The 72,089-nt window shown below is 39.8% G+C and overlaps 2 protein-coding genes and 1 long non-coding RNA gene across 8 annotated transcripts; 1 reads left to right on the top strand and 2 right to left on the bottom strand.

The window, feature by feature from the left end:
- Positions 1–14,128: 14,128 nt before the first annotated feature.
- LOC112934432 (uncharacterized) lies at positions 14,129–45,825 on the bottom strand. 4 transcript variants are annotated; one of them, XR_003237938.2, is made up of 5 exons: positions 45,451–45,643; positions 34,039–34,508; positions 20,646–20,783; positions 15,866–15,976; positions 14,129–15,779 (listed from the first exon to the last, which is right to left on the bottom strand). It is a non-coding gene; the product is annotated as an uncharacterized lncRNA (long non-coding RNA). The 4 variants fall into 4 exon arrangements; XR_003237940.2 differs by lacking the exon at positions 34,039–34,508 and having other exon boundaries at positions 45,605–45,825; XR_003237936.2 differs by lacking the exon at positions 34,039–34,508 and having other exon boundaries at positions 45,362–45,663.
- Positions 45,826–45,865: 40 nt separating this feature from the next.
- Positions 45,866–52,127, top strand: C1GALT1C1 (C1GALT1 specific chaperone 1). Its single transcript, XM_026017887.2, has 2 exons — positions 45,866–46,001; positions 48,025–52,127. Exon 2 carries the CDS (start codon positions 48,030–48,032, stop codon positions 48,984–48,986), a length of 957 nt encoding a protein of 318 aa, XP_025873672.1. The 5' UTR covers positions 45,866–46,001; positions 48,025–48,029; the 3' UTR covers positions 48,987–52,127.
- Positions 52,128–56,546: 4,419 nt separating this feature from the next.
- MCTS1 (MCTS1 re-initiation and release factor) lies at positions 56,547–71,236 on the bottom strand. 3 transcript variants are annotated; one of them, XR_011998224.1, is made up of 7 exons: positions 70,878–71,207; positions 69,567–69,719; positions 68,945–69,042; positions 64,667–64,800; positions 61,860–61,927; positions 60,330–60,617; positions 56,547–59,218 (listed from the first exon to the last, which is right to left on the bottom strand). XR_011998224.1 is itself a non-coding variant. In XM_026017886.2 (6 exons), the coding sequence occupies exons 1-6, from the start codon at positions 70,886–70,888 to the stop codon at positions 60,536–60,538; spliced, it is 546 nt and encodes a 181-aa protein (XP_025873671.1). In that variant the 5' UTR covers positions 70,889–71,236; the 3' UTR covers positions 56,547–60,535. The 3 variants fall into 3 exon arrangements, 2 of the variants coding, with proteins under 2 accessions (XP_025873671.1, XP_025873670.1); XM_026017886.2 differs by having other exon boundaries at positions 56,547–60,617; positions 70,878–71,236; XM_026017885.2 differs by lacking the exon at positions 70,878–71,207 and adding an exon at positions 70,259–70,530 and having other exon boundaries at positions 56,547–60,617.
- Positions 71,237–72,089: the final 853 nt, after the last annotated feature.

Genomic DNA, 72,089 nt, shown 5'->3' with positions numbered 1-72,089 from the left:
AGACCATATAATGTTTGTCCTTCTCCGATTGACTTATTTCACTCAGCATAATACCCTCCAGTTCCATCCACCTCGAAGCAAATGGTGGGTATTTGTCGTTTCTAATGGCTGAGTAATATTCCATTATATAAATAGACCACATCTTTATCCATTCATCTTTCAATGGACACCGAGGCTCCTTCCACAGCTTGGCTATTGTGGACATTGCTGCTATAAATTCTACTTCTGAAACCAATAATATACTATATGTTACCTAACTTGAATTAAAAATAAAAATAAATAACTAAATAAAAAGAAAAAGAAATCCAACACTATTTAAAGGAACGTAATAAAGTCCAGCAACTAACAAAAATCTAACAATGTCTGTCATTCCATACAAAGTTAGTAGGAACACAAAGAAGCAGAAAAATATGACTCCTAATCAGGAAAAAAGTCAATAAAAAGAGAACAAGATATGAACAAAAGGATGGAAACATCAGACAGGGACATTAAAAAAAGCTCTTGTAGGGGGGATCCCTGGGTGGCTCAGTGGTTCAGGGCCTGCCTTTGGCCCAGGGCGTGATCCTGGAGTCCCAGGATCGAGTCCTGCGTCAGGATCCCAGCATGGAGCCTGCTTCTCCCTCTGCCTGTGTCTCTGCCTCTCTCTCTCTCTCTCTCTCTCTCTCTCTCACAAATAAATAAAATCTTTTTAAAAAAGCTCTTGTAAATATGCTTTATATGTTTAAGAAGGCAGAGAAAAACACAAGCATGATGAGATGAGAAATGGAAGATATAAAAAGACTCAAATGGAGCTTCTAGACATGAAAAACTACAACTGAAGTGAAAAGTACACTTGATGGATTAAAAGCAAATAAGGGGTACCTAGGTGGCTCAGTAGGTTAAGCATGTGCCTTCAGCTCCGGTCATTATCCCAGGGTCCTGGGATCGATCCCCATGTCGAGCTCCCCACTCAGCAAGGGGTCTGCTTCTCCCTCTGCCTCTACCTTTGCTCATGCTCTCTCTCTCTCTCTCTCTCATAAATAAAATCTTTAAAAAAGAAGGAGTTAGGGGGAAAAAAGAATGAAATAAACCCAAAGTAAGCAGAAGAAAAGAAATCATAAAGAGGAAAATCTAATAAGATTAAAAACAGAAAACAATAGAGAAGATAAATGAAAATAAAAGTTAATGATTTGAAAAAAATCAATCAAATTAATAAACCTGACAAAGACTGATAAAAGAAGGAAGATAAGACAAATTGCCAATACCAGAAATGAAAGAGACTATCAGCAGAAACGCCTTGGACATTAAAAGGAAAATAAAAGAATACTACAAATAACTCTATTTGAAATTTGAAAACTTTATGTAAAGGATTAATTCTTTGAAAACCACAAACTATATAAACTCATCCAAGATGAAATAGACAACCTAAATATTCCTGTAACTATTAAAGACATTGAAGTCAAATTTTTAAAACCTTCCAGAAAAGAAATATCTAGGCTTAGATTGTTTTACCACTAAACATCTAAAGAAGAAATAACATCAATTCTACACAATCTCTATCAGAAGACAGTAGAGGAGCAAGCTCCTCATTTCATGAGGCCAGCATGACCCTGATAGCAAAACCAGACTAAAATAGTAGAAGAAAAGAAATTTACAGACCAGCATTTTTCATGAACCTAGGGGCAAGATCCCCATCATAGTAGAAAAACATGTACTTAGAGATATACAGATGGAGGTTAGAGTCCAGAATCTGCCATTTATTAGCTGTGCCACCTTCACTAAGTAACAACCTCTCTGATCCTGTTTTTCATCTGTAAAATAGAAATGAGTATAACTAACTCCATAGCTTTGTTGTAAAGATTCAATGCAATAATATAAAATGTTTAACATAATTCCTGAAATGTAGTATCATTCAGTATACATTGGACAGTATTTCTATTACTATTACTATTATTACTGATATCCCTACATAGGTAAAAATGTGAAGTCTATTGAAAGCAATTGAAACAGAGTAGACAGTAGTACGTGCCTTCTGATCTTGCGGAAGTTAGGCGGGGGTTTCTGTCCAGGGTTACGAGGCAGAGGCAATGCACGTACCAGGGCCTTGGCCTATGCCAAAAGGTTAAGAGGAGCCCAACAAAGGAGTGCGATACTTTCCTCCTAGCACTGATAGGAACGAAGGGGGAAACATGATTTCCCCTCAGGCGTATGTACTCTTGGTGAAGAGGAGAGTGTGAAGTCCGGCCAATTCAAAGGCTTCTAGGGTTAAAGGACCCACGTGTCCTCAGACTCATGACAAGTAGATTCTGAATCAGTGAATCTGGGACGAAGCACAAGATTCTTAACACTCTTTACGAGCACCAGAGACATTTCTAGTGCACGCGGCTCATTTATGGGCTGAATTACGTCCCCTCCCATTCATATATTGAAGCTCTAACCTCCAATACATCAGGCTGCAACTGTATTTAGAGATAGGGCCTTTAAAGGAATAATTAAGATAAAATGAGAATGATAAGCCTTCGGTGGACAAGAACTCACTACTGGGTAGCTGTAGAAAGAATTACAATTCACATCACGGTGCATTTTGCTTAAAACCTGTTGGTGACTCTCACTGCTCTGAAGAAAAGATCCAGCCTCATTCGCAGCCACTCTCCTCCCTGCTCCAAACTGCAGCCACTTGACCTCCTGTCAGGTCTTCAGTGGTGCCAAACTCCTGCCTGTTTTGTGGTATTTGCACATGTTCTGCCCTTTGTCTGTAAAGCTCTATCCCCACCTCTTCACCTGACTAACTCCCATTTACTTGTCAGGCTCCAATTTAAGTGTCATTTCCCCAGGGAGGCCTGCCCTGATCCCCTAGACTAGAAAAGTGTTTCTCCAGTGTTGTCTCCTTAGCATCCTCTTATCTTCCCTCATAGTATTTATCAATGTCTGGCTCCCCCAGTCAACTGTGAGCTCCATGAGAGCAGAAGCTATGTCTCCTATGCTCAGCTCTGCATCCCCAGTACCTGGCACAGTGTAGACAATGAAAATTTCAGTTGAAGACAGAGAAACAGTACAATATGTCCTAGGAGTGGTTTTTCCCATGAAAAGCCTGGTAAGAGGGCAGCTTGGGGGGCTCAGCGGTTTAGCGCTGCCTTCAGCCCAGGGCGTGATCCTGGAGACCTAGGATCGAGTCCCACGACGGGCTCCGTGCATGGAGCCTGCTTCTCCCTCTGCCTGTGTGTCTGTCTGTCTCTCTCTCTCTGTCTGTCTCTCATAAATAAAATCTTAAAAAAAAAAAGAAAGAAAAGCCTGGTAAGAGAAGTGACGGAGCTAGCTCCTCTACCTTCTCCCTCTGCCATATCAGCAGTTTTGCCCAAGTTCTCATTCCTAGCCTAACGGTGTTCACCTCACCTCCGTCCTTTAATTCTTTTTTCAAAAAGATTGATTTATGAGAGAGAGTACATTTGGGGAGAGAGCACAGGAGAGGGAGAGAAATTGGGAAAGACTCTCAAGCGGACTCTGTGCAGATCCTGGAGCCAGACACGGGACTTGATCTTAAAACCCTGAGATCATGGCCTGAGCCAAAACCAAGACTCCTATGCTTAACCGACTGAGCCACCCAGGCATTCATCCATCCTTTAATTCTTAAATCACAACAGTCTTCTCCCCTCTCAGCCTAGCTATTGTTTTCCCAGTTTTTATATAAACTGGGTATAGAAAAATGTTTCACTCTCTTCTAAATGTCACTATAAGAACAACAATGCCAGTTTCATGAAAAACAGTAAGGGACTTTCAGGTTCAATGTCAAGTCAAAAACAAGAGTAGCCACTGCTCAGTTCCAGTTGTCATAAGGAAATGGAGGCCCTATGTGCCAGATTCTGTTTTTTCAGAAGTCAGGAATCCATATTTTTGCATGAACCCTCCTGTTTTTGAAATACCAGCAACTATTTTTTTATTTTTATTTTATTTTTTTAAAGATTTTATTTATTTATTCATGACAGACACACAGAGAGAGAGGCAGAGACACAGGCAGAGGGAGAAGCAGGCTCCCTGGGGGACCAATGTGGGACTCGATCCCCATACTCCAGGATCACGGCCTGGGCTAAAGGCATCGCTAAACTGCTGAGCCACCTGGGCTGCCTCAACTATTTTTTTTTTAATGTGAACATGTGTTAGCTTAATGAAGCATATGTATGGGCCAGAGGTGTCCCCTCAGCCACCACTCTGTGGCCCCAGAATAGTAAATAATTTAACTATAATGCAAGTCAGAATGAAAACAGTGGTATAATGGGAATAAAAGCAGCATGCCATTGGAACACATGGAATGGAACAATCCTGAAATGTACATTGTCATATTAATGGATACATAGAACAAAAATTAGGCTGGGTGCCCCATTTGTGTAGGAGCATAGCCAAAGCAGGGTTCCCATGCCCCAACCTTTGTTTGTCCTCCTGAGTCACACAGCTTGTCCAGTTATAGTCCATGACCTGTTCTCTTGCCTATCTTTGCCTCCTGGGTCTTGGCAACAAGGACAGGAAGTGAGGGAGGAATGATGATCAAAACAAAGAAACTAAGCTTAGAAAGGCGCACAGTGTTCTTTCAGAAAAGGACTACAGGAAATGAGTTCAAGAAAAATGATTCTTAGGCATTTGTATTCCTTACTGGCTCATTTCTAGGTGCATCTGTTGACTTCAGCCATTTTGACTGTAATTTCCAATACTGTACTTTAAGATCCTCACTTTAGTCCTTCTTATCTTGCCAGTCTCCTAATTAACCAGAATATTCAAATCTAGTCCTAGTTTGCCCTTTAGTCCTACTTAACCTCAAATTCTAATTTCCCCCCTAGTAAAAATACTCCTAAATGCTACTTTACCCACTTTCTCAAAGCTTACCTGGACTATTCTCACTATCTTATTTCTCCAATCATCCTTCATCCTTTCCTTTCTCTAATTTGTGACCCTTTCACAAATGCCTCTGTGTAGCCCCAGAATTCATAGACTTTCTTACTACTTACCTTAGGTAATTAGTTTCCGTGGATATAGCCACAGCCCACAAAACTAATATTCATAGCCCTCTTGAGACTACCTGGAATCCTAGGTGAATTTTTCTGCTGGCAAGTTATATAAAGAGGTTTGAGGACCTAAGGGACATAGTCAGATGCAATGGCATTCACTGATGCATTATTTTTGTAATAGAAAAAGACAAGATAAATCCCAAATGTCCACCACTTGGAGAATGGTTACATGTAGGACACAACCATACTGTGCATTACTATGAATGTTTCATGTATTAACGGACAGTTTGTCTCGGGTTAGGTTTGCCAGAATGGAGCCTGAGACAAGGATTCCTGGTGCACATGATTTACTGGGGAGGTGCTTTCAGGAGAAGGGAGTACGTCAAGCAGGATAGGGCCAGGGGGAGAGGTAGTCAAGAATTTGGTCTTAGCTGGATACTAGCTTCAGTCTGATCCCATGGAGATCCTCTGCAGTATAAATTGCAGCACAGAGTGTTCCCCTCTCCCTCCCCAGCTTGAGGAAACGTTTTGTACCCCTGTGTCCATCAGTCAAATGGTTTTCAAAACGTTTGGGTTCCTTTCTCCGGTGCACAGCTACCTAAGTAAATGGCCATGAGTCCTTCTGGGAGAGGACTGAAGAAATCACTACTCCCTTCCAGGGGACTTGGGCCCCACTTAGTCCATGGGTTTCAGATCTGAAAACTGGCTTATGTCCGGCAACTCGGCAAGGGGTCATGACTTGGTATTGGAGCAACTCCCTTCGGCCTCCTGATTAAACTTTGATTGCTTTTGATTTTGCAGACTGAGCAGTGTCCCTGTCATCTGCTCATCTATTTTGCTCCTAGGTTTTCTATGTTCTATTAACCTCCATAACTCCTTCTAGGTCAGGCCCCCTTGGCTGCCACTCTGACCTAGCTCATTATGATTCTTGCATCCATCCAGCTTCTGGCAGTTGAGTGTAGCCACCTGGCCTCTGTTATTTGTTTCCCCATCATCCCCATTGCTAGTTATCAGCTCAGCTCTGTGACTGCATGTGGCCTGCACATGAACTTCTCAGTCACACTGCTGCCCCACTGACCAGCACAAACTTCATGGCTTTGGTGAACGGTGTGTTCCCTGAGCACTTCCATGCAACACGATCCTCCAGTACATCCTCCGGCCTCATGTAACATATCAACTCAGCAGGCTCCACCCTGAGCCTTCTAATCCACTGTCTGTACTGACAATCCAGGTATCTCTACCCAACTTAGCCAACATGTTCTCCATGCTTCTAGGATCCATCCTAGCAGTGTGTCTGCAACATCTTTCAGGGTCTCTGCCAGGCTGTTAAATCCTATATCCCAGGAGGCTAATATTTACAAATGACCTTTTTATCCAAACTTGTGTTCTATTTCCCTTGATTCAGCAAAATCGTTATCCATACCTACTATCTCAGCTCCTGCTGTGACATTTTGACTAGATGTTTTGGTTTTATCAGGGTATTGTCCCTTTCCTATATTAGCAGGCAGAGCACATCCCCCGTTGGGTAACATTGTGATTTAACCCTAGTTATTGGCCTACTGTCCAGGAGGAATAGGACAGGGGATAGGCACATGTTGTTTTGCAAGGGAGAGGCCTCTGTACTGTGTTCAAACAAACAGGGTGTTCTAGCTCTTAATAGGGAAGAGTGGGCCACTTCTCAGAGGGTTCAGAGGAATAGGGGAATTTGATGTTTTCAAGGCCTAGAAGTCCCTCTCTCATATGTCAGAGTCCCATTCTTTCCCAGCCGGAATCCTGACTTTGGCATAGTAGACTTGCCTTAGTTGGGATTTTAACCACCCTTGGAGACTGACTACTCTTATGATTAAAGTCCTGGGCCTAGTCATTTGCTTTCTTTATCATCCTGCTGCAGGAGGTGAGCCTCTGCATATGCTACCAAGGAGGTTCTGTGGCTTTCACATTTTAAATTGCCAGCTAATCATTTCCAGCTTTTTGTTATCTTTTTCCAGAGTGTCAGTCAAATTTAGGAATAGCCACCAAATCCCATTTTCTTAAAGATTACTGTTCTCCCTATATTTCTCAAATGTCTGATGTATCCCAATAGCTGATTTTATTCCTCCCACCAATGAAAGTTTTCATTGCACTGCTACCTTGTGTCAGGGAATATCTATGCTCCACTTACCACCAGTATGGGGTCCTCAATGCCAACCAGGTAGTGAGTGGACCAGGTCCAAAATCCCATTATAACACCTGCTTCCTCAGACCACTCCTGGCACCAACTGTCACAGGGTCTGGCTTCCCCAGGAAATGCAGACGTTCAGATGGAGAGCTGTGCACAAGATATTTATTAGGGAGTGCCTCTGCGATCCATACTTGTGGAAAAGAGGTGGAGGAAAAGCACTGGGCAGAGGGAGGAGTGAAGCTATGCTACAGTTCTAACGAAGGCCTCAGCCAACCCCATGGTAGGCTGTAGAACTAGAGTATCTTGTTGCCAATTCCAATCCCAAATTGGCTTAAAAGGGCTGGGCCTTTCTACAGCTGAATTTACTAGTCATTGGATGTGGGCTTCCCTTGGAAGGAGGCATGATCTTAGGTGAAGCAGTTTTCTTTAGCTGAGGCATTTCATAAAGAGGGTTGATACCTAAGGGACATCTAGATGTGCTCCCAGCAGCTGGAGGAATAATGGCTTCGTTGCCGAAAAGCAATCTGGGTAGCACATTACAGCATTTGCCATATGCACTGATGGCCATACTCCGTGAATATATACCTTCTGATCCGCCTTCTGATGGGTAAGGAAAATAACACATTCAGTAGATCAACAGCCACATACACATAGCTGTATTAATCTGCTCTAGCGAATATGACAGAGCAGTTGGTACTACCTAATAAAATTTGTGGTACTTCATATTGTCACCTGCCATGATTCATCTGTTTTTTTTTTTTTCAGGGCCACAACTAGTGCATTTAATAGGTATCTGATGGGGGAATGCACTGTATAAGTCTTTCAGATCACTAAATTCTGCAATTCTCCAGGGGATGCAATACGGTTTTTAACTTTTATTTACTTATTGTGTTGGTAGATGGGGGTGAGGAGTTTCTGAGGCTTCTATTTGGCTTTTCCTCCTACAACAGCTCTTACTCTACTGGCCAAACAACCGATGTAAGGGTTCTGCCAATTGCTAAGTTTTTCCGATCAAATTATACAGTCTGGAACTACTATCAAGCGGTCAAGCAGTCCCTAAACAACAGCACATTGGCAGCTGCTAGGCTGGCTTACTACACTTCCATAGATTCAGCCAACAAGAAGACAATGAGTCCAAATGGATACAGTTTATTACTTACATAGGCAGCAAAAGCAAGATCATCATGGTGTCAGCACGCCCACGTCCCTAATCCACAGGAGGACACTGAATTGGAGGGACCAGATGACAGATGACATGAACAGTGAGTGGGTCACTGTTGTGGAGGATCCAGCTCTAAACTACAGCCAAGCAGTTTATACTGCACCTATACTGAAGGAGATTGTGTGCATGATGGTAGAAAGCTCTATGCCTCACCAGAACCGGGGAGGCAGATGAGAAACTGCCTCATGGCAGCCTCCCATTAGATAGGGAGGTATATAAGAAATGGTCTTTTGTACCAACTCACAATTGCTTATCTTACCATGTTCCAAAGAGGATTATGGGGCATTCCTCCAAGGCTTGAGTCAGAACGTGGTTGAGCCTTGGCTATATGGCCTATAGGGAGATGTTCAAGCTTACTAGAACACTGTAGCAGAACCATTCCCCTACACCCACAACTGAAATGAAAGTTCCATGAGACTAAAAGTCTGTTTCTGGCTTGTTCACTGCTATATCTCCAGTACCTGGAATAGTGCCTGACATATAGTAGATGCTCAGTAAATACTTCATGAGTGAATAATTTGAGTGAATGAATGAACAGATGGATGGATGAACAGGGGCTTATAATGTTTGCTCTTCTGGAGAAGGAAGTGCCTGTTATCCTTCTCGCTACCTCAAAGTGAGATCCATGTCCTTTTCTTTCCTGGGTCTTCTTTAGCTCTGATGATTTGCCTCTGTCACTGCTATTCAGTTTGCTTGCACAACCAAAAATAGACCCAACTAATTACATTTTGGTGTTTCTTTACTCCTCTTTCCTCTTCGCCATTGAATGCTCTTAATGTTTGCCAGGACCAATCTCTGAAAAAGTTGGATCAACTGTTACAATGTTGTCTTGCTGACCTTTCTGCTAGAGCAGTGTGGTTCTCAACCCTGGCTGCACCTTGGAATTAGCTTTAAAACAAACAAAAAACCCACCACTTTTTCCTGGGCTCCACCCCCAGAGTCTGATTTAATTACTCTGTTCTGTGGCCAGGATATGGGTAATTTTTTTTAACTCCCCAAGTGATGTTAATGGACAACCACTGCTCTAAGTAGAGTACAGGCTTATAACCTACACCAAGCTCTGCTCTTCAGACCTTAAATCACAAAATATTTCATTCTACAAAAAAGAGAGAACAATTAAATGGCCCCAGGAGAGGAATTTGACTGACCTAAAGATAGTGGCATCTGAGCACTGGCTTCCAAAGTCAGATGACCTGGGTCAGATTACAGATGCTACCACTTACCAGCCAGGTGATCTCCGGCAACTAACTTAACTTCTTTAGCAGTGTGAAAGTACCTATCAGTCTGCCTGACATGTAACAGGTCCTCAATGTATATTTATTAACTCTGAGTAAGAATCTCCAAGCTTCATCTGTAAATTGACAGTAACAATATCTGCCTGCCTGTCTCCTAGAGTTGCTATGAGACTCAAAATAGGTAATGGCCTTACAGGACCTTTATAAACGTTTAGGTGTTGTACAAATAGAAAGTATAATCATTCTTTTTCTTTGATGAAAATATTAAACATATATATACTATTTCAGTAGCCATGCTGTTGGCACATTGAGCAAAAGGAAAAGAAACCTTTCCCACCTCACCACCATCACCTTTGTTTATTACAATGTGCCACTTTTCTAATTTCAACATGAAAAAGTGAAAATGGCAACACTAAAGACTGATAGCCACAAGATGGCAGAGTTTACCATTTCATTTTTTTCTTGCTCACATCATTCATTCATTCATTCAAGAATTATTGAGTGTCTACTATATGTATAGTGCTTTTCTAGAGATCCAAAGGATTATAAAAGAGGTACACAATATGAAATGGTTCCTGCCCTTGAGAAGCTTGGAGTGAGGGCAGTCTACAAAGAAGAAAAAAAACACACCTAAGAACATTTAAAAGAAAATATACATTGATGTGTGATTATAGGCCAAATGAGTGATAGAGACTGCTGTATGACTTTACAGTAAGCCAGAAAGTCTGCGTGGAAGGGATAAGAACTGAGCTGGGGCTTGAAGGAGGAATAGATAGGTTGGAAAGAAAAAATAAGTTCCAAGCAAAGGGACCAGTGTGTATCATGCTACTGAGGTAAAAATGAGCAAAGCATGCACCCAGGTCAGTGATGAGACTAACCTGGTTATAACAAATGGATATTGGGTAAACAAGATTGAAATTAATTAGATCTCCATTGATTTTGCTAGAATGATGCCGACCATAAAAGAAAAAGATATCTATTAAGTCTGCCAATAACTATGGCCTCTGGGCAGGCAATTTGGTCAAGCTTCAGTTTTGTCATTCGTAAAATGCACAGGTTGGACAAGATGACTTCTTACAGTCTTTCCAAATCTTATAAAAGAAAAACACTGGGAGGCAGGCAGGGAGGGAGGGAGGTGGGGATGTAAGAAGGGAGAGAGGGGGGAAGAAAAGAAGGAAGAAGAAGGGAGGGGAGAGGAGGAAAAAAGAAAACGGATTCTAAGTTCTTTTGCAATTGCTGTATGGCTTTGACATATTCCAGTTGCAAACATGAACAGTGACAGTCTTGTGTAGTGGTTAGGGCTTGGGCTCTCCTGTTAGGTAGACTTAGTCCAAGTCTTGGATCAGTCACTTACTCTTTAACAGTAGGCAAGGTAGCTTAGACTCTAAAAGCTTCAGTTTCACTCAACATGTACGTAACACTTTACTGTATCTTAAGCCCTATGCTAGTCATTAGGAATAGGGAGATAAGGACAAACAAGATCCCTTCTCCAGAGCTTACAGTTTTGTAGGAGGGACGGACCAAAAATAATCACACAAAAAACTAGATACAAGTGTAATCAGTGCAAAAGTATAGAGTGACAGGAGAGCAAATAACCTAAAGGTCTAACCCAGTCTGATAGATCAGAGGTTTTCCCCAAGGAAAGAGGGAGCCAGGCAAAGAAATGGAAAAAAAGCATTTCAGGTCAAGTGAATAGCATATGAAAAGGCTTTAAGACTAGGAGGAGCTTGGCATGACAAATAACTAAAGGGCAACTGTAGCTGGAGCACAGAGAGCTAGGGGCATATTGGCAGAGGAGACCAGGATATGTAAGTCAATAGAGTCTGGCTGAATGTTCCAACGGTCGTAGGAAGCCTGCAGACTTTATGCTAAAGCAATGAGAAGTCTGTTTCCTTCTTCATAAAAGAGGGGATAGCAACACCTCGCTCATAGCATAGCCATGAAGATGAAAGGGCATCACTGCCCTCCTCCATCCCACACCTTATTGAATCTCTCACCAAGTTCTATCGGCACCACCTCCAAGAAATCTGCCACCTCCCAAATACATTTCCACCTCCACTGCCACAACCCCAGTCTAAGTTATCATCTCTAGCCTGGACTATTGCTCACTGGTCCCAACTTCCACTTTTGCTCCCCTCCCATCCATCATCCCTGCAACAATTCCAGAAATCTTACTCAAATGTAAATCTGCTCACGGCTGGCTTTTTCTTAAAACCTTCCAGTGACTCCTCAGTGATCTCAGCATAGAGACCAAATCCTTAAGACAGATGCTAATGCTATTCCCCTCCCTGAGATGTGCATTTCAGCTCGACTCCCACCCCCTCCTCACCTACTTCATTGCAACTACCCTTCTCTTCTTCAGGGAAAGCCTTATCCTGATCCCAACCCATCATCTATTTCATGTTCTTTCGTTATTTGCCCACTAAGAATCATGTCCTTTCCCTTCCGATCTCTTATCTCTGTAATTACACAGTTATCAGAGTGATTGTTTAATGTCTGTTTCTGCCACTAAACTATATAAGCACAAGAAAGCAAGAAACACATATTTTTTGCTTGCTTTTGTATCCCCAGAACCTTGCCCAATCTTTGGACATTATAGGAAGCACTCAATGAATATTTGTTGATTAAATGAAGGAGGTGTTAGCTACTGTTACAAATAAAATACTAATGATAATTGTTCTTTATTATTAGATTATATTAATTATTATGAATGTGCTATTTCATTGATAGTCATCCCTACAGAAACCAGCACAATAGTAGCACAGGCCATGCTGTTGGTCAGTAAATACCCTACCTTTTATTAGAACCCCTATTTCTATATTTAGGTCAATTATTATGGTCTAACTACAGTTACCACCAAGCATGGTTATGAGACTCTGAAGTCAGACTCGACCTAAATCCTCATTCTGCTCTCTTTATAACTTCGAACAAGCTGGCCTTTCCGGGATAGAATTTGTTCTCAGACTCATGAGATTTTCATGAGATCATGCATGGAAAGTGCTTAGTACAGAGTCTGGATTATAACATGCACTCAATAATACACTGTTACATCATACAGATTGTTGATTAATCTGAGCAAGTACCTATTAAAATATACAGCGAAAGCAGAATATTGAAGGACCTGTGACAGCACGTTATCTCAGCCTGCTGGGGAGAAAAACTCCCTCATGATATACAAACCTGACTGAATCTTCCTGTAATCTTGAGAAATCAAGGGAGCTTTGAAGGAGGCAAGGAAGGCAGAAGGTGAAATCAGGGGCCTCTGAGAATTAAAATGTAGTGTTTACCTTATCTGCTAATAAGTTATCTGGAATGCAAAACCAATGAAGTAAGCATATCTGGAATGCAAAACCAATGAAGTAAGCCCCAAAGAATTGGCTTCCTAAGGAGTAGCAAATGTCTGATACCAATATAACATTTATACTTAATCTTATGTCTTCTTCTTTGGACCTTTGTGTCCCTGATTTGCCAAAACTGATTACCTTGAGGAAACAACCGCCTGTGTCCTTTGTTTAGGGAACTTAGCTAATAACCAATTTTCCTCCACTCAAATGCTATCTAATGTGCTTAAGCCATTGCTGCTCCTTTTGATAGGTACCTCGAAAAAAGAGATCTTGGGGTAGGAAAAGCCTTCAGAATCCAAAGGATTGAATCTCAAATGGTAGAATCTAAGAAAATAAGATGTGTGATGCAGGAAATGGATTCAGGAAGAGCACATCACCCTGTGTTTCAAATCAGGCAGTAGTTAGGAGCAGCTGTCTGGAATCAGATGGATAAGGTTTCAAATCCAATTTCAAATCCTAAATCAGCAACATACAAGTTGGGTGACTCAGGTAAGTTAATTAAGTCCATGTCTTCAACTGTAAAATGGGGATAAGGATCTATCTTACCAGGTTTTTAGAAAGATTAACTGAGATGACATAAAGTCATCCAAGAAGAGTCTGGTATAATTTGAGTGCTCACATATTTTTATTATTTAATCACATCTGGTAATTAAATACAGGCAGCCATGGCCTATTCTTTTCTAAAACTATGATGGGCTCCTGCTGGAGAGTCCTGGGGCCTGTGTGGTTGCCCACCCTACTTGTATTTTAGGCACAGGGTGGATGGAGCATCAATGAGGGGAAGCCCAGACCTCTGGCCACTGGTCCCACTTGACTAGTAATACCACATGGATGACACAAAGGAGGGGGGGGATTTAGATGAAACTCGTATACCACCCCTCCAAAAAGTAAAAGCACAACTCAGTATAATTATGCCCAGATTTCTGCTGGGAGACTTTTGTACACTAATGTTTTACAAAAAAAAACACTAGGTCAATTAACATCCTGAGAGCTTAAAGGAGTGGGGTAGTGGGAAGCCGGTAATTGGCAGGAGTTTTGATCTCTCCCACCCCCCACAACAACTACTATAATGCCTCAGACACTACCTCCCTCCCCAGTAAACTTCAGTTTTTCAGACGCCTTCGGTCTGTTCCCAGAAACCTCAGGTGGTTTCTGCATTTGTTGACCTTAAAAAACAAAAGAGCCAGTTATTTTACCAGCAAAATGAGTTTATTCAGAAATAGCAGAAGAATGATAATTCAAGACAAGCAAACTAAGGCAAACCCAGAAAACAGGAGAGGGGCTTAATTTACAGGGGAAAAGAGGAAGTTGGGAGGGGCTGTTTCACTGAGTTCTTACTGGCTGGGCTGTTGCTGGGCAAGAAATTCTTCCTTCCTCTGGCTGGGGTACATAAAGTAAGCTGCTTCTTGCTGGGAAATGTGAGAGGCTTCTTACAGCAAGTAATAATACATGAGAGCTCCCCCTTCAGGGCTTCCTGACTCCATCTTAAATGAGGTTTCCTTTATTTTCACATTTCTCCCTTTCGATCAAGGTCTTTCTTCAAAAAGGATTCCTAATCAAAAGTCAGGGTTGTGCTGGGGTTTTTTTATTATTATTATTTAGTGGATTTATCCCCTTGGTGTCAGAAAGGACTCTTCCTGGTTGTCATGTCCCATATCAGGGAAAGTACATAGATTGGAAACCCCTGAGGTCACATATGAGTATGGGGAAGGGTAGGAGGGAGAACTATCAGGCACTTCCCATCTGAGATAAATGTTGAAGATCATCTTGAAGTGCTAAGCTTGCATCATCCTATTTGGGCACATCGTTTCTACAAAGGTTTGAGAGGCAACAAGTATAAAGCTTAAAAATGATTATACAGGTGAGCCTGGGTGGCTCAGCTGGTTAAGCGTCCAATTCTTGATCTCAGCTCAGATCTTGATCTCAGGGTCATGCATTCAAGCCCCACATTGGACTTTATGCTGGGCAGGGAGCCTAATTTAAAAAATGATCATACAGAGGGGATGCCTAGCTGGCTCAGTCAGTAGAGTTTACAACCCTTGATCTCAGAGTTATAAGTTTGAACCCCACATCGGTGCACAGATTACTTAAAAATAAGATCTTTTAAAAAATAATTATATAGAATAAGATGAGAACTTCTGGAAGGAACCATCCCACCTAAAGGGGTCTTTTCTAAAAGCCTTGCAGGGGCACCTAAGTGGCTCAGTCAGTTGAGCATCAGTCTCTTGGTTTCAGCTCAGGTCATGATTTTCCAGTTGTGGGATAGAGCCCCAAGTCAGGCCCCACCCTCAGTATGGAGTCTGCTTCAGACTCTTTCTCTCCCCCTCTGCCTCTCTTTGCTTGCTTGCTTTCTCTTGCTTTCTGTCACACACTCTCTCTCAAATAAATAAAACTCTTTTTAAAAAGCCTTGCAAAGAGGAGTTAGCTCGTTTGTATTTCCCTTGGGTGCAGGGGAACAAATAATAAATAGGGAAGAATGAATCAAAATTTCTGGTGTCAGATCCAATAGTCAGAAAGGTTCCACTTTTGCAATAGATTAGACCATGAAAGAAAGGGGAGAAATAAGGTTTAAGAACCAATAGCAAGAAAAAGGTATACAGGTCTGGTCCAGTCATCTTGAGAAAGCTGTCTCCTTTTGCTGTCTGTTTCAATTCCTGGAAATCTTTAATTCCAGGTATGCAGTTGGTGTGCAGATCTAATCAGGGTTTTGTGCTTCCTTAAGGTGTGACACATGGTGGGGGGATGCCTGGATGGCTCAGATGGAGGAGCATGCGACTCTTGATCTCGGTGTTATGAGTTCAAGCTCCACATTGGATGGAGAGATGACTTAAGAAGTTAAATCTTTAAAGAAAAAAGAAAAAGATGTGACACATGGCTCCAAGAGTCATTCCTTGGAGTTTGGCAGCACAGGGGTTGGTTAACAGTACCTGATAGGGGCCTTTCCAACAGGGTTCAAGAGGGTCTTTCTGGAGATATCTTTTCCAATAGATGAAATCTCTGGACTGTGATGTTTGAAGTCTTTGTCTCCGGGGAATGCACTGTGGAAAGATTGTTCTACTAAAGCATGGTTATTCTCAACAGAAGCAATTAGGTCTTTGCAATATTGAAGTATATCCCCCTTTACCATTTGTGGATCAGAAGAAGCAGGAGCCAACTACACTGGCCATCTTGTGATTATCTCAAAGGGTGAGAGTTTATAGGTTCCAAAGAGGTAGACCTAATAAGTAGGAAAACTAACAGCAGGGCTTTTGGCCTGAGTATTTGAAGGATCTCTACAAATTTTGCTTAATGGTACCATTAGTATGTTTGACTCGCCCTGAGGATAAAGGGTAGTAAGCACAGTGGAAGTTTTGTAACAATGGCCTAACAGCACAAACCTGCTGAAGCAAGTCCCTTGGTCACTATGAAGTTTGAAAGGGGATTACCCTGGTAGGGATGATCTTTTCTAGTAGGATTTTAGCCACAAAAATAGTCCATTGATAAAACATATAAATCATTACAAAGACATATTTATAGGCATGAGATGAGGGAAGTTGAATAAAACACTTCTGCCAAACCTTGGTCCATTGGGCATCTTAAAGTGTCCAGGAGTGGTGTAGACAAGTTTCCTTGAATTATATTTCAGGCAGGTGGGGCAAGCAAAGCAGTCACTCCATGGTCTTGTAATTATTTACTCACTAGTATTGGCTCAAAAGGTTTTCATTTTCTCAGCAGACCAATGACTGGATACATGTACTCTAGTCAGTAATGGAACTTTAGAGTCTCTGGCAGCACTGGATTATTATTTGGCCCAACCTAGAGTTTTCTTTTTTCAATCGAACCTACAGTCATTAGGTTTCCAATATTGTTTTTCCTTTCCTGGGGCTGATTGTTGGGCATCTCTAGTCAATTTTTCTAGATTATCATTTGAAAAGGGGAACATCCCTTTGGACCATGACAGAGATTTGTTTGTTGGTTCCTTTGAGAGCAGCATCTATTGTGGAAATATCAACAAGGTGGTTTCCTCTGGTTTCCAAAGAATCCAGTTTGGAATGCATAGGGACCTTGATAATGGCCAAAGCACCTGGCAAGAGTATGGCATCTAATAATTCCTGAACATAAAGGCCATTTTTAATTTTGTTCCCACTAGAAGTAAGGAAGCCTCACTGTTTCTATAGCATTCCAAAATCGTTAGCTACTCCAAAGGCCTACCTGCTATCAGTATAGATATTTGCAGTTTTGCCCTTGGCTAAAATGTAGGTCTAAGCATGAGCATATAATTTAGCCTGTTGGGCTGAGATAGCTGAGGGCAAAGGTGCTTGCTGCCTTGACAACTTCAAAAAAATTGTAATATAAGAAGTAGTGAAAGGGACCATAAGGCAAAGGAGGGAAACTGAGTGAGGGAAAATTAGAGAGGAAGACAAACCATGAGAGACTCTTAACTCTGGGAAACAAAGGGTTGCAGAAGGGGAGGAGGGTGGAGGGATGGAGTGACTAGGTGACGGGCATTAAGGAGAGCACTTGATGGGATGAGCACTGGGTGTTATACTGTATGTTGGCAAGTTGAATTTAAATTTTTAAAAAAATTTTTAATAAAATAAAATTTAAAAATTTCTTTAAAAATTTTTAAAAATTGTAATAGCATAGCCAACATAATATTTACTATTTTCACCTTTTAAATAAGAACTCTTGGTAACCACCAAAAGTCTGCGTTATCCAAAGGTGTATTCTGTAAGCCATCATGAGGAGTCCAAGAGTCATGAGGAGTATTGTCCACAAAGAAGGAAGAATGGTGGCAGGGTTAAGATTATTACAGCTAGAGAGTTTGGAATCCAATTTTGCACAGTAGCCAGCTAGCCTGAGAAAACCTTATAATTGGCATAGTTTGGGGAAGTTCAGGATGCCATGAAGCCTATTTGGATATACATGTAGCCTGTGTTCTGAACTCAGGTGCTGCAAATATCAAACCAGAGTCTGAACAAACTGTAGTTTTTCCTTGGAAACTTTGTGCCCTTTAAGGCTAACAGCCTAAATGGATGGATACTGTCCCTGCAAAGACGCCTGAGAAGGGGATAAGAGAAGCAAGCTGCCTAAGTATTGTAATAAAGCAGAACTTCCAGGTAATTTAGTATTTCCAAATCCAGTTTTAAGGTTTGGGAAAAGTAGGAAAGACTTTGAGCAAAACCCACGAGTATTACCATCCAAGTACACTGCATTCTTTCCCCAAAAGGCAAAGGGATAATCGACTGGCTTTATCCACAGAGAAATCAATCACAATGAAAAATTTGATGGAAAAAATAAAAGATACTGAAGGGTCATCTGATTCACCTAGTTGCCAATTTCAGTTGTTGCTATCAAATTCTAGAATTATCTCCTCCTTTCAGTAGGAAAAAAGTCCAATACATTATTTTTCTAAGAAATCTCAGCCCCGGGATCCCTGGGTGGCTCAGCGGTTTAGCGCCTGCCTTTGGCCCAGGGCGTGATCCTGGAGACCCAGGATCGAATCCCACGTCGGGCTCCCGGTGCATGGAGCCTGGTTCTCCCTCTGCCTGTGTCTCGGCCTCTCTCTCTTTCTCTCTCTCTCTCACTGTGTGCCTATCATAAAAAATTTAAAAAATTAAAAAAAAAAAAAGAAATCTCAGCCCCCAAAAATGAATGGGGCAGATGAACTAAGAAGAAAGGAGTAAGTATCTCTTAAAGGAAACAAGAAGGAATTGGTTTAAAGATAGAAACCTGTTGAGTTTTGTGAGAGACCCCCACAACTTGAACCATTCCAGTACTTTGAGCAGGGGCTGTTTAATAAGAGTGAGGATGAACACGGAGAGTGTAGCTCCGGTATTGATAAGGACACAGAGACATTCATCCCTAATCTAGAGAGTTTTTTCTCCAAGCTGGTGGAGAGGAAGGATTGGGAAAAGCTCATGTAGTTCTTTGGAGTCCTGTAGCTAGGAGTTTGGAGGGACCTGGAAAGGCTTGTTGGAGGGCTGAAGGCATCTAGAATGCTTCCACTTGGCACGATCTTTCTTCCAATGTCCTGTTTTTTTGCAACAATGGCAGAGACCAAGAGGGGGTTGGTTTTATTTCAGGGGCCCTCCATTTGTTGGAGTTGAAAATTAAGGATTTTAGTGGTCTTCCTTATAGTTGAATTCTCTGGGGTGTGGGTGGGCCACATTGCTAAATTAACCGAATCTGAAGTAGACAGTTTCCCATTCCATCCTCATCCTTTAACTACAAGGGAAAAATCCCAGTTCAGCTCTTTAATGAACACAGAATTGAAGGGTACCTGAGTGGATTTGACATTCATAGAGAGGCCAGAATTTTCCTTAAAAACAATTTGGAGATGACTGTAATAGTTGTGCACAGGTTCACTGGGTTTCTGAGTGCAAGCCTCAATCTTATTTCAGTCAACAGGTTTTAGGAGAGCCCTAGAGACTGCCAGATGAAGCTGTTTAGTAATTGCCCAGACTGATCATAATACAAGGCATGGGGTTGGTCTCTCATTTAAAGTTCTAAAGAGGGGTACCTGGGTGACTTAGTCGGTTAAGCATCTGCCTTCCGCTCAGATCATGATCCCAGGGTTCTGGGATCGAGCCTACGTCAGGTTCCCAGCTCACAGGAGAGCCTATTTCTCCCTCTCCCCTCTGTTTGTGCTGGCATACTCTCCGTGTGTGTGTGCGCGCGCACACACGCTCCCTCACTTGCTCGTGCTTGTTCGTGCTCTCTCTCAAATAAATGAATAAAGTATTAAAAAAATAAAGTTCTAAAGATTTTTCAGGATCATTCCAATTAGCTGCTTTCATCCAGTGCTGGGCCTGGTCTTCGCCAACAAGTGTGTGAACTAGCTGATACAAATCTGAGGAACCTGGTTGGTAGGTCTGGATGACTGTATAAAATTCCTTGGCAAATCTATGAGGATCTTCAGTAACTCCAAGAAAATATTTGACTACAGCTCAGTTCAGCCTTAGTCCAGGGAACATGGGAAATTAGGGACTTAGCATCAGGATCCTCCAAGAGTAATTTTAAAGGGGCAGGTTCTACTGGGTTCAGAGAAGGGAGAGGTTGAGAAAAGGGGAAGCTTACTGTGAGAACCAGAATGAGGAAGCAGAGGGAAAAAAGATATAGGGCTGGAGACAAAGAGGGCAGGGGACAAAGAACCCTGAAAAGGTTTTTTTTTTGTTTTTTTGTTTTGCATTCTTTCAATTGTTTGTTCACCTTGGTTAATTTAAAATGGCATTTTATACAGAGGTGATTTTAGAGTCTTGGATACTCTCTTGGAAGCTTCAAGATATTAATTGAAATAGGTATCCCATTCAGTTCATTTTATTTTAGAGCTTATTTATTTATTTATTTATTTATTTATTTTTATTTTAGAGCTTCTAATTTGGTTCTAAGAAAAGCAAGTTTGGGAAGATCAAAAGTTCCCCATAACAGCCACTGAGTCCTAAGTCATTTTTTGTTAAGTTGATCCAACTAGTTAAAAATGCACATGAGGAAGGACCATAGTTTTTAAATGTAAAACTGACTGGAATCCCAGAAGGAGGACCCTCCTGAGAGAATTAGCAGATTGAGAACCCATTACTCAAAACCAGAGATTCAGGGAACAGAAGAGTACTCACCAGGAAGGACGACGCTTTCATAAAACAAACAAACAAAAAAATTAAGCAGATCCCAAATAAAGTCGGAGAGCTCAACCAGAAGGAGGGAGCTCAGATCCGAGAGGAGACTTACCGAACTAAAAGAAAAAAGATGACTCACGGAAGCAGAGACAAGGCAATGAAGTGGGTACTTGACAGGGTTCTGGGGGTTGTTGGTTCCTTTGGGGTTCACCACCCTTGGGTCCCATCTGGATCACCATATAATGTTGACCTTCAAAAACAAAAGAGCCAGTTATTTTACCAGCAAAATGACTTTATTCAGAAATAGCAGAGGAATTACAACTCAGAACAGGAAAACTACAATGAGTCACAGGCCAACCCAGAAAATAGAAGAGGGGCTTGCTCTCAAGGAGGGGAAAGGAAGGGACGCCTGTGTGGCTCAGCGGTTGAGCATCTGCCTTTGTTTTTTGTTTGTTTGTTTGTTTGTTTGTTTGTTTGTTTGTTTTTAAGCATCTGCCTTTGGTTTGGGGTGTGATTCTGGGGTCCTAGGATAGAGTCCTGCATCGGGCTTCCTGCAGTGGGGGGAAGTCATAAAACAAAAAAAGGCCTGCTTCTCCCTTTGCCTGTGTCTCTGCCTCTCTCTCTCTCTCTCTCATGAATAAATAAAATCTTTTTTAAAAATTAAAATAAAAAAGGAGGGAAAAGGAAGAAGCTGGGAGGAACTGTTTTCCTGAGTTCTCACTGGCTGGGCTGTTGCTGAGCAAGGAGAAATTCTTCCTGCTGCTGGGGTCTTATAAGGTAAACTGCTTCCTCTTGAGGAAGGTAAAGTATGCTTCTTATAGCAAGTGGTAATATGTGAGAGCTCCCCCTTCAGGGCTTCCTCCCTGACTCCATTCTTAAATTTTTTCAAAGACTTTTTTTAAATTTATTTGAGAAAGGGAGAGTAAGCACACGCAGGGGAGGAACAGAAGAGAGAGAGAGAATCTCAGGCCGACTCCTCCCTATTTAGCATGGAGCTGGACTCAAGGCTTGACCTCATGACCCTGAGATCATGACCTGAGCCAAAATCAAGAGTTGGAAGCTTAACCAACTGAGCCACCCAGGTGCCCCCCGACCACACTCCATTTTAAATGAGGTTTATTTTCACACATCCCACTTTAGAGCCTCTGAACTTTTCCCAAGTTCTTCCTCCCAATCAAAATGTACCTGTCTATTCCCTGAAGGCCATACTCTGTATCAGGGTTCAGTGATATAATTCAGGGTTAAAGCACACTAATAATTTGATGATTTTGTTTCCCACATGCCCCACATAAGAGTTTCAAGGAACGTATTATGAAGGATATTAAATCAGCAAATATTTTTTAGGGACCTAGTGTGAACCCAGCATGGGGCTAGATCCTATAGCACTGTATCAAGGAACAGAAAAATTGCCACCAGGGTGCCTGGGTGCCTCGGTCAGCTAAGCATCAGACTCTGATTTCAGCTCAGGTGGTGACCTCAGAGTCGTGAGATCAAGCTCCACATCAGACTCTGCTTGGGGCAGAGTCTGCTTCTCTCCCTTCCTCATTCTCCCTCTGCCCTTCCCCCTGCTCACAATCTCTAATAATTAAGTCTTTAAAAAATACTTTTTTTTTTTTGAAAGAAAAGAAAAATCGCCAAAGTGGATCTATCCAGCATACAACCCAGTTGCTACCATTATCAACAAAAACATGCTCTGGAAAAACAGGGATGGAATATTTATACAACCTTTCTGGCAAGCTCTTTAGCCAAATGTAGAAAAAGATTTAAAAATTTACATAATCCCTGACCCATAATTTTACTCCTAAGAATTTATACTAAGGTTGGGCAGCCCGGGTGGCTCAGTGGTTTAGCACTGCCTTCAACCCAGGGTGTGCTCCTGGATACCCAGGATCGAGTCCCACGTCAGGCTCCCTGCATGGAGCCTGCTTCTCCCTCTGCCTGTGTCTCTGCCTCTCTGTCTCTCTTTCTGTGTCTCTCATGAATAAATAAATAAAATCTTTAAAAAAAGAATTTATACTAAGGAAGTAATCAGAGATATATAGAAAGATACAAGCACAATGATGTGTATTGCAGCATTATTGATAATACTGAAACAATCTAGGGGTGCCTGGGTGGCTTAGATGATTAAGTGTCTGCCTTTGGCTCAGGTCATGATCCCAGGGTCCTGGGATAGAGCCCTGAATCCCTGCTGAGCAGGGAGCCTGCTTCTCCCTCTCGCTCTGCTGCTCCCCCTGTTTGTGCTGTCTTGCTCTCTCTCAAGTAAATAAATTAAAAATTTTTTTAAAACACTGAAACAATCTATCCAAAATAGAGGGCTAGGTATTCATTCCATACCCATATGATATAATATTAAATATACATTAAAGTCCTATTAATACAAGACTCTTTATTTTTCATTTTAATTGGAGTTCAATTTGCCAACATAAAGCATAACACCCAGTGCTCATCCCATCAAGTGCCCCCCTCAGTGCCCATCACCCAGTCACCCCCACCCCCGCCCACCTCCCCTTCCACCACCCCTTGTTCGTTTCCTAGAGTTAGGAGTCTCTCATGTTCTGTCTCCCTCTCTGATATTTCCCACTCATTTTCTCTCCTTTCCCCTTTATTCCCTTTCACTATTTTTTATATTCCCCAAATGAATGAGACCATATAATGTTTGTCCTTCTCCGATTGACTTATTTCACTCAGCATAATACCCTCCAGTTCCATCCACGTCGAAGCAAATGGTGGGTATTTGTCGTTTCTAATGGCTGAGGAATATTCCATTGTATACATAGACCACATCTTCTTTATCCATTCATCTTCCGATGGACACCGAGGCTCCTTCCATAGTTTGGCTATTGTGGACACTGCTGCTATAAACATCGGGGTGCAGGTGTCCCGGCGTTTCACTGCATCTGTTTCTTTGGGGTAAATCCCCAGCAGTGCAATTGCTGGGTGGTAGGGCAGATCTATTTTTAACTCTCTGAGGAAGCTCCACACAGTTTTCCAGAGCGGCTGCACCAGTTCACATTCCCACAAACAGTGCAAGACGGTTCCCCTTTCTCCACATGCTCTCCAACATTTGTGGTTTCCTGCCTTGTTAATTTTCCCCATTCTCACTGGTGTGAGGTGGTATCTCACTGTGGTTTTGATTTGTATTTCCCTGATGGCAAGTGACGCAGAGCATTTTCTCATCTGCTTTTTGGCCATGTCTATGTCTTCCTCTGAGATTTCTGTTCATGTCTTTAGCCCATTTAATGATTGGATTGTTTGTTTCTTTGCTGTTGAGTTGAATAAGTTCTTTATAGATCTTGGATACTAGCCCTTTATCTGATAGGTCATTTGCAAATATCTTCTCCCATTCTGTAGGTTGTCTTTTAGTTTTGTTGACTGTTTCTTTTGCTGTACAGAAGCTTCTTATCTTGATGAAGTCCCAATAATTCATTTTTGCTTTCGTTTCTCTTGCCTTCATGGATGTATCTTGCAAGAAGTTACTGTGGCCGAGTTCAAAAAGGGTGTTGCCTGTGTTCTCCTCTAGGATTTTGATGGAATCTTGTCTCACATTTAGATCTTTCATCCATTTTGAGTTTATCTTTGTGTATGGTGTAAGAGAATGGTCTAGTTTCATTCTTTTGCATGTGGATGTCCAATTTTCCCAGCACCATTTATTGAAGAGACTTTTTTCCAGTGGATAGTCTTTCCTTCATTTTTTTAAAAGATTTTTATTTATTTATTCATGAGAGACACAGAGAGAGTAAGAGGCACAGACAGAGGCAGAGGGAAAGGCAGGCTCCATGCAAGGTGCCTGACCTGGGATTCGATTCTGGGTCTCCAGGATCATGCCCAGGGCTGAAGGTGGCGCTAAACTGCCGAGCCACCCGGGCTGCCCCAATACTAGACTCTTTAAAGAAAGGGAACATCTATTGCTGATTGTGAAAATTTTTGTTTTAATTTCATACATAAAAAAAGACTGGAAAGATATATGTTAAATGTTGAAGAAAACAGTTATCTCAAATGACAGGATCATTAATGACCTTTTTTGAGCTACATGTTCTAAATTTTCCACAAGAAACATTCTTTTTTAATTGGGAAAAAACAATGAAACCTTTTTTTAAATTTAATATTCCCTGAGGACTGTTTGTCTTCCTTATAACATCAAAGAATAACTATATTCCCAGCTTCTCCTAATGTAGCCATTTATAGTTTTGCATTTGTAAATGTGTTTAATATTTTTAATCCTTTTGGCTTCTGGTTAGTAACTTGTCCTATTATTTTTTTTGAAATAATTATTCATTCAATGAAGCTTGCAAGAAATGTATAGGGAAGTCCCATGCACTATTTCCTCAGCAGTCCCCAATGTAGCAAAACCGAGAAACTGACATTGGTACAATCCTCAGTGCTTATTCCTCAGATTTCACCAGTTATACATGTACTCATTTGTGTCTGGGTGTTGTGTGTGGGTGGGTGTTTAGCTCTATATAATTCTATCAGATGTATACCCTTGCATAACCACCACCACAATCAAGATCTAGAACATTTTCATCACAACAAGGATCTCTCATGTTGCACTCTTTAAAAAGATTTTATTTATTTGAAAGAGAGAGCATGAGCAGGGTGAAGAGCAGAGGGAAAGGGACAAGCAGACTCCATGTGGAGCATGGAGTCCAACATGGGGCTTGAGCCCACGACCCTGATTTCAGCTCAAGAGTCAGATGCTTAACCAATTGAGCCACCCAGGCTCTCGTATGTTGCATTTTCATTGCCACACTTACCTGCCTCCCTCTCCAATTCCTCAACCCTTATTAACCACTGAACATCCTTCCATCACTATAATTCTGTCATTTCAAGAATGAGATTAGCCTTTTCAACTCAGAATAATTGTCTAGAGATTTTATCCAGGTTGTCACAAGTGTCAATTGTTCCTTTTTCTTGCTAAGTAGTATTCCTAGGTATGAATATACCAGTTTGTGTAACCATTCATTTCCCGAAGGACATCTGGGTTATTTCCAGTTTTGGGCAATTACAAATAAAATTTCTATGGACATTTATATTTTACTGTTGTTTTTTTTTATTCTTAATTTGTGGGACACCTGAGTGGCTCAGTGGTTGAGCGTCTCCCCTTGGCTCAGGTCGTGATCCCAGAGTCCTAGGATCGAGTCCCATATCAGGCTCCCTGCAGGGAGCCTACTTCTCCCTCTATGTCTCTGCCTCTCTCTCCCTCTCTCTCTCCCTCTCTCTCTGTCTGTGTGTGTGTGTGTGTGTGTGTCTCATGAATAAATACAATCTTTAAAAAAATAAATTCTTAATTGGTTACCCAAGAATCCAAGAAAGCCTCCTCCTCCTATATACTAGAACCTATTGAACAAATCCATGTTTACCTTACTAATATTGGCAGTTTTATGAATAACAAGCTAGATTAAGAAAAAAACATGGAGTTATACCATATTTTCTCTGTGAATTATACTTTTTAATATATTTACCTCTGCCTCTTAACTATGAACTATGTGGAGGCAGGGACCATGACTAAATTGCCTCTACTCCTAGGGCAGGGCATAGGGCAAAGACCAGGTGTTTAGAAAATGTTAGGATCTCTAGGGGAGGGTGAGGCCCAAGGGATACATGTTTTACAACAAACTCCACAGATATAATAGGCAGTCAGGGTTAAGAACTGCCATTTAGCTGGATAAACAAGTATGTTAAGGAGAAGAAGGAAAGCTCATGTTAGAAGAAAGCAGACTCAGGACTGCAAGGAGATGGGGGTGCAAGGCAGGGGTACTAATGTTCTATCATCTTTTTCCACCTTACAGTTTTCTGCATCCAGATTAACCTCTAGACTGAATGGGAGAAAATCAGTAATTTCTAGCACTATGTTTGAGAAGTGCTATATTGCATCCCTGTGTCTGACTGGGCCAAACAAAACAGCCTGCATTTGTTCTGTTAGGTTTTACTTATTTGAAAGGAGGCTCCACACATCTTTGGGGCCACAGACACCTTGAAGAGTATGATGGAAAAAGCTTTTGGTGATATGAATTACCGTGAGATGCTTATTTGTTTAGATGGCATAATTATGTCTGGCAGAGCTTTGGAGAACAATGGTTCCTTGTATTATTGGATCACGTGGGTAATAGTCTAAAACTGTCCCTTGACAGGCCTGCTAGACCTCAATAAAATACGATGGACATATAAAATCATAACAGGGGCTGGGCAGACTCTGGAAATGTCACTGACTGGTCAGGCCCCAACATTTTAAAACATTAAAGGGGATTCAACAGACACTACAGGAGCTGGCTGAAGCGTTGTTCAAGGATTGCAAAACCCTTCAAGGAGTTAGCCCATGGTGATCACATCAGAAGTGGAACATACACAAGTTGACGAAGGGAGGGCAGCCCAGGTGGCTCAGTGGTTTAGCGCCACCTTCAGCCCAGGGCCTGATCCTGGAGACCCAGGATCAAGTCCCGTATCAGGCTCCCTGCATGGAGCCTGCTTCTCCCTCTGCCTGTGTCTCTGCCTCTTTCTCTGTGTGTCTCTCATGAATAAATAAAATCTTTAAAAAAACTATTAAAAAAAAGAAGAGGGAGGGGATACAGGTCAAAATACCAGGGCCTGGCAGTCAGGAAGACTTGTGCTTGGGGCACAACTATGTTGCGTATCAGAATAAAGCTGCCCTTGTGGCAGGGAGGGGAGGAACCCCCAAAAGCAAACAAAGCAGTTTTCACCTAGGCAAACTGCTCTCATGCACCCTTCGTCTTGAGCTTTTGGAAACTGGCAGGCCACCCGGGTCAGGGATCTGTTTTAGCACGTGTTGTCCTCTACCACCACAGCCTTTTATAAATTGATGGCAATTTTGAAGACTAGAGATCTGTGCTATGTCATAAAGACATAGAACTGAGGATAAGCACTGCATTTGCCAAGTAAGGTCTGTCAAGCTGGTGAAACTTGGGATCCAGTTTTAAAAATTGAGTCTGTAGCACAAAGTGGACAGTTACAGGCAACACCCTCAGGTACTTGATGTCCTGGAAAGCAGAGCTTTGGAGCTGAAGGCAAGCCTGGGTTGACTGAGGAAAGGGCATCTCTTTTGTGGTGTAGAGCTGAACTATTGGCAGAGTAAGGAAAGTGGGGAGGAAGGAGTCAGGTATAGGCTCAGTCTTTGGGATTGAGAAGACACCTGCAAAATGCTTTCCCTAAGCTTGCTTGGAGTCAAGTAACTCTAACTTAAGAAGGCGAGCCCTGCCTCACATTTTTTCACAGTCCCTCAAAATGCTTATTTCAGCTTCCACCTGCCCTGCTGAGATCTGCAGGCTAAAATCTCACACTGAATGGGATGCCTGGGTGGCTCGGCGGTTTAGCGCCTGCCTTCAGCCCAGGGCATAATCCTGGGGTCCCGAGATCGAGTGCCACATCGGGCTCCCTGTGTGGAGCCTGCTTCTCCCTCTATGTATCTGCCTGTGTCTCTCATGAATTAATAAATAAAATCTTTAAAAAATAAAATAAAATAAAATCTTACACTGGAATGTGGAAAGGCTGTGACCTGGAGGTCCTGCTCTCCTCCAAGCTGAGAAGGTAAGAACTGGCACGATCCATTGTGGTTTTGATTTGTATTTCCCGGATGGCACGTGATGCAGCTTGTTGGCTTTATGTCTTCCTTTGTGAGATTTGTTCATGTCTTCTGCCCATTTCATGATTGGATTTTTTGTTTCTTGGGTGTTGTGTTTGATAAGTTCTTTATAGATCTTGGATACTAGCCCTTTATCTGATAGGTCATTTGCAAATATCTTCTCCCATTCTGTAGGTTGTCTTTTAGTTTTGTGGACTGTTTCTTTTGCTGTGCAGGAGCTTTTTATCTGAAGTCCCAAGAGTTCACTTTTGCTTTTGTTTCTCTTGCCTTCATGGATGTATCTTGCAAGAAGTTACTGTGGCCAAGTTCAGAAAGGGTGTTGCCTGTGTTCTCCTCTAGGATTTTGAATGATTCCTTTCACATTTAGGTCTTTCATCCATTTTGAGTTTATCTTTGTGTATGGTGTAAGAGAATGCTCTAGATTCATTCTTCTGCATGTCGCTGTCCAATTTTCCCAGCACCATTTATTGGGGAGACTGTCTTTTTTCCAGTGGATAGTCTTTCCTGATTTGTCGAATATTAGTTGACCATAGAGTTGAGGGTCCACTTCTGGATTCTCTATTCTGTTACATTGATCTATGTGTCTTTTTTGTGCCAGTACCACACTGTCTTGATGATCATAGCTTTGTAGTACAACTTGGAATCCGGCATTGTGATGCCCGCAGCTCTGGTTTTCTTTTTCAATATTCCCTTGGCTATTTGGGGTCTTTTCTGATTCCATACAAATCTTAAGATTATTTGTTCCAACTCTGTGAAGAAAGCCCATGGTACTGTGATAGGGATTGCACTAAACGTACAAATTGCCCTGGGTAGCATAGACATTTTCACAGTATCTATTCTTCCAATCCATGAGCATGGAATGTTTTTCCATCTCTTTACATCTTCCTCAATTTCAGAAATGTTCTGTAGTTTTTAGGATATAGATCCTTTAGCTCTTTGGTTAGGTTTATTCCCATGGATCTTATGGTTTGGGTACAATTGTAAATGGGATTGTTCCTTAATTTCTCTTTCTTCAGTCTCATCGTTAGTGTATAGAAATGCCACTGATTTCTGGGCATTGATTTTGTATCCTGCCACATTGCTGAATTGCCTGTATGAGTTTAACAATCTTGGGGTGGAGTCTTTTGGGTTTTCTACATACAGTATCATGTCATCTGCAAAGAGGGAGAGTTTGACTTCTTTGCCAATCTGAATGCCTTTTATTTCTTTTTGTTTTCTGACTGCTTCTAATACTATGTTGAATAGCAGTGGTGAGAGTGGACATCCCTCTTGTGTTCCTGATCTTAGGGAAAGGCTCTCAGTTTTTCCCCATTGAGAATGATATTCGCTGTGGGCTTTCCATAAATAGCTTTTAAGATATTGAGGAATGTTCCCTCTATCCCTACACTTTGAAGAGTTTTAATCAGATATGGATGCTGTATTTTGTCAAATGCTTTTTCTGCACCTATTGAGTGGATCATATGGTTCTTGTTTTTTTCTCTTATTGATGTCATCTATCACATTGATTGTTTTACAGGTGTTGAATCACTCTTGCATCCCAGGGAAAAATCCCACTTGGTCACGGTGAATAATCCTCTAAATGTACTGTTGAATCCTATTGGCTAGTATCTTGGTGAGAATTTTTGCATCCATGTTCATCAGGGATATTGGTCTATAATTCTTTTTTTTAAGATTTTATTTATTTATTCATGAGAGACACACAGAGAGAGGCAGAGACATTGGCAGAGGGAGAAGCAGGCTCCATGCAGGGAGCCTGATGTGGGACTCGATCCCAGGACTCCAAGATCACACCCTGAGCTGAAGGCAGATGCTTAACTGCTGAGCCACCCAGGCGTCCCTGGTCTATAATTCTTTTTGGTGGGATCTTTGTCTGGTTTTGGAATCAAGGTAATGCTGGCCTCATAAAACGAGTTTGGAAGTATTCCCTCCCTTTTTCTATCCTTCGAAACAGCTTTCGTAGAATAGGTATTATTTCTTCTTTAAATGTTTGATAGAATTCCCCTGGGAAGCCATCTGGCCCTGGACTTTTGTCTTGGGAGGTTTTTGATAACTGCTTCAATTTCTTCACTAGTTATTGGCCTATTCAGGTTTTCTATTTCTTCTTGTTCCAGTTTTGTTAATTTGTGGGTTTCCAGAAATGCATCCATTTCTTCTAGATTGCCTAATTTGTTGACATATAGTTGCTCATAATACGTTTTTAAAATCATTTGTATTTCCTTGGTATTGGTTGTGATCTCTTTCATTTGTGATTTTGTTGAGTCTTTTTTCTTTTTAATAAGACTGGCTAGGGTTTATCTAGGGTTTATCTATCTTATTAATTCTTTCAAAGAACCAGCTCCTGGTTTTGTTGATCTGTTCTACAGTTCTTCTGGTCTCTATGTCATTGAGTTCTGCTCTAATCTTTATTATCTCTCTTCTGCTGCTTGGTTTAGGCTTTATTTGCTGTTCTTTCTCCAATTCCTTTAGATGAGGGGTTAGCTTGTGTATTTGAGTTTTTTCCAATTTTTTAAGGGAGGCTTATATTGTGATGTATTTCTGTCTCAGGACCACTTTTATTGTATCCCAAAGATTTTGAACAGTTGTATTTTCATTTTCATTAGTTTCCTCAAGAAGTTATAAATAATGCTACCCTATGATCCAGCAATAGCACTAATGGGTATTTACCCCAAAGATATTGATGTAGTGAAAAGCCGGGACACCTACACCCCAATGTTCATAGCAGCAATGTCCACAATAGCCAAACTGTGGAAGGAACCACAATGTCCTTCGACAGATGAATGGATAAAGAAGATGTGGTCTATATATACAATGAAGTATTACTCAGCCATTAGAAATGATGAATACCCACCATTTGCTTTGACATGGATGGAACTGGAGGGTATTATGCTGAGTGAAGTAAGTCGATCAGAGAAGGACAATCATTGTATGGTTTCACTCATACGTGGAATATAAGAAATAGTGAAAGGGATTATAAGGGAAAGGAGGGGAACTGAGTGGGAAAAATTAGAGAGGGAGACAAACCATGAGAGGCTCCTAACTCTGGGAAACAAACAAAGGGTTGTGGAAGGGGAGGTGGGCGGGGGGTTACGGTAACTGGGTGATGGCACTGAGGAGGGCACTTGATGGGATGAGCACTAGGTGTTATACTATATGTTGGCAAATTGAATTTAAATTTTAAAAATGTAAAATAATAAAATAAAATAAAATAATAAAATAAAATAAAATAAAATAAAATAAAATAAAATAAAAATAAAATAAAATAAAATCTTAAAAAAAAAAAGAACTGGCATGATCCAGGCATATGCCCTGGGGGTCTACCTTTCTTGAAGAAAAAGGTACCATGGCAGCCCAGGTGCTAACATCCACATTTGACATCAACAAAATAGTTTAAAAGGTCAGTGTTGCCCAAAAAGCAGGATGGGTAAAAGGAAGGAAGAGCATGGTTCTTTAGTGTTAATGCAGTGGGCCCTCAGTGGCAACTGTGAGTATGGCCATGAAGAGACCAGTAGATTATCATTATTACCATAATTTGTTGACTACTATACATTTTCATCTGAAAGAAGACAGTTTTGGAAAGGGGGGGGCACACCATGAAGCCAGACAGACTCGGGGTTGGATCCTGGCTCTCCCCCATCTCTGCCAGCTTGGGCAAGCCAGTGCCCTCATCTGTGACATGAAACACTCCAAATGACTATCAATATTTAACTACATAGGAAGTGGTAGGTCCAGCTTTTTTGGGGCCTGAAGCTCATACCATTTGGGTTAAGTAAGTTTTCTGTTAAAGTGGAAAATTAGGTATAATCCTGAATATCTATTTAGAATGTTACAATAAATGACAAGAAACTACAAGTTTTAAAAACTGACAAAAAACCACAAACATTACAAAATATTTTAAAAACGTTCTTTTTCGTTATATTAACTGATACAACTCCTTGCTACCTTTTCTTTTCCTTTAAATATTTTATTTAATTCAATTTGCCAACATATAGTATAACACTCAGTGCTCATCCCATCAAGTGCCCTCCTTAGTGCCTATCACCCAGTTACCCTATCCCCCCACCCTCCTCCCCTTCTGCAACCCTTTGTTTCCCAGTTAGGAGTCTCTCATGGTTTGTCTCCCTCTCTAACTTTTCCCCACTCAGTTTCCCTCCTGCTATCTTTTCTATATTTTTTTGCCTGAATCTTTTGATCACCTCTTTGTCTGAAACCACTTTTGTACTATAATGTCTACAGAGAGAACAGGGAAGCAGTTTAGTTTTTCCCAAGAGTTTAGAAAGTTTTCTTTCGGTTTCCCAACCCATCACTGATTGATGTCACATAGATATTCTTGATTATTGTCAAATTTGGGAAATCTCTATCAAATCTCAAATATCAAATCTCTATCATTTCTTGTATATATAAGCTCTAAGATTTTAGGCTATGTCAAGTTTTTTATGTAATGACTAATCATAAATAAGCTTTAGAATTACTGCTTTAAAAGTGTTCCCAGGGATCCCTAGGTGGCGCAGTGGTTTGGCGCCTGCCTTTGGCCCCGGGCGTGATCCTGGAGACCCGGGATCGAGTCCCACGTCGGGCTCCCGGTGCATGGAGCCTGCTTCTCCCTCTGCCTGTGTCTCTGCCTCTCTCTCTCTCTCTCTGACTATCATGAATAAATAATAATAATAATAAATATTTTTAAAAAATAAATAAAAGTGTTCCCACAAGTCATTTCTACACTGCTACAGCCACCAATAACTTAACTACATGCAGAAGTGATAGCAAACCATATAAATATATCCTGCTAACCCCAATTCAATGCATCTGAAATTCAATTTCTCTTTGGTTGGATCCCCCAAAACAATAGCTTCAGCGAAAACAGACCTTTCCATAGAAAGCAAATAAAGGCAGAAAATATTGAAGGAGCTAAAGTATTTTCTCGGTTGGATGAAGATAGAAAAACACTCATTTTTAATACATCTTGTGTCTTCACAAGTAGATTTAAAGTTAATAAAGGTATTCCCCTCCCATATACGTTTTAAGTAGTCTAGAGTTGTGAATTCCATTGACAGAATTTGGAAAACCACACCCCAGAAGAATGAAGCCTCAGATGAAACCTGCTGGAGCTAATCTAAGGCAGGAAAGCCTTCCCCACCACTGAATTCTAAACCTGTTCTGTGGCAAAAGACTTTCTAAAGGAGGACAGCAAAGACAGAAATCCTAAAGGAAAAGATGGGACAGATTTAACCATACTAAACTTAAAAATATCTATGAGGTTAAAGCAAACAAAACCAAACAAAAAAAACCTGGGGGGGGGGTAGTATTTGCTACTCATATTATGAAGGATTGATAGCCCCAATACAGAAATCAATTAAAAATGTCAAAGCAAGAGGAATCCAACAGGAGAACTGGCAAAGAACATGAACAGGCCATTAACAGAGAAAGAAATACAAAAAGACAAAAATTGAAACAACTAGCAAGGAGTTAGGAAAACCAAGCCCTCTTACCCTGCTGTTGGGAACATAAATTAGTTCACCATTACACAGGGCTATTTGACAATATAAAAATAACACTAGCATTTATAAGGACCTTGCTCTTTGCTAAGTACTCTGTGGAGGGCTTTGTACTGATTAACCTATTCAATTCTCACTCAGTTTTACTGATATTCAATGTGCATCATTTGTAATAATGAAAAACTCAAGACCCTCAGACACCCAACAGTAGGGTTTGATTAAATGAATCATGGAACCTCTATACAATAGGATTGAAATGATCTATATTTACTACATGCAAAGCTCCCTAAAATATGATTAAGTTTTTTTAAAAAGGCTACAGAAGAGAATATATGATATACCATTTCCATCGTATAAGAACTGTATGAATACTTGTCTACATATGTATACGTATATAGAATAATCTTGAGGATATATACCAAAAGGATAACACAGTTGTTTCCAGGTGGTGAAATGTCAGATGATATTGATTTTCTGTCTTGTCATTTTCCATTAATGCCTTCTGAATCTTTGCTATCACTATTCCTGGGCAGCAGGAGTAAGGTCAGCTTGATGGGCATAGAACCCATGCTATCACAAAGAGTTCCATGCTTACAAGAGCTCATGTTTAGTTTAATACCCTATTGTCACTATTTTGAAATTCTGAATAATTCATGAATAAGGGACCCCACATTTTCATTTTGCACTGGATCCTGCAGATTCTGTAGCTGGTCCTGTCAGGAGTACACCTTGCCTCTTCAGCTGTCATCCTGAAATGTGTTGTTCTGCAACCACCACCGTGAGAACTTGCTGTTTTCATTTTCCTTCCTTCATGCAAAAAGGAAAACTTCTGGACAAGGAGGCTTTTGACTCATTTTTTCCACTGTCAGCAGGCTGATCAACCCTCTCCCTGGAAGAGGAAGGAAAGCTTCTGAGGACCAACTATTTTTCTTCCCAATTAGATTTTAGCTTTATACTCTCTCCCAGCTCCCAAAAGGATGGATCACGAGTATCCCTTCCAGTATCTGCCTATACCTTCCAAAATGCCAATCCTTGGGCAGCCCGGGTGGCTCAGCGGTTTACCGCCGCCTTCAGCCCAGGGTGTGATCCTGGAGACCTGGGATCGAGTCTCACGTCAGGCTCCCTCCATGGAGCCTGCTTCTCCCTCTGTCTGTGTCTCTGCCTCGCTCTCCATGTGTCTCTCATGAATAAATACATAAAATCTTTAAACAAAAAATTTTTTCAAATGCCAATCCTGGCAGGGGAAAAACCTGTTCTGCTGAGTAACACAACCAATCCCAGGACCTACTCCAGCATCAAACACATATACGTACATTACCTATGTTAAAGTCTTTAGGTATTCAGTAATGAGCCAGTGACCATAGCCATGAGATCTCCTTATAGTTTATTCCCATCAACTAAGCTTTTCATTTTTTTTTAAGCTTTTCATTGTCAGAAAGTTTTGTATAATCTTCCACTTGGAGATTTCACTGTGTATTCCTCCCTTTGGATATTTTGTAAACATTTTTTTTTAAAACTAGCTACTCCCCCTTCCTAAGAAATCATGCTTTTGAAATGTTAAAATATCTTTAACCTCCTTTATCTCTACCTCTATTTCCTATTTCTTTTTTTTTAAGATTTATTTATTCATGAGAGACACACACACACAGAGAGAGAGAGAGAGAGAGAGAGGCAGAGACACAGGCAGAGGGAGAAGCAGGCTCCCTGCAGGAGCCCGATGCAGGACCCGATTCCAGATCCTAGGATCACGACCCAAGCCAAAGGCAGCTGCCCAACCTCTGAGTCACCCAGGCGTCCCTTGTTTCATACTTCTAAAGCAATATCTACTCAGAGGAAAGAGGGTCACAGTCCTATAATGACTCAATTCCCTTAAAAACAGTGGTTGTGACATCTTATCAAAAGTCATGAGGTCAGGGCACCTCGGTGGCTCAGTTGGTTAAGGGTCTGCCTTTGGCTCAGGTCATGATCTCCTGGGTTTGAGCCCCACATTGGGCTTCCTGCTCAGTAGGGAGTCTGCTTCTCTCTCTCTCTCTCTCCACTGCCCCTCACCACTGCTCGTTCTCTCTCAAAATCTTTTTAAAAAAGTTTCATGAGATCAATTTATATAACATCCACCAAATATTTTATCTGCATACTATTTAATCCTTCAAATAAATCCAGTTAACTACATAAGCATAGAAATCACATCTCTATGGAATTCTTTTGGTCCAAATATCTTCTACTATTTTTTCTTACACGACAGTCAAAATTCCAGTTCTTGAGTTACCTCTGTTGTCCCATACTTACCATATAAACAAAAAACATCCAATTTTAGATATTTTCAAATACACGTAAAAGTATAGAGAACAATGCAATTAAGTTCCAGGTATCTATTATAACTCAGCTTCAGCAATTACATTCTGCCAATCTCAATCATCACTTTTTAATTTTGTTTCTTGATTTAGAGGAAATTTTAGTGGGTTCTCACTAGGAATACAGCCAAATTCATAGTCTCACTTGAAATAAAGCTGTCACCTCAGTAGCAGTTATCTAGTTAGAATCTAATCTAAAAGCATCCCCATTCCCAAATTCCCCATCTCTAACCAACCTGCTCCTTGATTCCCACCCCTGAGTTGCAACCAGCATTTGTCCCAGCTAACTGATCTAATCCTTTCTCAACTACAGGAACATAAGACAGGGAGACTTTGAGAATATATTTGTTCATCATGCTGCACAAGAGGCAAAATTGCCTTCTGACCAGTGTATCTGAGGGCAATTCCATTTCACTTCCTTATCTTCTGGAGAGGTGAACAAATAACAGCATTAGAACAAAATTTATTTTTCAGATCTTTTGCTCAAAGATCTGTTTGGGGGCGCCTGGGTAGTTCAGTTGGTTGAGCTTTCTGACTCTTGGTTTCAGCTCAGGTCATGATTTCATGGATCCTGAGATTGAATGCCCCTCCCCCTGCTTGGGCTCCATGCTCAGCAGGGCGTCTGCTTAAAGGTTCTCTCCCTTTGCCCCTCCCCCCACTCATGCACACATGTGTGCATGCACTCTCTCTCTCTCAAAGAAATATTTTTTTTAAAAAAGATCTGAGGGCACCTGGGTGGCTCAGTGGTTGAGCATCTGCTTTTGGCTGAGGTTGTGATCTCGGGATCCTGGGATTGAGCCCCACATCAGGCTCCCCACAGGCAGCCTGCTTCTCCCTCTGCCTCTGTCTCTCATGAATAAATAAAATCTTTTTTTTTATTTTTAAAATATTTTATTTATTTATCCATGAGAGACAGAGAGAGAGAGAGAGGCAGAGACAGAGGCAGAGGCAGAGGGAGAAGCAGGCTCCATGCACGGAGCCTAATGTGGGACTCGATCCCGGGACTGCAGGATCACACCCTGAGCTGAAGGCAGATGCTCAACCGTTGAGCCACTGGGCATCCCAAATAAAATCTTTTTTAAAAATCTTTTTAAAAAATTTAAAAAACATCTGTTTAAAAGCATGCCATGTCTATGCATGAGAAAGTGGGTATTAGGCAAAGAAGACAAGAAATGCAAAGCTCAGAGGGAATAAGATGGAGAATTAAGTTTTGGGTCATGCATGGGAAAGGAAGCAATAGTTCTGGGCTGCTTCTGACACTTGATCTTCTTTAATCTTCCCAACAACTTCAGGTATAATTGAATTCCCATTTTCCATATGAGAAAACTGAGGAAACTCAAACCTCCAAAGTCCTGTGGCTCAAGGCACCCAGTCTGTGAATGCTGGGGGAGGAATTCAATCTTATCTGACTCCAAAGCTGTGCTCTTTCTACCTAAGTGCTAGGGTTGGGAGCACTGAGCACTAACACAGGACATTTGTCCAGGTTCCCAAGACAATCCCTTTTGAGGCCTCAGCCTGCAAACAAATGCCACTTTGTAATGAGACTTTCTTTCTCAGCAGATGGTCCCCTCAATTCGTTGAAGCCTGTGGGCCTTAAATATAAAATAGGCGGATGCATCTTGATTATGATACGGCAGTTTGGTTTTAGTTGCAAGTGTTATGCTTAAAATGTAAGAATGTGATTGACTTCTAGCATTTTCTTTTTTTTTTATTATTATTTATTTACGATAGTCACAGAGAGGGGGAGAGAGAGAGAGAGAGGCAGAGACACAGGCAGAGGGAGAAGCAGGCTCCATGCACCAGGAGCCTGACGTGGGATTCGATCCCAGGTCTCCAGGATCGCGCCCTGAGCCAAAGGCAGGCGCCAAACCGCTGCGCCACCCAGGGATCCCAGCATTTTCTTTTTAAAGGATGAGTTGTTTGTGCTTGACCAGCCAGCCCCTGGATGCCTGGCTTCTCCCCATAACAGACAGAACTACACCCAGGCAGGCCACCAAAAGCAAGAGTTCTGTAGCTATCTTCCTAGGACCAGCCTGCGCTATGTGATGTTCACCCAATCCATACTGTGGTTGGCCCTTTGTGACCCAAAGAAGGCAGTTCATACTCTTCCTCCCTTGGCCAGACTAGGCAAGTTGTGTTTCCTCAAGAAGTCCCCAGCTTGCTGCAATATTAACTACCCAGCTCCTTCTTTGCCATCTGCATTTACCTGACCCTGTGGGGGGGGGGGGTGTCAATCAATATCTTTTCTTCCCCACTGAGTTAGGGGGAAAAAGAGGTAGCTTTGAAACCTGTTTCTCTCTTACTCACACTTCATATGCCTGTTTTGTCTGTATGTAAAGGCCCACTCACCTACAGCTAGGAAAAACCCTGCTCTTATATCTAAATTTGGAACTGAGAAATCAGTCTTTATTCAGACACACATGCTTCCTCCACAAAGCATGGCAGCTGGGGTGGAGTGGAGGCAGCAGTGAGGTGGCAGGATCCAAGAGGGACAGGGAGGAAGCAAGCTGAAAGAAGAGAGAGGAGCAGTCCCCTCGGGGACGGGAGATGTTATCATCAGGGTGAAGCTGGCAGCAGTAAAGAAGATGAATTCACGATTCAGGAAAAAAGGAGGAGGGACTAAGTACCAAGCACTATGCTAGATGCTTTACATATGCCAAGGGAGGAGGGACTGGAAATGAGAAATTTATTAATGCTATCACACTAATTCAGACAAGAAGTAACGAAGTACTTAGTAGAATGGTAGCAATTCTACTACTAATAATTGAAAAGAGTAAGCAAGATTCACTGTGAAGGGAGTTTCAGCCTAACTTACCAATTGATTAGGTATAGAGGTCAGGGAGAAGGAAACCAAGAGAACTTTGGGTTTTCATAATAAGTGACTGGGAAGATTGGGGACATTAATAGGAAAATGATTTTCAGGAGATGGACATAGGCACGGTTGACCAATTTGGTTTTGAACCTATCTAATCTTTAAAAAAATTTTAAGATTTTATTTATTTATTTGAGAGAGAGAGAAGAGGGGCAAAGGGGAAGGGAATAATACAAATTTTCAAACATAGAAACTGAGGTAATAGGATATTGAAGTCCTATGTACATATCAATTACCTAGCTCAACAATTATCAGTTCATGGCCAATCTTGTTTCATCAATACCCTTACCTATTCCTCCTTTCCCCAACTGGATTATTTTGAAGTAAATCCCAGATACATAACACCATCCATAAACACTTCACTATACATTTTTAAAAGATACTCAACATAGCCACATACAATTATCCTACCTAAAAAAAATTAATCATCAAATACTTCATGTCATCAGTAAGTATTCAAATTTCCTCAGTGCTCTCTTTGTTTATTTGTAGTTGATTGGTTGAAATTAGAATCCAAAAAAAAAAAAAAAAGAAATTAGGATCCAGGTAAACAGACCCATTGACTGTAAGATTCTGTGTAAAACTGCATGTAGACATTCAAGCAGGCAACTGAAATTTTGGACCTAAAACTCAATGAAGAGGTAGGGGCCAGGAATACAAATTAGAAATCATCTTCCCAGAGAGAATGATGAAGCTCTTTGAATAAATGAAGCTACTAAGTAGATATCATGGAAGGAGATTATAGCAATAAAAATGGCCCAAGGATAGAACCTTGGAGAACAAGTACCTTCGGGAAGAGAAGAAAGAGCCCTCTGGGATGGGGATGAGAGTAGTTTGAGAAAGAAGTGAGAAGTTGAAAAAGAAAACAAGATAGTGATGTCACTGGATCCAAGAAATGAAAGCATTACACAGAGGGAGGACCACACAATTTTGCTCACTTAATGTTTTCCATCAAAAGAGTCTTGGGTTAAGACTCAGTCCCTGCTCTCTTGTGTGATTTCAGATATAAAAAACGGTAAGACCAGTCCTTCCAATTAAAAGCCTGTATAAGGATCAAATGAGGATGGATGCATGTGAAGAAGGCCTTTGTTAACTGCAAAGTATTAAACAAATATAAGAGGCTATTCACTCAATAAATCTTGACTGGTTTTATTAATGTGCAAATATAACTTAACTGTTGAATGGAAGATTTAAAGTTTCTAATATCAAAAAAAAAATGCTGAATTTTAAAGGCCATAATTCTTTAAGAGTCTCATTTTAGCTAGCCCTCATAAGCATCTACTGTGTGCTGGGTACTGTTCTAAACCCTCCACATACCTTAACTCATTTGATCCCCTCAAAATCTTATGAGACAGTACGCCTGGGTGACTCAGCAGTTGAGCGTCTGCCTTCAGCCCAGAGCGTGATCCTGGAGTCCGGGGATTGAGTCCCACATCGGGCTCCCTACATGGAGCCTGCTCCTCCCTCTGCCTGTGTCTCTGCCTCTCTCTCTCTGCGTCTTTCAGAAATAAATAAAGTCTTTAAAACAAATCTTATGAGACAGGTACTATTATGAACCTTGTTTTACAGATGAGGAAGCTGAAGCTGAGAGGAGTGAACTAACTTGCCCCAGGTCACACAGCTAGGAAACAGTTGAGCCAAAACTCAAGCCTAATCTTTCCTATGCCTGAACCTGACCTCTTAATCATAACACCAAAGTTCCTCTTAAAAATACGTCTTGAGGAGTTTCTAGCCCTATGGATTTTGGACTTGCCCAGACAGATCCCACAACTGAGTTAGCCAATTCATTGAAATAAATCACTATATATCCATATCAATCTATACATGTATATGCATATACACACATATATATGAGCACATATGCAAATAATATAAACATAAAAAAAAATCACCATTTATGTATGTGTGTATATATATAGAGAGAAAGAGAGACAGAGAGAAATATAGTAAAACAAAATTTTAATGTCTTGAGGGGTGCCTGAGTGGCTCAGTTCGTTAAGCGTCCAATTCTTGATTTCAGCTCAGGTCATGATTTCAGGGTCCTGAGATTGAGCCCTGTGTCTGGCTCTATGCTCAGCAGGAGTCAGCTTGAGATTCTCTCCCTCTCCCTCTGCCCCTTCCCCCACTCACACCTCTCCATCCCTCTCTCTCTGTAAAATAAATAAGTAAATGAAATATTTTTAAAAATTATGCCTTGAGGGGCACCTGGTTGACTCAGTCCATGGAACATGCAACTCTTGATCTCAATGTCCTGAGTTCAAGCCACACATTGGGCTTAGAGCTTAAAAAAATTAAAAAACTGGAAAAATATGCCTTGGAAAATTAGAAGATCACCATATTATAACCCTAATGAATTACAGATCTAGGTACTAGGCATCAATGCAGCTATCATCACAGAGACAACCATTATACGGCTCCTGAAGGAAGCACACACCACAATCTATGAAGTTAATTTTGCCCCCCACTACACCCCAAACTGAACCCTAATCAAACAAAGCTTTTAGATTAGGGTTATAATTGCCAGATTAAATTCAGGAAGCCCAATTAAAATTGCATTTCAGATAAACAACAAATAATTTTCTTAGAGTAAGTATATCCTATGCAATATTTCATATGTCTCATGCATTAATTTGGGATACACTTTTACTAACAAGTAGTCATTGTTCATCTAAAATTCTGTTTTAACTGGGTACTTTGTATTTTTATTTGCTAAATCTGGCAATCCTACTTTAGATCTAACTATCCATTTACAAGAAACACAAAGGACTGAGAAACATACTAATTTGAATACTCACTAGATGTTTGATATTAAGAAATTATCAATTTTTAGTTGTCTAGTTGTATTGTAGGTTTATTTTTAAAGAAGCTCTGATATTTTATAGATACACATTAAAATGTTTGTGGATTAAATTATGATGTCCTGAAGGTCCTTCATAATCATTTGGAAGAGAGGGAAGTGGAAGGGGTATAGATGTAACAAGACTGGCTTTGAACTCATGATGTTGAAGCTTCCTTAAAAGTACATGTGATTTTGGGGGATCCCTGGGTGGCTCAGCGGTTCAGCGCCTGCCTTTAGACCAGGGCGTGGTCCTGGAGTCCTGGGATCGAGTCCCACATCGGGCTCCCTGCATGAAGCCTGGTTCTCCCTCTGCCTGTGTCTCTGCCTCTCTCTCTCTGTGTGTCTCTTGTGAATAAATAAATAAATTCTTTAAAGAAAAGTACATGTGATTTCATTATACTCTTCTATTTCTGTGTATGTTTAAAATTTCCCGTAATAAAAAAGTTTTTAAAAGAAACAATATCTAGCACAGTAACTGACATACTGTAAATATTTAATATGTATCTGCTGGAAGGCAAATTTTTTTTAAGAAAACTCTCAGATGGCCATCAAATGGAAAAAACATCTTGGAAATGAGATTACAAGCATGAATATTCCTGAAAACACAAATGAGATTCATTTAGGGACCAAACAATACTCAAATGGAAACAATAATGGATTTGCCCAGACAAGGGAATTTGTTTATTTAAGATGAACAGTTGTGAAAGTCTGAGCAGAAGAGGTACATACATTACAGGTACTTAATTTGGGTAAACATAGAAGACATTTTTACCCTCCAAAAAGATGTTATGCAGACAACAATCCACCTTACATTTTCTTCAATATTTACTATTCCAGTGAACTGTTGTGGAAAGCCGTATTAATTTCCCAAAGGCCTTTAGACAGATTTTGAAAATCTGAGTGCTCACATGCAAGTAAATTGCCAATTACTAGAAATTTATGACTTCTCATGCTGAATAATGCATGCACCTGACAGGAGGTCTTTATCAAAAACACATAATTGTCAGTTTTAAATGCAGTCTTGCCTTAAGCGCCGGGTACCTGAGGACAACCAAACTCAGAAGCAACCTCCTGCACAAGGTGCAGGCTAGTGTGTTTAGCGAAGTGTTTAGTGTAGGAAAGTGAAATAAGCTGTTTATTTTATGCTTAATATTTCACCATAGAGATACGCTATAATTAATTCAACCATTCTCTTATTGATGGATGCTTCCCCCCTTTGCTATTATAGGTAAAAATGCATTTACTCTTCTACATTTACCCTTACATTCTGGTGCTTTAATTTCTGGGCAAGAGACTTTAAGAAGTGGGTTGGCTGGGCCAAGAGAATAAATCTTCTTAATTTTAATAGATATTAATTGCATGTATTTTTAAATTAGGGCTACAATGTAGAATGGTGTAGGGGATTTTTTTTTTGGAGATTTTTTATTTATTCATTTGAGAGAGACAGAGAGAATGAGTGAGCATGGTGGGAAAGGTCAGAGGGAGAAGGAGAAGCAGGTTGCCCGATGAGGGGCTCAATCCCAGGACCCCAGGGTCGTGACCTCAGCTGAAGGCAGACACTTAAACAACTGAGCCACACAGGTGCCCCTGGAATGGTGTTTTAAAAATGCAATCAGTTGGTTAAGGGTCAGACTCTTGGTTACCACTCAGGTTGTGATCTCAGGGTCCTGCTTAAAATTCTCTTCTCCCTCTGCCTCTCCTCATGGTGTGCTTGCTTGCACTCTCTCTCAAATAAATAAATCTTTATTTAAAAAAAATTAAAATTGTAATTACCTAAGTACAAGTCAATCATCTTACTAACTTCACTTCAAATGCTGGGAATTCCTGGGTGGCTCAGTGGTTTAGCGCCGCCTTCAGCCCAGGGCCTGATCCTGGAGACCTGGGATGGAGTTCCACTTCAGGATCCTTGTGTGGAGCCTGCTTCTCCCTCTGTCTGTGTCTCTGCCTCTGTGTGTGTCTTTCATGAATAAATAAATAAATAAATCTTTTTAAAAAACTCAAATGCTAAGTATATTTCAGTTCTGATTTAAGTAGAGAACTGAGTTCTTGGACAACCTCCCATTAACAGTGCCTTTGGTGTTAAAAATCCCTTGATTTATTCTGTTTCAGAGCATCCTGTATCAGTACTTCCAGTTTGATATACCGTCCTGTACTAGGAAGTGGCATTTTGAATTGTCACCTTGTCAATCTCTGAATTCTGAATTCCATTTCAATCTGTCCTTCCTTAGTTCTTTTTTGCAAGCAGAGAGTGGTTCTCTGCACTCCTTTAAAAAGGTATTTTTTAAAAGATTTATTTATTTACTTTTAGAGAGAGATGGAGAGAGGGAGTGCAAGCAGGGGGGAGGGGCAAAGGGAGAGGGAGAGAGTCTCCAGCAAACTCCCCAGTGAGCCAGGAGCCCGAGGCCGGACTCAATCTCATGACCCTGAGATCATGACCTGAGCTGAAACCAAGAGTCCAGCGTTCAACCAACTGAGCCACCCAGGCACCTCCAAAAAGATATTTTTATTAGTAACTTTTCCTCTTTTACTTTTTGTCCCTCTAATCTTGAAGATCCCTTTATTTGCTGTTCTTCAAAAGTAACCAACACTTGTTATAACCAGTGAAACAATGCAATACAAGGATGTATAAAGACAAAGCTAATCACTTCCACCTCAACCTCCTAATGTAATCAATATGAACAGCCTGAGTCTTCCACAACCTTCCCTGCTCATACAAACAGATCACATATATAAAATTCTGTTTACACCAAAGTATAAGCATACTGTCCACATTATTCTGCAACTTGTTTCACCCCACTATATACATACACATATATATTTATATATGTGACAATGACAATATATAGTATTTAACAAAATATAGTGGAGATACTCTACAGTCTTAAGTTCCTTTCCAGTTCTAAAGATTTTTTTTGTATTCTTTCAGAGAACATTCTACCATTATAATTATGTGTAATGAATTGTTCAATGTCTTTCTTCCCTTCTAGACTGAGAACTCCATGAAGGCAGGGGCCAATTTTGTCCACCCCTGTATCACCAGAATTTAGGATAGTGCTGCCAGGACAGTAAATGCCTAAAGCCTATTTGTTCATTGTTTCAGTGCTTCCTGAAACCTTCAGTCTACCTGAACTGAGTCACTGTCAATACTCAAACATTTATCTTTAGGAACTCAGGCCTGAGAGAGTCTCCACTCAATGGTATTTGGATGGAACCAGTTGACAGTACATTTTAAATATTTGGGGAAATTTGTGTTTAGCCAAAACCCCTCACTACCACAAAAAATAAGTTTTAAACGATCACACATTTAACAGGGAGTTCTGCACTTGTAATTAGGAAACCTGGATTCTAGTCCCACTTCCTACATTAATTACTGTGTGGCCTTTATGAAATTCCTTTCCTTTCCGGTCCTGGGCTCCTCATCTGTAGCTCTAACATTCATTAATTCCACAAATATGTTCTGTCTACTGCGCGCTGGCACTAGGCTAGGTGCTAGTGACACAGGGATGAATAATAACTGCCAACGTTTAATGAATGCTTACTCTGTGCTTGGTCTTTTACTAACGGAATCCTATGCACTCTCTCATTTAATCTCCCATGAGTTAGCACAACCGTGTTATTTTCTGTACTTTACAAGGGAGGGAACTGAGGCATAGCGAGGTGAAGTAACTTTCCCAGCATACCAAAGGACGCGGTGAAGACAGGGTTGGATTCCGGTCAGTGGGGCTTCAGATGCCATTCCAATAACCATAGAAAATCCTTGCCCTCATACCTCGAGGAATATTTCTGGGGCTTGCATTTTGATCCCAGCCCAAGAATACTGGGTGGCGCACCCTTCCCGTCGACATGAGGGTGCAACGACGCAGGAGGCACGTTAGAGAAACCAGAGAAACCTGTCACTAGCGCTGCAAGGAGCAAGGCTCTACCTCGATCTCGCGGTTTCCACGCAGAGAAGGTGAAGAGGTGGGAGGTGTCAGCGGGTCGTACGCATGCACGCCTCTGGGGCGTCCCATTGGGTACAGGCTGGCGTGCGGGTCACGCCGGCAAGCCGGGGTGCTCTGAACTCAGCAGGAGGCGGGGAATAAGGAAGCGCGGCGTGCGTGCGGGCCCTTCCGACGTCAGCACGGGCCGGTGGCTCCGCCCCGCTGCTCGCGCCGTCGCAGCGTTCACTTCCTGGCCCTCCCCGCCTTTAGTGAAACCAACGAGAGGACGCCGCCTGCATCTAGAGCAGCCCGACCGAGAGCGCTGCCGGGAGGCGCGGGAACGTGAGAGGAAAGCCGTGCGCGGCTGCGCTTTCCCGCCCCTGAGCGGTTCTAGACGCGGGTGAGTGCCGGGGCGTGGGCCCGCACCCTGAGCGGACCTCTCCTGGGGGGAAGGCTTGGGTTCTGGCTCAGTCCCAGCATGCTCCACGCGGGGTACCCGGGCAGGTGCAGTAGGAGCAGTAGTTAGCGGGGGGAGAGGGAGAGTCGCCTGCGTGGAGGCGTTGCCTTGGCCCCTCCGTGGGGCTGTGAGGTGACCACGGCCTCCCTCTCATTTTTGTTCTCCATTTCGTCCTCCTCCCTTTACCATACTTCACCTTCTAAAAAGATACCATCTCAGAAGCCATTCTGGTAGTTTTTGCCTCATTTGTGCCCGTGTGCAGTTTAAGTTTCCCTCTCCTCTGCACTCCTATCATGTACATCTCCAGTGTTACTTTTTTTTTTTTTGCCCCCGCGATGGGAAAGAATCTACTCCTTAGAATAACTTATGTATATGATCCCACTGGGAAAAATTCTGACATGCATATGCTATTCTCAAGCCAAGAGACTCGTGTGAATTAAAATATACGGGCCAGAAATAATGAAGATTGTGTAGTATGAAATGTCAAAATCCTATAGAAATTACTTTTAGAGTACATCTGATAATTGTGATATTGGGCAGAACTTGTCTTCTGTCATTTCTCTTTTCCTTCTTAGAGCTATTTATTGACCAAGTTCTGTGAGTGACACAGGAAAAGCATCCTGCCTCTTTGCCTGCTCTATCCAGGAATTCCTCTGCCAAACTATTCCACATCTTGGCCTTCTAGTAAAAGTCAAAGTCCATTTCCTCTAGAAGAAAACCAGTGAGTGGTTTCCTTACAGCAGGATGCTGTGATGGATGCAAAATGTCAATTATAGTTAAACAAACCCCACATTTTTTTTTCATTTGTAGGAAAACAAATTTACTCTGTAACTCATCTGTTAAATTTTCAACACTGAGTAGAAGCACTCTTCAGATCATTATTCTGTAATAGAAAAACCATTACACTATTAGCAGGAGATATGATTTCTGGCTCAGTTCTACCACCGACTGTGTGACTTTGGGTCAGTTACTTAACCTCTGTGGACCCTCTCTTTCCCTATCTTTAAAATGAGAGAAATGATATTAGGTACCTTTTAAGACTTCTTTCAACTTTAAGACACAAACGGAGAAGTCTAAGTAGCTCAGTAGAACATCCCTTATGGAGATAGGAGACTGGTAAAATCTCAACAGTTGTATTTAATGTTGACTTTTCTTTTAATTTCTAATTGAAATAGAAGTGTAGACTTTTTCCCTTTTTACTTCCCCAAAGAATAAGAAAATGCCTTTGGAAGAAATAAAAATGTTTATTAATGGTTCCCCGGATGTGCTTGTATTGAGTCAGTTCTCATCCAAATAATTTAACTGTTTTAATTATGGGCTTTTATTACATCAGTTAGTTGGGATACTGTATCGCAAACCATTTAGTCTTAGGAACAAAAGAGTACATATTAACATGTATCAATCTCAACAAATTTGCTATAGATGTACTCAAACATCTAAGGACAGCAGCCATCAGTTAAAGCACTAGGTTGTGAACAGAAATGCCAGCACAGATACCATTGGTGATTTGCTAATAGTAGGTGATTTTATCTGTTCAATAAGATTTTGTTGTAAAGTCCATTTAGATCTATAGAAGTATTTAAATAATATGCAAACTTGTGAAATGAAATTCCTTTAAAGAGAATGATGCACTGACCACCTCTGTAACATTGGTTTCTAGGGTTAATTTAGTACTTAGTTAATTAATCCCCATAGATGAAGCACAAAAATGGCCTCCCAGAAAATTCTAGTGCATAGAGGTGTTGTTGTAAAATTCCAGTTTATAGAAAACAGTGATCGGATAACATTGGAAGCTAAAGATTCTTAGTCCTCTTGGTACTTACTCTATGCAACTAACTTGATTTCAAACTTGGGAACTTTTTTTTAATGTTAAGAGCAAAATGTAAGTATGTAAGGTATACCAAATCAGATCGTTAGACTAATTCTTTTCTATTAAGTATCCTAAGGATCTTTTTCTTCTTTATAGGAAAAATGCTTTCTGAAAGCAGTTCATTTTTGAAGGGTGTGATGCTTGGAAGCATTTTCTGTGCCTTGATCACTATGCTAGGACACGTTAGGATTGGTCATGGAAATAGAATGTACCATCATGAGCATCATCACCTACAAGCACCTAATAAAGAAGATATCTTGAAAATTTCAGAGGATGAACGCATGGAGCTCAGTAAGAGCTTTCGGGTGTACTGTATCATCCTTGTAAAACCCAAAGATGTGAGTCTTTGGGCTGCAGTGAAGGAGACTTGGACCAAACACTGTGACAAAGCAGAATTCTTCAGTTCTGAAAATGTTAAAGTATTTGAGTCAATTGACATGGAAACAAATGACATGTGGCTAATGATGAGAAAAGCTTACAAATATGCCTTTGATAAATATAGAGACCAATACAACTGGTTCTTCCTTGCACGACCCACTACATTTGCCATTATTGAAAACTTAAAGTATTTTTTGTTAAAAAAGGATCCGTCACAACCTTTCTATCTAGGCCACACTATAAAATCTGGAGACTTTGAATATGTGAGTGTAGATGGAGGCATTGTCTTAAGTATAGAATCAATGAAAAGACTTAACAGCCTCCTCAGTATACCTGAAAAGTGTCCTGAACAGGGAGGGATGATTTGGAAGATATCTGAAGATAAACAGCTAGCAGTCTGCCTGAAATATGCTGGAGTGTTTGCAGAAAATGCAGAAGATTCTGAAGGAAAAGATGTATTTAATACCAAATCCGTTGGGCTTTTTATTAAAGAGGCAATGACTAATCACCCCAACCTGGTGGTAGAAGGATGCTGTTCAGATATGGCTGTTACTTTTAATGGACTGACTCCTAATCAGATGCATGTGATGATGTATGGGGTATACCGTCTTAGGGCATTTGGGCATATTTTCCACGATGCATTGGTTTTCTTACCTCCAAATGGTTCTGACAATGACTGAGAAGTGAAAGAAGAGCATATACGATCACCATATAGGACAGGTATTGTGACTATTTGTAGTAACAACTACATATCCAACACAGTGATATGTTTCTTTTTCTTTTTTAGTTTGGTGGCACTGGTTTAGTTGCACATTAATGTTTAATGGTACATTTTTAAATAGGGCAGGGGTTTTTTCCCTTAAAACACGTGAAAATTTCAAACATGTTGCGAAGAAATGTTTTAAGAATGATAATTTTGCAAATAAAAGATATATTTATAAATATATTTATGTGATAAACTCTAAATTATGAATCTTGGCACATATTTTTGCTGATCGGTTAAGAAAATTAACATGTCTTTTTAGCTTTCTAAGATATGCAAATAAAATCTCTAGTTGTGAATTTGTGAGTAAAGTAAAACTTTCAGCTCTGTGTTTCCATTACTTATAATACTGGTATATGTTATGAGCCTCTGCAAAGTGCCCATGGATTTGCTTTCTCAAAATACACAACCAAGCAACAAAAGAAATGTTCCCAACTAATGTTAAAGTGAAAGTTGAAGTCTGTCCCTGGGAGAAAAAGTGAAAATTACCTATAAAGGTTAATAATTTTCCCAGGAGCTAAAATAATGGCATTCCTCAGCATATACAAGTTCAGCGTAACTCTACTTCTCTATGCAGTGGTCACTATGAAGAATCTATACCAGTTGAGATTTCTTTACTCCTGCTGGGCAAATGAGTTCTCTGGAACTCTCCTTTCAACTTGTTTTGATAGTCTGGCAGTTTCACTTAACCTGAGTAGAGTCTGCCCTGGTTTTTGTATACCTCTTCAAATTTTGAGACTTTTCCCATGCTCATAGTTCCATCATATCCGGTGTTTTGGGGTATGGAAGCCTTAACCTCACCATTCACCTTGAATTACCATACCATTTGCCTAATTTCAGTGGCTACTCAGAAGCTTTATCCAGGGGTGAATATAATAGCTCATGTACTTATAATCGTGTGAAATAATTGGAGCTGATTTGCTCTATAATTGGGGCTGCACATGCTATATTAAAGCAGATCCATAAGTGCCCCCATAGGGTGTGAGACCATGACATTTCAGAGATCAATATTTCCTGTAACTGGCCTCATGATGTTAATGGTCTCCCACAGCTTTTGCAAACCAGAAAGAGAATTTCCTCAAGAGGGCCTCAGGCTTCAAATTATTGACCATCAGTGCATAAAGCACTTTTTAGAAATTTACCTGATTTTCATTATTGGGGCTTTTGCTTAAATTAAGCATTGTTAATTTTAAAAAATAATAAAACTTCTTTATCAAGCACCCTAACATGTGGTCTCAGATGCAACTAATACAGATCAAGTCATGTTCAGTGTAAGTACAATGATAAAAAGTATCTCCCTGAGTATGACACCCAATTTGTGTCACCTTGCCCCAACAACATATTTTAAAGAATTATGCAGTTATCACTTTCAATTATATTAGTGTATCAATATGTAATTTAATAACTATATCAGAGAATGCATTCCATTGTTTGATTTCCTGGGGGGTCCTAAGGTACAATGGCTTTTTTTTTTTTAATTTTTTTTTAAGATTTTATTTATTTATTCATGATAGTCACAGAGAGAGAGAGAGAGGCAGAGACAGGCAGAGGGAGAAACAGGCTCCATGCACCGGGAGCCCGACGTGGGATTCGATCCCGGGTCTCCAGGATCGCGCCCCGGGCCAAAGGCAGGCGCCAAACCGCTGCGCCACCCAGGGATCCCTGGTACAATGGCTTTTTAAACCAAACTGATGCTCTTCAGGGATGCCTGGCTGGCTCAGTTGATAGAGCATGACTCCTGATCTTGGAATTGTGAGTTTGAGCCCTACATTGGGTGTAAAGATTACTTTTTTTAAGGGGCACCTGGGTGGCTCAGTCAGTTAAGCGTCAGTGACTTCAGCTCCGGTCATGATCTCAGAATCCTGGGATGGAGCCCAGTGTCATGACCCCGCTCAGTGGGGAGTCTGCTTGTTCCTCTCCCTCTACCCCTTCCCACAACTTGTGCTCTCTCTCAAAAAAATAAAATCTTAAATTGTTTAATAAACCAGATTGATTCTCGATTGTATTTTTATATACAAGTATTCCTTTATAAAATGCTACTTATCTTAATATGCTGTTTCTTTGAACTTATTTATACCCAGTCTTATAGATAAAATATGATTCAGTGATACAGAAAATGGTACTACTGAGGTCATGATTACAGATTTGATCACTGTATATTCAATAGTCAAAAAGTATAATCCTAATCTCATCTGTTATTGGGTAAAGAATTGCAAAGAGTAGAGGTCTAATGGAAATTGATCATGGTTGTGAATATACTTTACATATGGCTAGGGGCTACCATAGTGGACAACACAGATCTAACCAGTTCCAGAAGGGTGAGACCCACTGGGTGAGATGTGAGAGAGAAAATTTAGGGGCATCTCGATGGCTCAATCAATTAAGCAGCTGCCTTTGGCTCAGATCATGGTCCCAGGGTCTGAGGAACCCCACATCAGGCTCCCTGCTCAGTTGCGAGTCTGATTCTCCCTCTCCCTCCCCCAGCTTGTTCTCTCTCTAGCTCACTCTAATAAATAAAATCTTTAAAAAAAAAAACTAAGGTTCTTTTATTTTTTTTTTTTATTTATGATAGTCACACACAGAGAGAGAGAGAGGCAGAGACACAGGCAGAGGGAGAAGCAGGCTCCATGCACCAGGAGCCCGACGTGGGATTCGATCCCGGGTCTCCAGGATTACGCCCTGGGCCAAAGGCAGGCACCAAACCGCTGCGCCACCCAGGGATCCCTAATAAATAAAATCTTTAAGAAAAATTCAGAAATGTTTGCCAACCTTCCCACAAAGGAGTCCCCCAAAGTTTCATTAAAAAATAATTCTATTATCATCAAGGATAAAATATTTAAAAGATAATGGGAAAATTGTTTGGAAGTATGAAATGATGGTATTTATCTGGGGTCTCTACCATAATTTTTTTCTACCATAATTTTTTTAAAAAAGAAAAATCTACCTTTGGGGTGCCTAGCTGGCTCAGGAGGATGCAACTCTTGATCTTGGGGTCATGAGTTTGACCCCACATTGGGTGTGGAAATTACTTAAATAAACTTTAAAAATATAAATCCAACTTTATTCGTGTGGTATCTGTATACTATAATATTCCTTGTATAAATAATTGAATATCTGTGAGCTCAACACTAGGCCTGGTATTCTGTGGAAAGCAAAAAGACCCCGAACTCATATAATTCATATCAATTATATGAATTGATCAATTCATCATCAATTCAGGGAGTCAAACAACACTTCATGTAAGCTCTGCATGAGCAATCAAACAAGCTATAGTTTATTAGAATATGGCATTCCTTTTGCCTCACAAGTCCTCAATTGGATAAATACTATATATTTTAACCCACAGAACTCTCATTTCTTTGGTAGTTTTCACGGATTCCACATAAGAATGTCTGTCCACATTTGCTTACACTATTGCTTCGGCCATTTGGCAAAAGCTTTAACAGGAAGAGCAGGACCCAACAATAAGACTCAGATTTTCACTGGATGCATGGATGGAGGAGTGATGGAACAAGGTTGTCCTTAATGGGGTGGGCTTGCATTTATTTTTTTTTAAGATTTTGTTTATTCATGAGAGAGAGAGGCAGAGACACAGGCAGAGGGAGAAGCAGGCTCCCTGCCTGATACAGGACTCGATCCCAGGACTCCAGGACCACGATCTGAGCCAAAGGCAGATGCTTACCCACTGAGCCACCCAGATGCCTTGGGCTTGCTTTTTTTTTTTTTTTTTGCATTTTTTAAAAATGAATGCTTTGATCCAGTGAGTGACTGAGAAGAGACATCCACGTAGGTAGCATTGAATAAACGGGGGATGTTCTAATAGAACACTAGTCCTATGTGATTTGAGGGGAAAAGGGAAAAATTGGTCCTCGCTTGATGGAAGAGTGAATACTGGCAATCTTCCGTATTTACCACTCTTAAGGCACTCACCACTAGAGGGAAGCTTCAAGGAGCACTGCCCATTCTCCACTCCAGTGCCATCCAATAGAAATAGGCATGTGTTTGAAATTTTCTAGTAGCCATAGTAAAAAAGTAAAGACACAGGTGTAATTACTTTTAGTATTTTATTTTACCCAGTATATCCAAAGGATTGTCATTTCAACATGTAATCAGCAGGGGAAAAATTGTGATAGTTTATGTTATTTTTTTTTATTATTAAATCTTTGAAATCCAGTATGTATTTTAGAGTTACAGCACCAATTCCAGAAGTGTAAGACTCCCACCCCCCTACCCCAAGGCTAACATGTGGAATAGGAGAAAACTTGGAAGTTTCTTTTAAAAGTCCTATATATTGTTCTGGTTGTCTTGAATACTATGTAAATTGCAACCTGACTTTTAGCAGGCCCCAGGCCATCTCCTTGCACGAGTTTAATCACTGGACCTTCCTTCTGAAAATTAAATCATTGGATCCTCTTTCTGAAAATTAAATCACTGGATCTGGAGCAATACATAGATTAGACCCCTCAGCTTTTTTCCTTAGATTATAACTGAACCAAACTGCTCCTGTCATTAATTTTAATATTCACTAATCCTTTCCCCCATTTATGTTTTGGATATATTGATAGTCACAAAGCAGCTGCTAGCCCTGCCCTTGCACATTATACCCTATAATCTCCCCCCCTTAAGTAACCCTCCCCCTTGTATCCTTTTCTAAAAAGATCCAGCAAGGGCTTCTACATGGCATAATCTTTAAATGGTCACAAATCACCTGGCTTGAAGGTGACTAATAGAAAAAGTTGAAGAAGTTCAGACCTCAGGACTGAGTCCAACTTCAAAAGCTTCTCTGCATAGACCCCAATGATGAAGAGGAAAACAGGAAAACATTCCCTCAGAAGCACAAAATAAGACACTGCGCAAGCAGCCCAGTCTTAACACATTCAAATCCTACTCGTATTTTCCCACTGGGGAACAGAGGCTTGGCCAACTTATACTCCTCTCCAATAATTCATAAATAAAGATGGTGATATGACAGGGCTGAGGCTATTTTATGAAATATGAGGGGAGACTTTCTGCAAAACAGGGTTTGCAATCAGGCAGACCTAGGTTCAAATCCCAATTCTGCCATTTATTAGTTATGTGTCTTCAGGAAACTTCTATAATCCCTCAGGTGCCTTATTTCCTCATTTGTAAAATGAGAATTAAAATCTACCTCACAGAATCATACTAAAGATTAAGCAAAATATTTGAAGTAGAGCTTGTGCATATAGTAGGCGCTCAGGGAATGTTATTTCCCTTTCCCTCTTAGCCGTGTGAACAAGTTTAACACTTTACACAGCTAAATATGTATCAATCCTTTTTATTAAATACCTAGATGGTAAAATATTAAAATGTTGATGTGAATAACAGCTGTTTAATCTTTGAATTCCTAAGGGACCTCCTTAAATTTTAGGATAACATCTGTACATTTAATCTGTGCCATGCAATAAAACAGTTCTTCCTCAAACCGCTTTTTTATAAAGTAAGTATTTTTTAGGAGAAATTCAGATGTTGCTTTTAAGAAGATTAACTTAGGACAAGTTCCCCTTTCATAGCAAATTAGACATCATTAGAGCCCAAACTGCCCAAATTGGTATGGTTTCTATCTCCTCACTTTAATCAAGATGTTTCTCTTTATATAGACAAAAACTATATCTCAAAATATGTATCTGGGCATTTGGTAGTTCAGAGAGAATTGAGTTTGACAACACCCAGGAGCTCATGAGGCCATGTGCCTTCTCTCAGACTTCTGCATTTGGGAGCAAGAAAGGGGAATTATTTTGGAGACTTCTCTCAAAATATTTTACAAAATATAAAATTTATACATTGTAAGTCACAATATAAAATAAGTGTGCAAGTCTTTACTAGATTTTGGCCCCTACTATTTTTAAAACAGAATAAAGCATTGCCAGTGAAAAATATTTTCTAGTCCTGTACTTTTTGAAAGCATTTAGGAGACATATTAACTTGATGGGTTAGTGACAGCTGTTGTCCCACTAAATGAAACTGTCTGTACTCTATATTCATATACATTTCAGGTTGAACCTTCTGAAATCTAAAATGCTTACACAAGCAAACTTTAGAAATATCTTAGGCAAAAGCATCCTTTTAATCCTGGATAAATCAACTCTAAGTAACCTTCCAGAACCTACAAGGAAAAAAGGACTCTCCTTCCATCCTACTCATCCTGCCCAATCTGGTCCAGATGTTCAAGTGAACAGTGAATTTTAGCTTTACAAAATTAATTCATCTGCATTAGACCTGATGAAACCAGAATCCAGACCAAGAAGTGCATACAAAATCTTTCAGGTCATGAGAAACTAAAAATTATTGTTAAGACATCAGTATGCAGAAACAGACATCTCAAGCCCTGCTAAAAGGGAAGCAAAACTAGAAGAAAGTGTAGGGCTCCTTTTAAAGGTTATCTCAAATTTAAGATTATTCATGGGTAGTATCAATCCAACATGCAGTTTCATCACAAAATCATCTCACTGGTTTGCAAGTTTCCAAGCCTCAGGGTTTCATCATGCACCAGTACAGGACAACCCCAGCATTTGGTGACAAAGACAGAGAGTGTCCACTTTTGAATTAGAAAGTGGGAAGAATAAAAACAGACTGCCGGCCTCAAAAGTCTCCCCACTATGGCTTTCCCTGAGGTAAAAAGGGAACTGAATTTGATTTGTTTTCAAGGCATATGTTGGAGAAATGGCACTTCCTCCAAGCAAGTTCTTACATGATTTACTACTTATTAAAACAGTTTTTTGCTCACATGCTTGTGAAAATCAATAGAAATTACTTATTTTGCCACAGAAGATTAAATGAAAGTTCAGTTATCATTCATAATCATGCCCTGTGATAAAAATTAAAATTAGAAGGAAAGAAAACTCCTCTTTGCATCTTTTAAATTTAGAGTTATTTCCCCCTATGGTAGAGTTCTGGGAACACTTAAAATAAACCTGAAGGGAGTGAATGATTATGCCCCAAAAGTTCCCTCTATTCACATATTGGCTGAAATTAAAGTACTTTAAAATTGAGGAATGGAACAAAAGCAATAAAAAAAAAATCAAGTGGAAATCATAATCTGTTTTACTTTAAAATGAAATTTTAAAATACGTAAAATAACCCATTTAATTAGAGTTGAACAATAGTGAGGCATATCATTATCTGTAACAATTAGTTTCAATTAGAAATTATTTCACTAATTGATCTTTTATTTCTCAAAGTGTTCAAGGATAAAATTTGGTATCCTTTCAGTTTTCACTCCCAGAGGCAAACATTAATAGTACTAAGTAGTTTGGATGAACGGGATATTACTAGGAGAATTTCAGTGAATCATCTCCAGTCTATTTTCCCATACATAAATTATAACCTCCAAAAGGCCATCCTTTTAAGCAAACCAACCAATCCACCAACCAACCTGATTGCCTAATAATCTCAACACAGATTAAAAACTGGTTCTCAGTCACATTCATTCACTCCTGTTCTGATGGAATTGTAGTCCTTTACAAGTACTTAATTAGTTTTAATATAATATTAAACAAATTAGTGTTATAGTTCATTGTATGTAGTCATTCTTTTACCTGCTATAAAAAGTATAATAAAGTATAATACAAAATATAAAAACATAATACAAAGTATACATTCACATGCATCAGTCTCCATGTTGACAGGCATGATTTCTTTAGGAACTATTGCTGAGAGACTAGGATATTAAGAACAATTATATATAATCTAATTTTTACTACTGTAACACAAGTAATAACATTCTAAACATAAGTGTTCTGAAGGGCTTTCCAAATATATGTTAATGGCCTAATTCTTACAGACTATAACTTGAATAAGTTTCTGATTGCTTGAGACCTCAGAAGTGATGGTTATATTGACATATGATGCATACATTTTCATTTTTTCCTTTTATTATAAGTCAGTTCTAGTGGATACTCCTAGAAATTGGAACATTTTGAGTTTCCTGAAGAGCCTTGAGAGATATGTTCTCAAAATTAAGGAACCTAGATAAACAAAGTTAAAATATTTACCACATTTCGTTTGGGCATACATTCATTTCATGTTCCCATTAACATATAACTGCTACATGATTAATATTCTCATGAACAACAACAAAATACTTATTGTAAGGAAATACCTGTGCAAATTGAGTCTTTTGCCATTCTTATATCTTCTGAAGTACTATGCTTAGAAATATTGTATCCTTAGTAGCTAATTTGTGTACGAGGAGGTACTTGACCAGATATAATCATTATTTGACAAATGCCATATGACCTTCTGTTTGGGGACTATCAAATCCCTCAAACTGGAAACGTTCATGACAACCCCTGGGATAAATCCAGCTGCCTGTTTTGGGTCCAGAACATTAAAAAAAAGAAAAAGAAAAGGAAAAATGCAGCTGCCAAAAGAACACCACCAAACCACTATAATAGTCTGCTAGAAGAGGGTTGATCAGGCCTTTATATTACAGCACAATGGGACAACCATCTGAGTTGGAATGCTGAATCATTGCAACTCCAAGACATCTGGATGTTTTTAACCTTCTCACATTGCATACGATCTAAGGAATTTTTTTATATTTAGCTCATGTGTAATCTGCAAATGTTGGTGACTGAAATTGTGGAAAAGCATTAGCAACTTCCCAGTGGCTTTATAAATTGGTATTGGGCTGTCACCATTACCCAGATTTTTTTAAATGTAAATTTACTCACTAGCCTGAAAGCTCCTTAAGGGCAAGGGCCACTTGTGTATTGTTTATCTTTGAGCCTAGCAGGTATGTAATAAATGTTCATTGAGCTGAACTGATCTTGGCTAAGTAAGTATGTGTCAGATACACAGAAATGGCTAGATTGTAGGCTAGCTTGACATAAAATTAATTTTGAAACTAAAAATGAACTGAAGACACATTGCCTGAGAGAAAACAGACTCTCCCTGTATTCCTACTCTCTGGAATGTGGGTAGACTAGGTTTCCTTTAAGCATTAAGACCTCAAGAGGCTGATATGCTAGTTTAACCTCTTTGAATTGGCTTTCCTGCATGACCTAATGTTTAGAAACTGACCAGGCTCCCAGTGTAGAGTGATACCCCTGATTAACACCATGACCTGAGGCCTCAGACCCAGGGGAAGGAGAAAACATACATATTTAGTCCACATCACCAAGGCAACAGAGTCACTGTACCTCAGCATAGTAGGAAAAACAAGCACAGATGATTATGTTAAATATTTTTAAAGTGTTCCCTACACCCACTGTTAACAGTGGTTAGAGACATAAGGATAAATTATTTCAGAAACCAGGCAATTAAATGTTTTAACTTCTCTAATATGTGTGTGCTTTGTTTCTCATTGCTAACACTCCACAAGCAATCTTGGTCAATTAACATTAACCTAGTACCAAAAATAGAGGCTCAAAGTTTGGTTTTGACATCAATGACTCAGATATTCTCTTTTTAAGAATATACAGTGCTACAGGCCTCAAATAGGGTACCTCATCCCTCAAATGGAGAAACATCTGAATTTGAAACCAGTAAGTCATCATAAAATGAGACTGATGAAGAAACCTACCCTGAAAGATGATTTATAAATGGGTTACTGATGAGACTATTTATACTTTATCTATCAGGAATAAATAGTAAAAAGAACAATATACTAGGTTGTAGAACATAATTGTCATGACAAAGGAAAATATTCTACATAGAACTTAAAAAAGGATATGGGAGTAAAATATCAGGGTGCCTCCAAAATCTCGGAAAGAAAGACTGTGGCAGACATAAGCATTCTAATTAATGAAGTAGGAAAAATTCTCTAAGCCTTACACCAGCCCAGATGAAATACTCCCTCAAATTTCAACCTTCCTTTACCTCTTTCTTATCCATGTTCACCAAGGAACTCCCTGTTCACTAATTGTGTACCCTAAGCAGACTTATCACTATAAATTAACACATTTACATTCTAATGTGGGCCTCTCCAAGTCTTAAAAGTTTCATTAGTGGGAAAGTTTCTCAGACTGAGAGCCAGACCCCGGATCTACAACCTTCACCTATATCTTTGGGGACCAGCTACAACAGCCAGCCAAATGGTCTCTCTCTTTTTACTATCCACCCTCACCTTTCTCATCAACTTCTAACTGTAATACGGATCACCACAATCTTGTAAATGTCTGTATCCATCTGAAAAATAAAATCACATATCATATATTTGTAAACAACCAAATTAAATGGCTGAGACACTAAAACAGTAAGGTCATTAAGAACAAATACCTATTGTCGCTATATAAATTCCCATTTAATTATCATTTAATCTCCAAAACAGCTTACTGTTCTTACTGATACAGGTCCATGCCATTCATATGCCATTTATGATAGGAGATACACGTTCTTTGGGGAATACAGTTCTGGGCATCTGTGTAGTATGAGTTTACCCAGCTTCAGGACAGGGCATTAAATAAATTCAACCTGAATCAAGCCTATATGTTTACGGGTTGTACAGAAGGCATAAAATTAAGTTAAATTACTTTATGATACAATTGACAAAATCCAGGATGTGGGAGAAAACACGAAGACAAAACAACCAGATAGCTTCAATCATTAATTTAAAGGGGAAAAGACAAAGGAAGAACTTCTAGCTTAAGAGAAACAAATAACCACCAAATGCGATATATGGACCTTGTCTGGTACCTATTTCAAGCAAACCAATGGTTAAAAAAACAAAAGAGGCAATCAAGTTCACTTGTCACATATCTGAACCAGATATTTGATCATATTAAGAAAGTTAAATTGTTTAGGTGTGATAATGATATTTTAGGTGTGATTATAGTTTTTTTTTAAACCACTTATATTTTAAAGATACATATTAAAATATGGATAAAATTATATATCTGGGACTTGCTTCAAAATAATTGGGGAATAAAGGTGAGAAGGAGTAAAGGAGATACAGATGAAGTAAGATTTACCATGAATGGAAGATGGGTGATGGATCCAGAAAAGGTCCATTATACTATCCCCCACATACTTTCGGATATGTTTGGAATTTTCCATAATGAAAAATTTAAAAACAAAAAAATTAAAAACAACAACAAACAAAATAAAAAACACACACAAATCGAAGGGGCATTTCTAGGGATAATGGGAGAAAATTCCCAGTATAGCTTCCAGCCCCAAAAATAGTCAGACTCTCTGGGGCTCAGCCATATACTATCAAGTTCATTTACCAAGTCCTACCCTTCATTTTACATCATTAGCCTAAGAAAAGACATCAAGTTGTCTGAGTTTGATTACTTACCAGATACCTCTTAATGTCCAAGTTTGCTACCCAATTTTAACTTGACTTTAAGAAAAATTAAAATAATTTTTGAAGCTAACAGAATTTTAGCATCTGTTGAATTTATTCAGCATAACCAGAGGTATTGTCTTCATGCTGTCACCCACAGACACAAACACAGATACAGCACAATATCCATATTTAGCCAAGTGCATTCCTTCCGAGGCTCATTTGTATGTCTTCATATGCCACAGCCCATCATTTAAATAATGGATATTTTCAATGCCAATTCCTTTGTTGACTTTCTCACTGTAGAAGGAAAAAAGCATATAAACATATTGTTATGAATTTTTATAGGCTTACTTATGGTAAATATAATTCAAAGTGCATTACTATTTTGCAATTATTGAGCCACATGTAGGGAATTTATTTATATTACATTAACATTATTGACTACATTAAGCTACATTACTCTGCTGCAGTTCCTGTCTTAAAAATGATTCTAGTGATCTAACTAGTGAGTCTATAGAAACAAAGTCATGATGTCACCATACCAGGAGAACACTAAAGTGTTACATTTAGCAGTGAAACAAAATTAATAGGAGTAATTTGGTCATCAAATGAGTTCCAAAATTTTTCAGTATATTGACTATATTTTGGTAATATACCTTTAAGATTTCCTTAATATTCTATACCACCAGGTAATAATAGAAAATAAGCACTGTGTGGTACTGAACTATGTCACTGTTTTAAAAACTAATAGGGCACCTGGGTGGCTCAGATGGTTAAGTGGCCAACTCTTGATTTTGACTCAGGTCATGATCTCAAGGTCCTGGGATTGAGCCCCACATCAGGCTCCGTGCTCAGTGGGAAGTCTGCTCAAGGATTCTCCCTCTCCCTCTGCCCTTCCCCTTACTCTTCCTCTCTCTCTAAAAACAAACAAATAAACAAATAAGCCTTTTAGCAATTAAAACATAGGGCGCCTGGGTGGTTGTTTGGTTAAGTGTCTGCCTTCAGCTCAGGTCATGATCTCAGGGTCCTGGGATCTAACACCACATCAGGCTCCCTGCTTAGTGGGTAGCCTGCTTCTCCCTCTCCCTCTGCCTGCCCCACCCCCGCTCATGCTCTTTCTCACTCTCTATCTCAATAAATAAATAAGATCTTTTAAAAAATTAAAAAATAAAAAAAAAAAACAGGCAAGCATCTTTCCTCCCACCCAATTTAAATCATACTAAATAAAAAGTTCCTAAAATACCACATACATACATACATATAAAACAGCTGTGTTGGCACACGGTTCTTTTCAGAATGCTTAAGAAAGAATGCAATCCCAGAGACTTAGGAAGCCATTGAAACATATTTTCAAAAATCCAGGATGAAAAATAAAATCACATATTTTCAATGGCTTCCTAAGTCCTAGGAAAAATCAGAAATGATGCTTCTGTGCTTAAATGTTTGTAAGATGTGGTGTGAATGAAAGCAAATTTCACCTGTAATTCTGCGTCGGTGACCCAGATCTCAAAAGCTAAGGGGGCCTAACATGAGACTTACATATCTTCTGCAGACATCTTCATGACTCCAACACACAGAGCATGCTGTTTTCCTTCTGCCATAATTGCCTGAAAACACACAGCTAAGAAAACTATATATCAAAATGCCTTGGAGAGGGGATGTCAAACAATGATCACATTACTAGTTAAGACACTTTGAACCCATCTTGTATCCTCACCCAGACCATCAACACTCCTTGAGGACAGGGACCTAGCAGAGTCTGTAGGTACACTGTAAATATTCAATAAATGCCTAATGAATGAATCTAATAATAATTCCTGGTTTTTAAGTTAAATGTTAATACTATAACCCAATGCCAACAAAACCAAAATAAGTCATGCAAAAAGGAGAAAAAATTTCTTGCATGTCTAAATTAAAAACTGAAATAAACAAATATGAATTGTTCTACCGTTTCAATCACTGAATGATGGCTTTATGTAATAGAAACATTAAAACAATAATTATATCTCCAATCTGTCTTTAAGAACCCCAAGTAAGTTTTAACCTTTCTAGAATGACCAAAATGTTCTTGATTATCATTTGAAGCGTTCAGGATATGAAACATTGCAGTACATTTACAAAGTAAAAGTTCAAGGGTACATGGGATCTCTCTGAACTAGTTTTGCAACTTTAACTATAACTATCTCAAAACAAAAATTATTTAAGAAGCAAAGGTTGAGGTTCTGGGAAAATTTTTCCATTTAAGGGAAACTCCAGGACTATCAACCTACAACACTTAGAAAACTCATAAACGTAAAAAAAATGGGACGCCTGGGTGGCTCAATGATTGAGCATCTGCCTTTGGCTCAAGTTGTGATCCTGGGGTTCTGGGATTGAGTCCCACATCAGGCTCCACGCGGGAAGCCTGATTCTTTCTCTATCTTTGCCTCTCTGTCTCTCATGAATAAATACATAAAAATCTTTAAAAAAAATAAACATTAAAAAAAAAACCTGTCCTCACAGAATACTGTCCTCCCTTTTCTCCACATCACTTTCAATTCATATTCATTCGATGTTCCAAAAATATTTGAGCACCTATTATACGACCAGTATCTATGTCTGTTCCTAAGATATAAACATATACTTTATACTACCCCTTAAACATAACTGCCACAAGAGGATACTGTTCTTTCGAGTACAAGAAACATTTTAAAACCCACTCCAATGGCCTTTGCACTCCAGTGATTTCCCCATTCCAACCAAGTATCTTCTCAACCTGAAGCAAATGGCCACTTTATCTATGACAAAAGAGAAGATACCCTCCTGTCCAGATAGTTGACAAAAACCTTTTTAATCTAGAATATAGCTGCCCACTGCTGTAGAAATGAAAATAACCCAGTTATTTAGCTACATCATGAGTTTTAAGGGCTATCTGAAACAAACATTTCTCCTTTTTTAAAAGATTTTATTTCTTTATTCATGAGAGATACACAGAGAGAGGCAGAGATGTAGGCAGAGGGAGAAGCAGGCTCCTCTCAGGGAGCCCAACATGGGACTCGATCCTGGGACAAGAATCACACCCTGAGCCAAAGGGAGACGTTCAACTGCTAAGCCACCCAGGCATCCCTTAAACTTAAACATTTCTCTTTGGGAAAATATGTTCTGAGGCCCAAATAGCCAACTTAAAAATGAACTTTAAAATAAAAGTTGAGAAAAAATAAATAAAATAAAATAAAATAAATAATAAAATAAAATAAAATAAAATAAAATAAAAGTTGAGGGATCCCTGGGTGGCGCAGCGGTTTGGCGCCTGCCTTTGGCCCAGGGCGTGATCCTGGAGACCCGGGATCAAATCCCACATCGGGCTCCCGGTGCATGGAGCCTGCTTCTCCCTCTGCCTACGTCTCTGCCTCTCTCTCTTTCTCTCTCTGTGACTATCATAAATAAATAAAAATTAAAAAAAATAATAAAATAAAATAAAAGTTGAAGGATGCCTGGGTAGCTTAGCAGGTGGGCATCTGCCTTTGGCTCAGGTCATGATCCCGGGGCCCTGGTATTGAGTCCTGCATCGGGCTCCCTGCATGGAGCCTGCTTCTCCCTCTGCCTGTGTCTCTGCCTCTCTTGGTGTCTCTCATGAATAAATAAATATTTGTAAAAGTTAATTAATTAAATAAAAGTTGAGAATGGGCACCTGGGTGGCTGGCTCAGTGGTTAATCATCTGCCTTTGGCTCAGGTCATGATCCCAAGGTTCTGGGATTGAGTCCCGATTCAGGCTCCCTAGGGAGCCTGCTTCTCCCTCTGCCTATATTTCTGCCTCTTTCTCTCTGTGTCTCTCATGAATCAATAAAATCTTTTTTAAAAGTTCAAAAAATAAATAAAAATTTAAAAATCAAATAAAAGTTGGGAATTGTCCTTATTTCCCTCTAACCACTTCTAAACTCTACCTAGTACCAAAGCTCTTTTCCCCTTTGAGTGCTTTTACTCCAGTGTATATGGGTAAGCCAAAGGTAAAAGTAGCAAGCTGATGTCCAAAGAAGTGATCCAATCATATCATATATATCCTCTCCATTAATAATCAAGTTTTATACTGTGTCCTGAGTCAGATCACACTAGGCCGTAACTGGGCTGAAATGCAGCCAGAACTCTTTTAGTTGTTCCTATTTAGCTTCTAAGATGGGACACAATTTAGTCTCAAGAAATGATGTTATTTCCCACACCTTGAAATGTAACCAGAAAGGTATGAGACCACAGTAACAGTAACCTCCAAAAAAAGTACATCTAGTCTTCTCTTGGACAATAGATCTTTCAGTAATGACAGAAATACTTTGAATACATTTTTCAGCAGTTATAGCCTTGGGAAGGATACAACAATTGTATCTACTGCAGCAGGGTAAAGTTTAGCTCCAGGAGAAGTTAAGCCTGGACACATGATATTTGCTCCACTGAGTACAAATTTGATGGCTCCTTTATCAACTTGCTGGTGTGGCAGGATAAAAGGATCTAGAAGAAAAGAAATACATGACATAAATTAATGAGACTAATGACTCCACAGAAAAAGGCAAAGGACATGAACAAATATTTCTCCAAACTACACTATTCTGACAGATGCAAAAGAAAACTGAAACACCATCCTTCACTTATCAAATTGGTAAATATTTTTAACAAAAGTAATTCCCACTGCTAGCAAGAGTGTAGGAAAACTGGCATTCTTATACACTGCTAGAAGGCTTAAAATTGGGTACAACCTCCCTTTAGGACTACATCGCAACATGTATCAACAGCCTTGAAAAGGTTCAAATTCTTTAACCCAGTATTTCTATTTCTACAGCTTCATCCTAAGAAAAAATTAAAGATATATAATATATTTAGGTAGAAATATATTAATTGCAGTGCTACTATTTATAACAGAAATAAATTAGAATCATCCTAAATGTCCAACAATAAAGAGGTATATGACTTAAGGTATATCTATAATATGACTTAAGGTATATCTATAATATATATATAAAGAGCCATATTTTTGGAGACTACATAATACCCTGATAAATGTTCATAATATAAAGTTAAGAGAAATAAACAATAAAAAAACTACCAAAGAGATCAGTGGGTGCTAGGGGTTGAGGGGAAAGGGAAGAGGAAGAGGAAGGGACAAAGAGGTGGAACAGAGGATGTTTAGGGCAGTGAAATTATTTTGATACTATGATAGTACATAGTGATATTATAACAGTGGATACATGACTTGCATTTGGCAAAACCCACAGAATGTACAATGCAAAGAATGAACCCTAATGTAAACTGGACTTTGGTTAATAATACTGTATGAATATTGGTTCATCAATCATAACAAATGCATCAATATAAGGTGTTAATAACAAGGGAAGGCGGTAGGAAGTACATGGGAACTCTACACTGCTCCATTTTCCTGTAAACCTGCAACTGTCCTAAAAAAAATAAAGTCTATTAATTAAAAACTATTTAACAGAGAGCCCAATTTAAAAAAGAAAAATGGGGATGCGTGTGTGGCTCAGTAGTTGAGTGCCTACTTCTGGCTCAGGTCGTGATCCCAGGGTCCTGGGATGGAGTCCCACATCGGGCTCACCATAGGGAGCCTGCTTCTCCCTCTGCCTATGTCTCTCTCATGAATAAATAAGACCTTTACCAAAAATTTTTAAAAAATAAAAAAACAAAAATATATGCATTTATACACACACACACACACACACACACACTACAGGAAATAATTGGATAGAAATATGTTAATATACTATCCATGGTTATCTCTAGGTCATAGAAATACAGGTGATTTTATTTCTATATTTTCCAACTCTCTAGAATGAACATGAATTCCTTCCATAATCTCAAAAATGTGTGTGTGTGTGTGTGTGCATGTACTAATAGTTCATAATCTAAGAATTAAAGGATCCCTGAAGGATTCAAAACAATGACTGGGGTGGAAACTTTTTAGACCTCTCAGGGCTTTCTAGGAATAATAATAATTGGTAAAATTTATTCACTTTAATATCTTACTACTAGCTCTCCCACTAGTCAGAGAATAAGTTAGTCTTCTTCCTAGCAAGATTACAAATTAATTTAAACATGGCTCCAAATTAAACATCTTATTGAAAACAAAGCAGCCTGAATGAATGCATTCATACATAATTTGTTTTCTAGTTCTCCATCCTTATTAATAAGTGTCCTTTAATAATAATGATGATGATCCTGATCATGATGATAATAATATATAGTAATAGTGGACATTTATTGAACAATTACTACATCATTACAATGGCTATCATATATTGAGCCATTACTGTGTTCCAAGCAGCACGTTAGATGCATTATATGCACAGTCTCATTTAATCCTCACAACTCTGGGAGATATAATATACAATATACCCCTTTTCTTAAAGATTTTATTTATTTATTTATTTATTTATTTATTTGAGAGAGAGCGCACATGTGTGTACACAGGGGAGGGGAGAAGGAAACAGGATTTCAAACAGATTCCACCACAGAGACTCCTACAGGGACAATATATCCATTTTTTTAAAGATTTTACTTATTTATTCATGAGAGACACAGAGAGAGAGAGAGAGAGAGGCACAGAGACACAGGCAGAGGGAGAAGCAGGCTCCATGCAGGGAGCTCGACCTAGGACTCGATCCCAGGACTCCAGGATCATGCCCTGGGCTGAAGGCGGCGCTAAACCGCTGAGCCACCCGGGCTGTCCAATATATCCATTTTTTTAAAAGATTTTATTTATTTATGACAGACACAGAGAGAGAGAGAGGCAGAGACACAGGCAGAGGGAGAAGCAGGCTCCATGCAGGGAGCCCCATGTGGGACTTGATCACAGGTCTCCAGGATCACACCCCCGCCTGAAAGCAGTGCTTAACCGCTGGGCCACCGGGGCTACCCTAATATATCCATTTTAAAGACAAGGAAATCAAGCTTAAACAAGTTAAGTGACTTGACCTGTTTAAGTGGCTTCACAAAAGTGACACGCACTGGGAATCAAACTCAGGTGTACCTAACTCCAAATATGCTTTTACCACCATATTACCCTGCTTCCTACATATCAATAACTTCACAATGTTCTAAAAGGTTGGTTCTGAGCAAATTATTATTAAATAGGAACATCTTTCTCTTCCAACTTATTATGCAAAGGCTTAACATACAGGAAAACCATAAAATAGTTCAATGAACACTTGGACAACATCCACTTAGATCAAACAACTATTACCCCTTTGCTCTACTTCCTTTATCTCTATTTATACACACACATTTTTTGTCTTTCACCATTTGAAATTTCAGACATAACGCTTCACCATAAGTACATCACCTAAAAATAAAGTCATTCTCCTACATAACCACAATACTGTCACCATACCTAAAAATTAACAATAGTTCCACAATATCCTCTTATAGCCAAAGCATATTCAAATTCCCCCCCAAGAGTCTAAGAAAGTGTTTTATATCTTTTGAGGCAGAGGAGGAGGGCTTGAATTTTGTTTTTCTTTCTTTTTTTAAAAAAAAGATTGTATTTATTTATTCATGAGAAACACACAGAGATAGAGAGGCAGAGACACAGACAGAGGGAGAAGCAGCCCCCATGCAGGGAGCCCAACATGGGACTCCAGGATCATGCCCCAGGCCAAAGGCTGCGCTAAACCACTGAGCCACCCAGGCTGCCCTTCAATTTTGTTTTTCAAACCAGTATCCAATCTAGTTTCATGCAATACATTCAAGTATTTTGTCTTTGTCCTGTTTTAGTTGAGCAGGAATTCATGTCATCAAAATGTCCTACTATCACCAAATATTTTCATTACTGCTCTAGACCTCTGGCTCCACTAGGTAACTCAAAATTGATCTCTTCTTACCAAAAACCAAACTCATTAAGTCACCACTACTACAGAGCCCACCAGTCACTCCCTTTCTGCCCCTTAGCTAGAATGTCAGAAATATACTGGTTTGAGAAGGAGAAACTTCTTTTTTTTGAGAAGCAGAAATTTTAACTTCACAGTTGAAAACCTCTTGTGCATGAGGATTATATCTCCTTTGGACTTTATTTTGTAATGTACTCAATATAACACACAAATGTAGGTATGTAAGAAACATTATTGTGTTTTATAACACCTGACCTTGGCATTCAACTAACAATAACTGGGACTCCCACAATTAGCCAATGCTTTCCCTTATACAGTGTTATCTCTATGAGGCAAATCTAGATATAAATTTAAAAGAAGGAAGTACTTACCGCACTTATCACAGTTTGTGAATATATATTCGTGTAATTATCTAATTGTCTATTCTTCCAACTAGACTGTTAGCTTCATAGGGACAGGAACAATGTCTGCCTTTGTTTTTCATCATATTCTCAGTACCTAGCTCAGTGCCTGACACATAGTAAGTTCAACAAATATTTGCTGAATGAATGAATGAATGAATGAATGTTTTTTCTTAGCCTTTCTGGAATGTGTAATGAGAGAATTTGCGATCTTAAGATTTACCACAAGATGGGGATTCATTTTAGTTTTATATTCCATATCACCTAGCATTACTAAGTTAACTACCAGAAATCACTTTAAAAACTCTTTTTATATCTTTCCATATCCTCAAATAAATATTTTCCAACAAGACTTACATTTGTGAAGTAACCTTAGGGTTGGATAAAAAGGCCCTTCTCTTTGTCTAAAAAATAGTAATTCTCCATTTACTGTAAGGATTTCTATATGTTCATGGCTGTAAGACAAATGTCATAAAGTAGCAAGTTAGATATTTTCTTTCAAAAATGAATATGCCAAACATCCTTCAGGTAACAAAAAATATGAAACATACATATACAAAGATACAGTAACCTCTTTTTAATTTAAATATCCAGGCAAAAAAATTGTTTAAATCGTTTCACCTATCATACCCGTCTAGTAGAGAAAAAAAATGTCAATTTTATTTCACATTTTATTATTTTAATTTCATTGTTAGATAATTCAATAAAACAAATATCTACAGAACAATATGAAATAAAGTCTGAATAAAAACACTTAACTCTTTGATAAAACAATCAGCACACAAAGCCATATTTTTCAGGAACACAGAGAAACACTTGAAAATACAAATATTGATGTTTTAGAGTTATTCTATTTATCTACTCCTGTAATTAATCTACCGATGGTTAATGTGAAAATAATTCCATTTATAATGAGTGCAATCTAATCATACAATATTCAGCTACTCTGAGCTTTACATAGAGAAAAATAAAGACTTACCATCGTACTATTTTGACAGGATCTTTCTTAGGCATGATTTGATTAAGCCATGGTTCAATACCTGGAAATTGTTCTATCAATTGGTTCTTAATACCTTTTATAACTGAGGTTTTCAACTGGATGCAGTTGGACACATTTTCTTTTTCATCAAATCTGTCAAATGATTTTTGCAAGAAAAAAAGGCATTTCTTAGCAGACGTAACAAAATAGCTAAAGGTATTGTTTTAATTGGTCATCTATTCCCAAGTATTTGGATGTCTAAAATAACTATGAAATAAATTCTTTTAATAACATTTCCCTTTAAATTCTATCCAGCACAAAATCAGTGTCTTAATACAGTATTAAAACTGCCATGTATACACAATGGGGGGAGGGCAGGGGGAGGATATGAAGTATATTTCACATTATAATCTGCAAATAGCTACACAAATAGCTTTCCTGGAAAACCCTACTCAATTCTACCCAGAAGAAACAGATTCCCACCTATAACAAAACCCGTGTGAAAAAAACAAGAGTAAAACAGAACAAAAAACCCTCAGGCGCTGAGACACAAAAACACCAACCCAAATATAACACAGAAAATTGGCCCTTCTAGGCTATGTAATCTGCTGAGATTTTTTTTAAAGTGATGATGACAATGTTTTCTAAGATCCCTATTTATTTTTGTTCAAAATGTCATGCGCAAAACCCACCTTCCTTTGCCCATGTTCCCCCTTTGCTTTTTGCGTCTACCAAGTCTGGAAGGTAAACCCACCAGGTAGGTTCTCAAAGAATTTTTGTCTTCCTTACACTGAATAGCCTACGGGGCAATCACGCTATTTTCAAGACAAGGTTAATCTGGCAGCTAGGCAATAGGCAGGACAGGCCGCTTGCTTCCTGTCACCCAGACTCCTTCACTCTCATGACCCAGGAAGTCAAGCCTTCCCTTATTCAGTTCATAACTAATAAACATATGGCAGTGAGTGCAGGGCTCTCCTCTCAGCTAAAGAGGATAGATCCTTAAATCACAGTGCAAGGATGTGATTGGTAGAACCCTAGGAACAGGGATAGGATTGGGAGAGGGGGCAAAAAAGAAAGAAATAAGGAAAAAGAAAATGAGGGTCGGAGGATCAAAACCCGATTGAAGATTAGGGATAGAAAGGTTACAGTGTTGCAAGCTGCGAGTGAGAGCACAGTACTACAGAAAACCTTAGGGAGACTTGATGGTAGGGGCGGGGGAGAGAGAAAGCGGATCTTTGCTCTCGCCCTCTGCCCCACCCCCACCCCCACCCCCTTTGTGAGCAGCCGATTGAGGCCACAGCATGTCCTTACTTCTTGAACATGATCCAAAGTGAAGGGGGCGACGATAGGGAAGGGCTCGGATGGGGAAAAAACTGAATTAGGAAGGGGCCAGCAGATCTCTAACACGAGGAAGGCCGGCACTGACAGTCGGAGCTGTGTCGTTATCCGGAAAGGAAGCCAGCCAGCCGCACTTTACGGTTCTCGGTGAAATTTGACTACTTCCGCTCCTCTGAACACGTCGGCGCTTTTGTCGGCCCTTTTCGGGCTACCGAGTCCCCTCCAGAGAGGAGAGCTGGCAGGGCGGGACTAGAGAAGGGAAAAGAGATAGAACAATCATTCTAGTTGCAGGAAGAGAAGAATGAAGGGGGTGGGGTAGTCGATCATATGGCAGTTGCGTCAGTTACGGGTTCCTCAAAGGGTCAAGATTATTCCGTGTTTGGTTGCTATCTGCTTTTTGACTTAAGCAGTCTTTCGGTAGGAACGATTTTTGTGTCCTGAGACAACCAAATGGATCGGTGCTTACCGACCACTGTGAACCCAGGCAAGCCTCATAGCATCTTATTAATGTATTCGTGGGCTTGCCAGGTTTAGCAAGCAAAAATACAGGACATCCAGTTAACTTTGAATTTCAGATAAGCAATGAATTTTTTTAGTGTGACTACACTTCGTGCAATATTTGAGACATACTTGTATCTTTTTTAAATTTCCATGTTTTCTGAATGTAATTGGGCGTCCGGTATTTTAATCTGGTAACCACATTCACCGGTCACAGTGAGGTGCCCCCATAGAATTATCCTTTAGGTTGCTGTCCCCTGCCTCACCACCATACCTATAAATTGGGCTGTAACTCAAGGGAAGTAATTTCCCTGACGATAGAACGGCCTCTAGGCAAGCAACACAAGACTAATCTGATTGAAGAGATAACAGTTAAAGAAACACCTTTTACTAGTATAATTTTAAAAAGAGTGAATCCAAATTTAGATCAGCAAGGAAACACAAAACCTAACTAAACAGGCACCACCCAGGCATTGGAGGGGATGAACACTCACCTATAAAACACACCAGTCTCTCCAAGGAGCAAATAGTCTATATTGTTAAATCGTAACAAATGCTATTATGTATTTGAATTGTACAACTAACTCACCTTACCTTGATTCTATGGTAGGAACAATCTTCTGATTATAATTTGGCCTCCCGTGAAGATCTCCCTGACAAGAATTCACCATTTTCAATTCAAATCCT

The sequence above is a fragment of the Vulpes vulpes genome, chromosome X, assembly GCF_048418805.1.
Source record: "Vulpes vulpes isolate BD-2025 chromosome X, VulVul3, whole genome shotgun sequence".
In the NCBI taxonomy this organism is placed as follows: Eukaryota; Metazoa; Chordata; class Mammalia; order Carnivora; family Canidae; genus Vulpes; species Vulpes vulpes.
This window is presented reverse-complemented; position numbering and strand designations above follow the sequence as displayed.

What these genes read in the sequence shown, in the direction of transcription:
- C1GALT1C1 (XM_026017887.2), top strand. Translation starts at nt 48,030, where the DNA reads ATGCTTTCTGAAAGCAGTTCATTTTTGAAGGGTGTGATGCTTGGAAGC.
- MCTS1 (XM_026017885.2), bottom strand. An exon ending in CCTGTCAAAATAGTACGATG is followed by an intron (nt 69,043 to 69,566) that starts GTAAGTCTTTAT and finishes TTTGTCTTACAG; the next exon opens with CCATGAACATATAGAAATCC. An exon ending in AAGATGTCTGCAGAAGATAT is followed by an intron (nt 60,618 to 61,859) that starts GTAAGTCTCATG and finishes TTCCTTCTACAG; the next exon opens with TGAGAAAGTCAACAAAGGAA.